We start from the raw sequence: 72089 nt of genomic DNA, 5'->3' as shown, positions 1-72089 counted from the left end.
TGTTGTAAGCATGTATTCTTGATCTACACACGAAGGGACACCTCTGGTAGAAACAAAACTAAAATCTGAGCAAAAAGATTTTATACGCGTATAATGTCTCAAGGCTAGATCTGAGGTCAAAAGTTACTTCTGAGTGTATCCTTGTGATATACAACATTTAGGAAGCATATGGGCTAAATTTCATCAAATTTGAAGCATTTTTGGGCTTGCAAAGACCATGAGATGCATCTAGGCAAGTGAATGCTTGTATTGGCCATACTTGCTCCAAAAGTGTTGAGATTCAATTCTGAAACTTGTTGAGAGTTGCCCGTGTAGTGAGGAACCTTTGAAGTGAAACTCGCTGACCAGTTAGACTTTATACGCGTATAATGTCTAAAGGGAACTTTTAGAGACCAAAATTGAAATCTGAGCATACCAGGGTGTTAAGCACCACAAGACAAGCTCACATATCAAATTTTGTTAAAATCTGAGCACATAGACTTTATATGCGTACAATGTGTCTCAAGGCCATGTCTGAAAGTCAAATTTCACTTTTGATCACACAGGGGGTTGGGAAATGATGTTTTAAGCATGTTTGCAAAATTCATGTCATTCTGAGCCAAAAGACTTTATACGCGTATGATGTCTCATAGGCCAGATCTGGGTCAAAACAGACATTTGAGCATACCTCAGTGTCCTAGAGCATAAAAGAAGCACCTAGCCAAAATTTCGTAGAATTTGGAGCTCATTTGGGCTTGCAAAGAGCAAAAGACAGAAAACTGCGGATTCAAAATTGTATTGGTCTTAACTTGCTCAAAAAATGTCCAAATTGAATTTTGAAACTTGCTGAGGTTGCTTGAGTGATAAGGGATCAGTGGAACAAAAGTCCCCTCATTCTGCCACAAAAGACATTATACGCATATAATGTCTCAAGTGTCAAAATAAAGGTTAAATTCACAAACTGAAACTTGCAATGGGTAGAGGACATCAAGGAGAGCTCACATACCAAATTTTGTCAAAGTTTGAGCACATAGACATTATGCACATATGATGTCTCAAGTGCCAAATTAGAGGTCAAAAGTTACATATGAGCTCATAGAAGTGTTTGTCAGCATAAAGTAAGCCTAATGACCAAGTTTCAAAAAATTTGGGTCACATTTGGTCAAGATACAAGCAAAAATCATTGGTCTTGAAACAGTTTTGAGTGTTGTTTCAAGTGCAGTTCACCAAAATTGCTCTAACTTTTGATAGACAACTCCAAATTGAGTCAGATATAGCCAGGAGAAAAGCTTGTGGACAATAGGACACACTAAAGTTTTGGTTTTAGAGCTGAAATTTTCCCAAATTTCCTAAATCCATACTTTTAGGGTACTCAGAACCAGTATCCAGAGGTCAAAAGATCACCCATACTTGACTTTTAGGCACCTGACAAAGGGCCAAAGGTGCTTGTTAAGGACTATCTTGAGAGTATTGAGTGGGCCTGGCATTAAGAAAGCTAAGATCATCATGATGGAAAGCCAATCTACTAATCCTTTTGTAGATATGACCAGAGGTATGGCAAGCCAAGTTAGAAGTGCTAAAATGCCAATCTATCCACATTTTAACACAAACCCACACAATGCACTAGAAAGAGGTGGACATTTGGTCAATGAAGGATCACGGATACCTCCACCAAACATGAGAATTGCAAAAAGGGAGCCACTTGGATTCCTTTCTAGAGCGATCACAGAGATGAAATGATCACAGAGATGGAAGGCATGCCTCCTTAAGTGAATCTGCCTAATGGACCATGGTTGTACCCAGATACAACCATAGAACATGAATTTTATAGAGGTGGAATTACGGTCACAACAGGACCATATGTACCATCACCACCCCCTATAACTTACTCCTATCCAAATCAAAGTAGAACCTTGAGAAGATATGATACTGAGAGAGAGTGACACATCTTCTCAGAGGAGTGATTCACCAAGAACCCAACCCACAATAAAGCCAAAGGTATCTAGTGAGCAAATGAAGCTTATAGAAGGATTAGCTCAGAGACTTGCTCCTCTAGTCAAATTTGACCTCCAAGAACCTCTATGGTGCGAAATTAAGAGAAAATGGACAAACCATACAATGGAAGGGTGTTACTATAACCAAAGGTATGTACAACCTGTTCCAGTATAACCAAAGGGTGTTACTATAACCAAAGGTATGTACAATTTGTTTCAGTAGCACCTCCTCCACCCAGATACACTATGGGGAATGCACCAGGACCAGTAGGAGTTTCAAGGCCACATCATGTCTTCGGACAACAACCTCCAACTACCAGGTGCTAGAATGCCTATAGGCAAGAGATACACGCCAATGATAGAAGCATCTAACAAACAAGCACTAGTACCAGCTACAATGTATTATAACAACCAAAGCAGGTACTTTCCTTCGAAGCGACAGAAGATGAGAGAAACACATGGAGTGATGAGGCCGGTACAACGTCCACCTCCTGTGTTTTGACCTGAAGAAAGAAGGTATGAGATGGATGAGAGGACATTGCGGTTCATTGCTAATAGAGGCTTAGCAAGGTCAAAGCCTGTTTGCAGCCAAGAGGAATTGCAAGAATAAGATCCTCAACCAAAGATAGATTGTCACAAGAGTCGTGGCAACCACTTGGTCAAACAATGCCCTCAGATGGAGATCACTCAAGTGAATGCCTATTGTCTTGATTATGGCATCACTCACTTAATCCCCAATTGTCCAACAAATCCTAACCGAGTCAGAAAGATGACAACGAGTGTCTCAGGAATTGTTCAGATACCCAATAGCTCAGAAAATGAAAACGTCGTACCAGTTAAAAGTAGTTACGAGAGCGCAAGCTCAAAAGGAAGCTGCTGAGAACCCAGAGATAGAGAAAAGAGAAACTGAGGTGAGTCTAGAGACGAGTGAACCAAAGACCGATGCACCTACTAAAAAAACCAAGAGCAAACGAAATAGCTAGAAAGCTAGAAAGGCTAGGATGAAAGCACGTAGGGAACAAGAGCAAAAATCTCTGGTTGAGAAGCTTACCCAGGTTGAACTAGAGAAGATAAGACAACATGAGGAAATGGTTGCACCTTCTCTTACACAGATGTCTCAACCTCCAGAAGAACCAAATACAGTGGAGAAACCGAGAAGTGCTAGTTCAAGAGGATCAGTGTTGGTCGATAAGGTTAATGAGCCATTAGAGGCCCTCTTAAAAGCCTATGAAACACGTCTCACAAACAACCAAACCCAAGAACATAGGTGGATGACATATCCAAATGTGGAACTGGAAAAGGACACGCTTTGAAATGTGTAGGAAAATGATTCACAAAGCCCGAGATTTACTAGAGCGATAAGTTGGAAAACCTGAGGGTGCGATCTCTGTCCCACCTACACCAAGAAGAAAAGACTCAGCCAAGAAGAGCACAGCCGTGTCGACGAGCTACAAACTCTCTAATCAAGTGGATAGAAAAGTCATCCCAAAAACAACAATCGAAGAGCAAGCAAACAGTAACTTTCCATAACCAGCCAAAACCACAAAGGAAAGTGCTAGAATGTTACCTTACTGAGGATAGTAGTCACGATGATGATTCTTGTGACATCCCTTAACAGAAACTCAGGTCATCACCATCACTAGCAGCTTCACTAACAACCAAAGAAGGCCAAAATCAAAGAACAAGAAGTCAGAACCAAAAAGTCTGACAAATCTGGATACCAAAGAGCCAGATTGGCCAAAAGTAGGTATGATCAAGAAGACCAAGATCTTTGATGAAAAATCACAAGATCCAATGCCAGCAAAAAAGCAGTCAAGGCCTGCAAGAACATCTCAAAAAATCCCAAAGTTTCAAGCTTCCACAACTCGAATTTGGGTTTCAAAGAAGTTGATTCAAGCACAAAGAGGACAAGAATTCATTTGGATTCCAAAACAGTTAGAGCATCAACTCCCAAAGTCTAAATCTCGTCCTCAACCAAGAGTACAAGGAATGAAGCAAAGACTATTGAAGACTCACACAAAGACGAGTTGGATCCCAAAGAAGTCTCTTCAAACACACACGAAGCAAGGACAAGTATGGGTTCCCAAACGAGCGACATCAACGAAACAACCAGAATCACAAAAGAAGTGGGTCTCGAAGGGAACCAATAAACCTAATGTTACTGCACTGCCGCTTGATTTCTTTCAATTCCTCCTACGGTTACAATACAATTAGAAGAGAACCCACTATGAGGAAGAATGCCAAATCAACAACCAACCACAAGGCTAAACTAGATTCCAAAGAAGCATTGAACAGATAAGTAAACCTTTAAAAAAGCTCTACAACCTTCAATCCAGAAAACGGCAGGTGAGCTTCAAAGATAATTACATTGCTTAGAATAGGAAGCCTCGTCATGCCAATAAGAAAATTACTTATACCCACATCTTGCACATCATATTTTTTTCCATGCATTGATTGTGTATGCATAATAGGGCTACATTACAAGGCCTGCATAGGCACAATTTTTTATTGCCTAAGCACAACACATACCCTTGGTGATACCTTGTCGTCGAGGAGGACTCCAAATAGGAGGGGGGGAGGCATTCTAAATGCGGACCTAATATATGAATATTAGAGGCCAATGTTTTGTGAGTTGTATTGAATTTTTGCGTTTGATTGTGATATTCTTTGACAAAATTCAGAGTATATGCCCTCATAATAGCGTTACAAGAGTAGTACGGGGACAAAAGCCATATATGAGCCACTAGGGACATTGTGCAATGTACATAGTGTTTTGACTTCTATTAGAATGATTTTGCTTTTTGATTGAGTTGATTTTTGGTTTTATTTAGTCGTTTGGAAAATTCCATAATCCAGATGAAGAAAAGACTGAAGAGATGCCTGAACAGTACAAAGAGAAGAAGGTAATGGAATGTCCCAGGTAAGAAAAGAACCTTCGACAACAACATGAGGTCAAACATGACTGAGAATGGTCATAAAAATTCAAGATGGACTACAAGGACAAAGAAAGCTGGTAATCAATTGAACGAAAGCAGCCATCAAGTGTAAAGTTGCCATCAGACACTTCACGTGACGACAAGGCCGTATACAGGAAATAGATCTTTATACTGTAAATCTTCTATCTTGTATGTGACTTAATGAAGCCTAAAAAACAAAAGGGACTAATAGTACTGACAAGAACGAAAGGGGAAGAAATGACAGTTCAGTTTCTATTGTGATTGATGTCTGCAGGAGCAACCAAGGGTCAAGCCCAATTCTGATCATCATCATTGGTTCTACATGTATTTGGTAGCCAGAAGGTGCCAGAGATTCCCATCAATCATTCTTGAGACTAAAATCCAAAAAGTTAGCTTGTATGCCAAATACAAGCCCAAATCAAGCCAAACTTTGTTAGGAGGCTATGCATAAGAGTACAAGCTAAGGATTCAAAAAAAAAACAAAGAGAGTTTACGCTTAGTCAAAGATGCAAATTTTTCAAATTTGAAGCCATGCTAGCCATCTACATACCCTGTACATCATGTATATGAATTTTAGGGACAAATGGACAATGATAGCTCATTGATAGTCATCTATCACAAATCATGTCAGATAAAGCCCTTTTGATGCAAGTTACTAACTTGGAGAATTAACTTTTTTTTTTTGTCGGGCTTTAATTAAGTCATATATCAAGTAGAAGCAATTTAATGATTTACAAATCACACAAAAGCTAACAGTGGCAAATGTGACTTTGATCACCAAGATGTAGGAACAAAGGAGTCACCAATGAAGAAGAGCAAACACAAATGGCAGACAAACCAACCACAGGGTTACATATTTTGTTCTTGATGAGGCGAATCAAGTGTTGGACATGGGTCTTGAACCTCAAATCAGAAAAATTATCTCCCAGGTTTGACCTGGTAGACAGACTTTGCGTTGGAGTGCAACTTCGCCTAAAGAAATTGAAGGTTTAGCCTAAAAATTTCTAAGAATCCTTACAAAGCTGTCAATGGTTCACAAGATTTGAAAGCCAATCATTCAATTCTACAGATTGTAGAAGTTGAAAATGACAAGGACACAAAATTGGCAAATGTTCGTCATCAATTTAAGATTTTCTTGAATCGAGTGAAGCCTATGTACATCGGATTGGACGAACAGGAGAGATCGTGCAAAGGCTAACCTATACTTTCTTCACTACAGCAAAACAACAACAAAGACCGCACCAACATCGACAACCAGGTCATGTCAGGGATGACATGAACGCGGAGGGGGGGAGTGTTGATGGCTGGGTCAATGCAAGACAGAACTCAAACAATCCTTATTTTCTGAGAAGGCAAGTCTGCACAAGCAATTTCTTCATTTTGTGCAAAATTTCTGTCAGTGTCGTTTTCTGCATAACATGTGCCTCATAGTCTTCTACGGTTTGTGCTATATAGCACGAGTTGTTCCCGCTCCGTTTCTCCTATTTTCGGGCAGTTTTCACATCAGGTGCAGCATTTACCATGGCTAACAACAACACAGATGTCTTCAAGATGTTTGCTGCTCTGCTGAGGACATGTTGGATGGGGACAACTACCCTATGTGGGCTTATATGATGCAACATGTTCTTGTGTCAAAGGGCGTTTGGAACATTGTGCAGGGCATTGATGTACGTCCTGGTTCTGAGGATGTAGGCGATGTTGAGGATGTTGCAGGTCTTGCTACAAGGATTGCTGCTATTAGAGTTGTTTTGCCTACGGCAGAACAAACTCGTTGGGATGTAAAGGATGCGCAGGCTCATGCATTGATTGTGTTGTCTGCGAAGCGCACCATTGTTTCTCACATTCGTTCAACAAAATCTGCAAAACAGGCTTGGGATATTCTAGCAGGTCTTTATGCAAGCCACAATGAGGCTAAAATTGCTTTGCTGCGTAAAGAGCTGGAGTCGAAGATTATGTATGAGGAAGATGATATGGACACTTTCCTTGCTGGTGTCAAGGATATCAATGAGCAACTTATTTCTGCAGGTGAAGTCATTTCAGACGCTTCCCTTGTGCAGACTGTTTTTGATGCCTTACCAGATTCCTACCAGACTTTTGCTAGTACTTGGAGACTGATGACCCAAGGAAATCCTGAAGTTGTCAAGTTTGATGCATTATGCACATTGTTGTTGCAAGAGTCACTTTCTAGAAAAAACAGAATTAGACAGCATGCAGTTGAACAGGCTTTTATTGCTTCTCAAAGGGTGGTAACAGCAATGCGGCCACTTCTTATGGTTCTGATGCGAGTGACAAAACTTCTGTTCCTAATGCTTCTGCTGGCAGCAATTCGTCTGGAAATTCTGGTGATAAAGGCAAAAAGAAGATGCCTTGCCGTTATTGTAAAGCTAATGATCACTTGATCAAGTCATGACCTAAGTTGAAAGCCAAAGAGGCTAAGAAGAAAGAGGGTGGTTCCACTGCAAATGTTGGTTCCACTACAAATGCAGCCATTGTTGAGTCTTCTGTGAAAGGAGACAGTGTTGCTGATGTTGATGCAGAATGGGCTTTTAGCGCAGAATGCACTTACAATACTGTTGTCCATGATGCATGCTTGTCAGTTGCTATAGATTCACATGTGTGGTATTTCGACAATGGTGCTACAAAGCACATTACCTCACATCGTGAATTTTTTACCTCTCTCGAGTCTATCCCTCATGGGAATTCAGTCACTTGTGCCAACAATGCCTCTTATCCGGTTCAAGGAGTTGGAAAGATTGTGCTTTTGCTGCAAATGGAAGTTCCTTCACACTTGTTGATGCACTTTATGTACCTGGGATCAAGAAGAATCTCTTGTCTGTATCCGCACTTGCTAGACTTGGACTTGTAGTAAAATTTGTGGATGACAGATGTACAATTCATGATCTCAGTTTTGGTGATGAAATTGTTGCATCTGGCCTTTTGTGCCGTGGGCTGTATAAGCTCACTTTGTATGACAAGTGTGGACAAAATTTTGCAAATGCCATTGCAGATTCAAGGGCTATTTCAGATGCAAAACTTTGGCATGCACGTTTTGGTCATCTGAATTTTGCTAGTTTGCTACGTTTGCAGAAATCTGATATGGTTGCTTCTTTGCCGCCTCTTGAAGCACCTATCAAACATGTTTGTGAAGGCTGTATTTTGGGTAAGATGCAGCGTTCTAAGTTTTCAAAGGATGGTTTAGTTCGGGCCACATGCATATTGCAACTTGTGCATAGTGATGTTTGTGGGCCCATGCAAACTCCGTCCTTGGGCAATTACCTTTACTTCGTGACTTTCATTGATGATTACTCCAGGCATGCATGGGTATTTCCCCTTAAAGCGAAGTCCGAAGTTTTTATGTGCTTCAAACAATTTCTGGCTATGGCTAAAAATGTCTCGAAATGTACTATGGGCACCCTCCATTCCGATCGAGGGGGGGAGTATATGTCTCAGGAATTTAATGCATTTCTCGCTAGTAGTGGGATAAAACACCAATGTACAGTGCCTTATACACCTCAGAAAAATGGTGTTGCTGAGAGGAAAAACAGGTCACTGACAGAAATGGCACGATGTATGGTCAAAAATCAAGCTTTGCCGCATTCTTTTTGGCTTGAGGCCATCATGTGTGCCACTTATGTACTTAACAGGTGTCCAACGAAAGCTTTGCAGTCTATTACTCCAAATGAAGCATGGCATGATAGAAACCCTTCTATTGAGCACATGCGTGTTTTTGGGTGTTTGGCATATGCTTTGGTGCCACAAACACAGCACAGAAAATTGGATGATAAGGCTATCAAATGTATCACTACAACAAAAAAGGGGGTTATCGACGTATATAGCAACGCTTAACGTCGCTATACGCGTCGATACATGCATCCCTGTGAAACTGTCGCAAAGAGCGTCGATATACGCGTGGAAAGGCATTATTAGCGATGCGTATATCGACGCTGGTAAAGACGGGTATAGTGATGCGTATATCGACGACCATAATAGTACAATGAGGGAAGGTAGCCTAGCATGTGCCCAATGAAAAGATGGACACAGGCACCACAGCCAGACTTCCTGCCCTCTGCCCAAGAAAGCGAGCAGCACCAAAATCAATCGTTCTCCCGCAGAAATTTCGGCAAAGTTCCCTTCGTTTTTACATAAATTTTTCAAAAAAAATATATCATGGATATGCCTCCTACATGCTATCCATGTAGGATCTCACATGAGATTTAAGGCCAATGACCATAACGAACCATAACCATAACGAACCATAACCATAACCGACCAATATAACCACTTTGATCATAACCAGAAACAAAATTAACAATAACCATAAGCATAACCATAACCATAAACAAAGCAGTGACGCTTGCATCTGACCACCCGTACACTGACTGAAGATTCAAAAACGCCAGACAACTACGAAGCATCGATATTTTGGCGCCTTCATAAATTGGTTGATGTGCCAACTTCCTCAACATGTCTTCAGGAGATAGGCGCACGGCTTCTGGTGCTGCTTCGTTAGCGTTCTCCTCGCTTGTCTGGAAGAAGGCATCCAACATCTCCTCCATGCCGTCGTCTTCTATCTGTAAGTCCTTTTCTGCTTCCATCCTTGGCTCTATATTGGTCGGACCTTCACGCATAATCCTTTTTCTCTCTCTCTCTCTCTCTCAGATGTAGGTGCTATGTCGCGAAAATCAATGCCCGTTCTGTAAGAGTCGTATCGTAGATTCTGTACAGTTTCTTTAGCAAACTCTCCGTACTTGTGCACATGCTCATTACATATCCTACGCTTGCGCAGGATTTGATACTTGCAGAGCGTGCACGAGCGTGCAATCTTTTCCTCCATGTTAGTTGATGACGTTGCCATCTACAATGATTATGAATGTTGTTTTAATATATATACTCCTCACAATGTAAACTACCTCGCATTCTCTAGTCTTGCCCAATCTCCGTACACCTAGATCCAGAGGTGTACGGAGATCAGGACCACTGGGTCAAAATCTCGTCTTTATTGGTCAAATCGTATATGGGTAGACACATACATGCACTCCTAGGTGTACATGGCAATGCATGTAGCGGGCAAAACCCCTTTGCCTCTTTTAGTTCCATAGTTTCTTCAACATCCTACGGCTACCTACGGCTTGTGTAGTTGACATTAATTCAAACCCATTGACCTATGGCTTGCCATACACGCTCTTAACATTGCTTTAAGACTACTTAATGAACTACGGATGGTTTCGGTATGGATAGAAGCCATTTTCGAAGTTCGTTTGCGTTTTTCCGTAGAAAAACGCAATCGGATTTGACCTACGGCTTGTGTATTTTGTGTTTCTTCTATCCGTTTGACCTACGGCTTGTGTATTTTGCGTTTCTTCTATCCGTTTGACCTACGGCTTGTCATACATGCTCTTGACATTGCCTAAAGACTACCTAATCGTCTACGGATGGTTTCAGTAGGCATAGAAGCCATTTCCGAAGTCCGTTTGCATTTTTTCGTCGAAAAACGCAACCGGATTTGACCTACGGCTTGTGTATTTGACGTTTCTTCTATCCGTTTGACCTACGGCTTGCCATACGCGCTCTTGAAATTGCCTAAAGACTACCTAATCATCTACGGATAGTTTCAGAAGACATAGAAGCCATTTCCGAAGTCCGTTTGCGTTTTTCCGTAGAGAAACGCAACCGGATTTGACCTACGGCTTGTGTATTTGGCGTTTCTTCTATCCGTTTGACCTACGGCTTGCCATATGCGCTCTTGACATTGCCTAAAGACTACCTAATCGTCTACGGATGGTTTCAGTAAGCATAGAAGCCATTTTTGAAGTCCGTTTGCATTTTTTCATAGAAAAACGCAGTCGGATTTGACCTACAGCTTGTGTAGTTGACGTTAATTCAAACCCATTGACCTACGGCTTTCCATACACGCTCTTGGCATTGCTTTAAGACTACTTAATGAACTAAGGATGGTTTTGGTATGGATAGAAACCATTTCCGAAGTCCGTTTGCGTTTTTTCGTAGAATAACGCAATCGGATTTGACCTACGGCTTGAGTATTTGGCGTTTCTTCTATCCCTTTGACCTACGGGTTGCCATACGCGCTCTTGACATTGCCTAAAGACTACCTAATCGTCTACGGATGGTTTCATAAGGCATAGAAGCCATTTCCGAAGTCCGTTTGCGTTTTTTCGTAGAAAAACGCAACCGGATTTGACATACGGCTTGTGTATTTGGCATTTCTTCTATCCGTTTGACCTACGGCTTTCCATACACGTTCTTGATATTTTCTAAAGACTACCTAATCGTCTACGGATGGTTTCAGTAGGCATAGAAGTCATTTTCGAAGTCCGTTTGCGTTTTTTCGTAGAAAAACGCAACAGGGTTTGACATACGGCTTGTGTATTTGGCGTTTCTTCTATCCATTTGACCTACGGGTTCCCATACGTGCTCTTGACATTGTCTAAAGACTACCTAATCCTGTACGGATGGTTTCAGAAGGCATAAAAGCCATTTCCGAAGTCCGTTTGCGTTTTTTCATAGAAAAACGCAACCGGATTTGACCTACGGCTTGTGTATTTGGCGTTTCTTCTATCCGTTTGACCTACGGCTTGCCATACACGCTCATGAAATTGCCTAAAGACTACCTAATCATCTACGGATGGTTTCAGTAGGCATAGAAGCCATTTCCGAAGTCCGTTTGCGTTTTTCCGTAGAAAAACGCAACCGGATTTGACCTACGACTTGTGTATTTGGCGTTTCTTCTATCCGTTTGACCTACGGCTTGCCATACGCGCTCTTGACATTGCCTAAAGACTACCTAATCGTCTATGGATGGTTTCATAAGGCATAAAAGCCATTTCCGAAGTCCGTTTGCGTTTTTCTGTAGAAAAACGCAACCGGATTTGACCTACGGCTTGTGTATTTGGCGTTTCTTCTATCCGGTTGACCTACGGCTTGCCAAATGCGCTCTTGACATTGCCTAAAGACTACCTAATCGTCTACGGATGGTTTCAGTAGGCATAGAAGCCGTTTTCGAAGTCCGTTTGCGTTTTTTCGTTAAAAAAACGCAATCGGATTTGACCTACGGCTTGTGTATTTGACGTTAATTCAAACCCATTGACATACGGCTTGCCATACGCGCTATTGACATTGCTTTAAGACTACCTAATGAACTACGGATGGTTTCAGCTAGCTGTTTTAGCTGCTTAGTCCACACCCAGCAGTTTAGGATTCCATAATATGTTATTTTGTCATTTTGTTATTCTAACCTAGTATCAGTCTACCACATTGTAACTTTCTGGTCTCATAGGTCACTTTGGCCTTTTGAAGAGTTAACATAACATTTCATTTCATTTCTTTCTTTAATTTTATTTTTTTACGCAAACCATCTCTCTCTCTCTCTCTCTCTCTCTCTCTCTCTCTCTGGTTTTAATTTCCTACGCACATTTTTCTCTCTCTTTGATTTCCTACACGCACACACACTTCTCTCTTTCTCTCTCTTTCCTACACACACACACACTTCTCTCTCTCTCTCTCTCTCTCTCTCTCTCTCTCTCTCTCTCTCTCTCTCTCTCTCTCTCTCTCTCTTTCCTACACACACACACCGCTCTCTATCTCTCTCTTTAATTTCCTACACGCACACACACTTCTCTCTCTCTCTCTCTCTCTCTCTCTCTCTCTCTCTCTCTCTCTCTCCCCCCCCTACACACACACACACACACGATGTGGGGGGAGAGAGAGAGGGGTTAGGGGGGGGAAAGAGTGCCATAATACCTCGCAGCAGGTTTCGGCCAAGATCTGAGAACACGCGCGTTGAGGGCGAAAATGGTCCCTTTGCGCAGGTTCGGCTTTTTTTCCCCCAAATTACTTCCGTCGATACGTGTGTCGATATACACGTGGGAAACTTAGTCTTTCGATGCGTATATCCACAGTCATATCGACGCGTATATCGACGGACGGTAAGTACGTCGATATGAGCGTGGAAAGGCACAGGTGTCGATATATAAAGCGTTGATAACTTTGGGTTATGTTGTAGTGTATTTTTGTTGGTTATAGTGCTGAAAGCAAAGGTTATAGGTTATATCATCCGCAAACAAAGCGTATTCTGGTTTCACGGGATGTAGTGTTTGTGGAAGATTATGTTCAACCCTTGCTGTCATGTACTAGAGACGGTAATGTAAGCTCACAGGACATTTATGACACTTTGTTGCCTCTTTTTAGTGGTGGAAATACGAATGTAATTTCCAATGAGGCAAATGTACAGCCCATGGGGGTTTCTGAAAATGTAACAGATTAGTCTATTATTGATGCAAATGTACATGATGTACTTGATGAGGAAAAGGGCCGAAAATGAGTAGGCTAGAGGTATGCCAAAATGGTTGGTGCACACTTTGCGTGACAGTAAATTGGATGCACCTTTGGCTAGTTGTACTCGTTCAGGCTCTCGCCATGCATCTTATGCATCAGATTGTTATGCTTTGGTTGTGTCTAGCTTACATGATGTTGAGGAGCCTCTGTCTTTTGATGAAGCACAGAATTCAGAAAATTGGATGGCTGCCATGCAATCAGAATATGATGCACTTATAGAAAATGACACATGGACTTTATGTGATTTGCCTCCTGGCATAACGTCCATTGGTACGAAGTGGGTTTACAAGTTGAAACGCAAGCTGGATGGTGAGATCGATCGCCATAAGGCTCGACTTGTTGCAAAGGGTTATGCACAACAAAAAGGCATAGATTATGAAGAGACTTTTGCTCCCACTGGTCGTATGACTACTATGCTTTTTCTATGTGCATTGGCAACTCATTTTGGTTGGGATGTACATCAATCAGACATTGTTACTGCTTTCTTGAATGGTGACATATTTGAGGAAGTTTATGTAACGCAGCCTCGCGGTTTTGTCATAAAAGGACAAGAGGACAAAGTGTGCAGATGTAAGAAGGCTTTGTATGGGTTGAAGCAATCTCCTCGTGCTTGGTATGAGAAAGCTGACACTCATTTGGTTAAACGAGGCTTTCGTAACAGTCCAACAGAAAGCACATTGTATGTAAAGCGTGAGGGTGATGGACTTCTCATTGTGGTTCTTGATGTTGATGATTTGTTGATCACTGGACCAAATGAGAGACATATTGCTGAATTTAAGGTTGATTTGAATGCTACTTTCAAGATGAAAGATTTGGGGCTGTTGCATCATCACTTGGGTATACAGTTTAAGCAGTGTGATGGTGGTATTGCCTTGTGTCAGAAAAGTTACATAGAGACATTGCTATGTAAGTTTGGACTTGAGGATTGCAAACCTATTGCCACTCTCATGGAAATAGGTTTGAAGTTGAGTCTACATGATGCTGGCGATCCCGCTGATGTCACTCTTTACCAAACTGTTGTTGGCTGCCTCATTTATGTATGCAACACGAGGCCATATATTCAGTTTGCAGTCTCACCAAGTCAGCAGATTTATGCATAGCCCAGGGTCTAAGCATTGGCAGGCTGTCAAGAGGATTTTCCGCTACCTTAGTGGCACTTTATATCTTGGCTTGTTTTATCCCAAGGGGGGATCATTGCCGCCAGACTTACATGCTTTTTCAAACTCAGATTAGGCTGGTTGTTTTGCCACGCGAGTGTCCACAAGTGGTTTTTGTTTCATGCTTGGCAGTTCATGTATATCATGGTTGAGCAAGAAGCAACCTACTGTGGCCACTTTGAGTTGTGAGGCTGAGTACAGGGCAGTCTTCACAGCTACGGTTGAGTGTGTATGGCTCAGACGCCTTATGGCTGATTTGGGTGTTGGACAAGACACCGCCAACACTATCTACACTGACAGTCAGAGTGCATTGGCAATTGCAAGGAACCCACTTTTCATGCTCTTACAAATCACATTGAGGTGCATTACCACTATGTCAGGGAGAGGCTCTCAACAGGAGAGATCAACTTGGCTTATGTGCCAACACAGGACAACCTTGCAGATCTTTTTACAAAGGCATTGTTTCGTGAGAAGCTTGAAGCTTTTCGCAAAGCTTTGGGCTTACTCCCCTTTGTGGACTGATCATGTTCTCAAGGCATGGCACTTCCCTTTACTCATGTGCCAGCTCTCGTTCACCACATCACTCCAGGGGGGATTTGTTATCATATACATGTGGTAGTGATGTGTGTGAACACACTAGGACCGTTGGGGCATTTTTTCCCTCTTTAGGAGGTTTTTTCCCCTGAGCATTATATATACGCCCATCACTCTAGGGCTATCTATCTCTCCATTGCATACTAAGTAACACACTCTCTATTGTGTGCCTTGAGCTTCCTTCGTCTTCTCCAAGTTGTGTGCATTTCTCTGCAACCCTAATTCCAACATTTAATAGCGACTAGGAAGGAAGCAAATCCTAGTAGGACACTAACTTGCATGATTTTGAAAGATACACTTATTTTAATGCATTATTACAAGGATGATTACAAAAATTTATCAAGGCGCAATGTCATGCTTTCATATTGCATGAGGGGTCCATTGGAATCAAATGAAAGTCTAGGCTAAGGGGACCTGAAGAAGACTTTTGCTTCAAGAAATGTACCCTATTTTGATGATTTTTTAAAACAAGGTTCCAATCCAAATTGGAAAAAAGTATATAAAATGGGGGTCGGTTCATTTTGTAAACAGAACTTTCTCATAATCATAAGTTTCAAGCTACCGTCGACTATGTGTGAGAGAGAAACTCCCCGCTCGTTCATCACATTGTAGATCTGACTTCACCATCGCGCTAGCCTCAGCAAGAGCTACGCAGCGACAATGGCCAGCATTCCTCACGGAACGGAGCAAACGTACTCGCATATCTACGAGCTCTTTGCGGCCGTAAGTATATCAAATGATGTTTGTTTTTCGCCTGCAAGTACTCATTAGAATCGTGGCGACATAAGCTACGCATAGGTACTCTTAGATTTCAGTTTCATATACTTTCAATATTCGGCTTTCTCTTTATACACATTTTTTATAGATGGGTCTAGAGCTAGGATTTGGAGTGTAGAGGCTTAGGGACAGGTGTATCCTAGTGAGAGGATGGTGTTCCTTAAGTTTCGTACGATTCTGGTATGATTTAGAGAGTTTCCTTCCGTTGTGTGTATGTGGCTAGGTGGTGTAATTAAGAGCAGTGAGATTCTAGGTTGTGGTTTAGTTGGCCTTCCGAAGAGTTGTATGTGTAGGATGGTCTCAGCCTGACAAGCTAAAGAGATTTCCTCCGTGTGCCTATCGTGTCATCTGTGTCCTCGATTGACATTATGTTGATCTAGGTTGTTACATGCACTTTATGGGTGGTGTGATTAGCTTCCGCAACAGAAGAGTATGAGGAGGATGGAGAAGCGGGTGAACTCTTTCTCGCCTTTTTCTTCCTTGTTACTCCTTGTCTGCATCATCACTTTCTTCAGAAGATAAGGAGGATGAAGAAGATGGAGAAGAGGGTGACCTCTTTCTCACCTTTTTCTTCTCTTGTTTTTTCTCTTCCCTCTTTGAATTATGGTGAAGATGAGTATGCGATGGTCTTGTCCGTTCAGGGGGTGTTGGAGAGTCCCTTCGTCTTCATGGAGCCATCTCCGCCAAGGTAGCAGGAGACTTGCTTCTTTCTCGTTCTTTCAATGGGGGTGGGGCTCTATCATTGAGACTTGGGTTCTCCTTTGAGAGGGAGATGCCTCATCTAGTAGTAGGTTTTTGAGCCCTTCGTACAGATCTTGCTCTTCTTTCCTTATTGGAGAGTGTCCTCTTTTGGAAGTCTCACCAGGAGCTTTCCTAGGTACTCTCTCTTCTTGGTGGGGAGTTTGGAGAATACCATGGGTGCACAATTGCTGTAGCACTTCACCTTGGAGGGATGGATTGCCCAGGGCTTGTTGAAGCCTAGAAACAAGATAGTTTACAAGCATAGGGGCATCATTAGTTGCTCTTTCATTAGCAAAGTCAAAGCTATGTACATTCATTTCAATCTCTTTTCCTTCGTCAATCATACTAGCAAATTTTAGGTGTAAATTTTTACTTGTACTTTGGCACTTCAAGCCCTAGTTGCTACTCCTCTTTACCTTCAAAGATAAGCACTCAAGCATCTATACCCATGGCTCAAATATTTTTAATTGCAAGGAATAGAAGAGAGGGTTTAACAAAGCCAAGACATCATTGGTGCCTATCAAGCTTCTAATAGCTCAATAATGGTTAAGCCATAGGCAAGCCCCGTAGGACTCCATTATTAAGACCATAGCTCTCGACGGTATCCTCATTAACTGCATAAAGCAGGCGTGCTTCAAGGATGAAAATTCCCTATTCTACTTACTCTTTTGCAATCAATAACACCAACCATTTGTAGCAATTAGGTCTCCCCAATCTCAGAAAAATAAAAATTCTCTCAAAACATTTCAAATGCATAAGTGAAGGGTGAGTATAGAAAATGAAAAGTCATGGAAATGAAAAGTCAAAAGACATTTCACCTCCATATAAAAGAGATGGTCGAGTGCACATCATAGACATTTGTGTTTTCCTTTTCTTATCTTTTCCTTTAGCATTTTCTAAGTGTCATTGCATTGCATAAGTGTTTCTTAGTGCCCTTGCGCACTACTTAATGAATATTTTTGTTTTGAAGCCATTAGGAACTCTCTTCTCGAGCAAGAAAAGAGAAACCAATAGCTTTGATACCAATGTAACATTTAATGCACTAGTAACTTGTGTGTAGCGGAAATTGATAACATAGTGAGAATTTCATTAAGAACAAGTTCCTAATGAGCATAAAGAGAGTACTTAATTTGAGAAAGCAACATAGCAATTTACACCTGGCTAGTTTAGCATAGACAATACTTGAAAAGAGAGAGAAATAGAACAATTGACAACAACATTTGAGGACCGGATTTACATGGAGCTGATCCCCCCTCCAAAAAGGCTTTGTATTATAGCTTCTCCCATCAAAGGAGACTTTTGTGCAATACAAACTTTGTGTTCCTTGACAAAACTCATTGGTGCAATGAAGATGGAAGCTTCATGCACCACATTATGCTTGAAAAACACACCTAGTGTCCCTAGCCTCAGTCCCAAGACCTCACACACCTTCAAAAATAGTGAGAGCTAGTAGGGAATGAGGAAGATTGAGAGGCAAAAGACGTATCTTACGAGAAAGAAGTATTCTCCTCACATAATCACTCTAATAGCATAGCTTAGCTTAGTAATTAGCATGGTGGAGGAGATGAGCATGCCATTGAAGCTTGGCTCTTGGTTGGATTTGCATTCCATAGCCAAGAGTTGTTGGTGTGGGACTCTACTTCTCAATGCTTGGAGAAGGAGATGGAGTTCTTGCGCAACACATGAGTTGTGTGTTTGTAGAAAAGTGAGTTAGACTAAAAATGCCAACTCTCTCTCTCTCTCTACTTGGTCGACCCCTCTTGCTTTTTGCTCTTGCTGGATTCCCATTGGTTCATGCAAGGCTTAGCCAATAGCAAATAAGAAGCATAATGTATAGCCTTGTGACATGTGTCCCCCTTTCTCCTTTTGTGAGAGCTTTAGGTGATTAAATACTTTATTTAAACTCTCATTGGACATTTTAGTCTTCTGACCAATAGGAATCAAGCAAGCCATTAGGCTGTTGGATGCTCATTGGACCCCTTGATAGACTGTCTAATAGTCTTCTAGGGAGCTTAATTTCTATTGGTTCTTTTATCAAGCATTTTTAAATTGATTATACTAATTTTACTCTAGCCTAATCCTCATTGGTCCACCTCTATGGCCATCCAATAGAATTTGAGGGGAGATTGGGGGCAACTGGGCTAGGAGCGTGCCATGTGTCCATTCTTCCCTTTGGGAAGAGCTTGGGAGTGTGTGTGTCTGTGTGTGTGTGTTTCTCTCTCATCCCCTACCATTAGGGCTCGCCCCCTCCTTCCTAGGGATGTGGGAGGACTTTTTAGTCTTCCCATAACCATTCAAATTTTCCTCAACTTTTAATTAGTTTTTGGAACTTTAGCCTATGGAGGTCTTAATTGAGCTAAACCTTAGGTATTTTTAGCCCCATTGAAGCACATTGCTCTTTTGAAGATTGTCCCCCCTTTGGATCCCTATTTTCCCTCCTTTGGATCCCTACCAAGATCGATCTGGCAGCATTACCAATATTCTAGCTTTTACTCCCCTGGTACTTTCCCATATTAAATGATCAGTTTAACATTAGAAAATTATTTGGGAGAATTAGATATTAGTTTTTATGACAATAATTTTTGTAGCAAGAGAGGTATTAAGAGTTAGCTCACCACTCCTTGCACACCTAATCATAGTGGAGTTGCATAAAGGATAAATCCAATAATTCAGTAGCAAGTCACAACTATGCTTTCACTAGCAAGTATGACTCAAGGTTTTTGGGCAAAGGCAGTGATAGCAATGCACATCATCAATCAATCACCTCATACGCCATTGCATTACCAAACTCTAGATCAAGAAGCACACCATGATCATTTGTGTTTCTTTCGATGTGAGGCATATGCACACGTGCCAAAGGAACTTCAAAAGAAACTAGATCCAAAGTCACACAAGTGTATTTTCATTGGTTACGGTGCAAATGGAGAAATGGGATATCATCTTTGGTACCTGAAATCTTGTAAATTCATTCATAGTTCATTTGGGCATTGAGTCGAGGATGCACAAGAAGCCTATCAAAGAGGTTGAGAACAAAAAAGTCACATTCGAGGATGTTGCCTCAAATTCAATGAAAACTCAAAAGACTAATGATGCACCTTCCACTAGCAATGCTCCAAGTGATGGGGTAGAGAGCAACAATCAATTGTTGAGACGTAGATCCTTGCATCCACCTAAGCAATTTCAACTAGGGTTGGACTATGTCATGCCAATTGATTGGGATGAGTCATCTTATTTACAAACAATCCATGCAGATGGATGAAAGGTCAAGTGAAAGTAGGCCACGTAATCAGATTATAACTCAATTGTCAACAATGAGACATGGAGCTTAGTTGAGTTGCTAGAAGGCAAACAAGTCTTACCTTGAAAATGGGTTTACAAGAAGATGTTTAAATATGAGGATCCTAAGCTTAAGTACAAGGCTAGATTGGTTGCTAAGGGGTTCGAGCAGTAGAACGGAGTTGATTTTTATGAAATTCTCTTGCTCGTGGTGCTTGGGCTTGTAGCCATTGAGGACATGGAGCTTGTCCAAATGGATGTGAAAACCGCCTGGAGATGACTACGCTCCGATGCTTAGGCTTGTAGCCACCGAGGACATGGAGCTTGTCCAAATGGATGTGAAAACCGCCTATCTTCATGGGGATCTTGAGGAGGATGTTTACATGAAGCAACCTGAAGGTTTTGAGCAGCCTGGCATGGAGGAACTTGTAGGCAAACTCAAAGAAGCTCTTTATGTCTTAAAGCGGGGTTCAAGGCAATGGTATCATAAGTTTGATACCTTATGCAGTCCTAGGGGTTATAAAGGAGTCAAGAGGATCACTGCTTGTATACACAAAAACTCAGTGAAATTTCACTACTCATTCTCATCTTATATGTAGATGACATGCTAATTGCAAGAAAGTCTACCGAGGAGATTGCCAAATTGAAGCAAATTGTTGAGCAAAAACTCTGCCATGAAGGATTTGGGGAAGCAAATCATTTTATTGGTATGGATATCAAGAGAGATCTCAGAGAGATAGAGTAAGGGCGGACAATGGTGAGTACCCCACTGCCATCATATTTGAACCTATGTAAGAAGATTCTCCCAAGTTAGATTTCGAGAGAGCAAAAATTGCAAGTGTGTCATATTCTTCAGTTGTAAATAGTCTCATGTATGCTATGGTGAAGACATTGTATTTGCAATGGGAGTGGTTAGTTGGTATATGGATAATCCTGGCAAACAACATTGGATAGCAATGAAACATATCCTTAGGTAATTGAAGGGTACAATGAGCAAGTGCAAATGATTCAACAATAACGATGCATCTATTATTGGTTACACGGATGCAGATTATGCAGTTGGCAAAGAAAATAGAGGTCTGGGTACATATTCATATTTGCGGGTGGAGTCAAGTTTCTCTCCAAGATAATATGTCTTCTTCCACTACATAGGGTGAGTACATTGCACCATCAAATGCACCAAGGAAGCTATATGGTTGGCACATCTAGTGGGAGACTTAGACATTCAACAAGTTTCAGTTTTTGCATTGTGATAGTCATATTGCATTGCTTCGGTAAGGAAGACTGTGGTTTACACCAAATTGAAGCACATTGAGGTAAGGTATCGTCTCATGATTTGAGATGGGTTGATGGATAAGCGATTGGAGCTTATCAAGGTCCACACTGATGAAAACCTAGTGGATGCTCTTAAAAAGAACCTAACTACGGAGAGATTCACACATTGCATCGAGTTAATGGATGTAAGGTGAACACAACTATACAATGGTGAAGTTGTCACTCTTCACGATCTTACATACTAACTTTAATCATAGCCACTTACGGTCACATTGGTCTTTGAGTGGGTGATTGTTGGGTTAAAGGGGCCCATAGTAGCCGCCCATGACTAACACCCTACATCACTATCACTAACCATGTAACTCATTTCCTTCTTACATATATACAATAAGAAACTAAGCACGCTCTACTCCCTTGTGGGCAATGTGGTTCCACCTCGCTCTATGTCTCCTCTCCCCTCTCCACACACATGCATCGTGCACTTCCCTAGCCCCAAGAACTAGTTTCTCTAAACATGAATAGATGGCATGATCTTGATTGCACTCCTATCACTTTCAACCATATCGGTGTCATATGCACAAACTACTATAACCTCTTTAAGACATGTAGTAGTTGCTAGCCAAGAAGGCTTGAGGGACATTGGGACAAACAAACTTTGAGTCCACTAAGCTTTTAAGTAAAGAGCATGTAGGAGAGAGAGGAGAGAGCCTTAGCTATGAAGGTCAAAAGACTCCAAGTTGGATTAGCATATCATCCTAAGATTTGCAGAGTTAAACTGTCCCACCGTGTGAGTATGAGGCACCATTTGACAAGCCTTGGGACAATCCAAAGAGCATCACGTTAATTGTTTGCTCACGCAAGTCTCACCTTCTTTGGCCGCGACCAAAAATGCATGTGTACAAAAGGTGTCAATTCTATTACTTGCATAACATGCATTGAGCCTTTTAACATGTTTTGTGCGACATGCACCGATTCATGTTGGAATCATTGCACTAACAAATCCCATGCTTAGCATTGGGAGTATCATATACTTTTGATGACGGTCACATGATGCAAGAAAGAGCGAAAGTGAGAGGGAGAACACGAGAGTGTGTACATGCACGCCTCTAAGAGCGAAGCGCTACACATGCATGCATGAAAAGGAGAGGTGAGAGAAGAAGATCGACACCAAGCAGGGTCAAAGGCTACTCCTCAATATTCCCTCAATGAACCGATGTGTTAATGTATTATAAAATTACATATAAAAAACAAACTTACAAACTTAAATAATCTAATTTGCTTATGCCTTCAATCACCCCATACTACATATTCTTGTGTACCATACCACTAGAATAAACAACCTGTGTAATATTCTGATGTATCAGGATATCATTAGTCACATTCATCATTCAATGACCATCATATACCCCGAATTAACAAAGTCACTCTAACAATAGTAGTGGTCAGCCACTACAATATGATTTTATAATCGGTGTTGCCTAAATGGCAAATCAACGCCAATTGAGTGTGCCGCCTAAACCAACAAATCTACACTATTGATGCCTAAACTTGCAAATATGCATTGAGGTTGGCCTGTTTAAATCGGCAATTCTACATTGAGGTCGTATTGCCTAAACCGACGAATTTGCACTATAAGGTTGGTGTTACCTAAACCAACAGATTTGCAATGTTAGTTGTGGTTGCCTAAATGAATGAAACTACTTTAGGATGAAAATTTGTACACTCCCTTAACCGGAAGATTTGTGTAATTGTGACCAATGGACAAGACATGGTATAAGCTACAATATATTTGCTAGTGACCTGACTTTGAAACTATTTGAGTGCGTTTAAGTAAATAAAACTTACGACCATGGTGTACATTATTCCATATTCCCTAGATCATATGTTTAGTTTTATCAATGAGGAACATCATTAATAAATCAATATCCCTTGAACATATCTTACCACTATTGTATCTAGCAAATAGCCCCAAAAAATTTAGCAAATTAATAATTAAAAACTTTCTAAATCTAAATGTATAAAGCAATGATCTTTTTTAATTTTTTGGTTTAATATATATTGTTAGGTTTAATGGTCATGTGACCGATCGCCCATCACCAACTGCTACTAACCCTAAGTGTACAACTATACACTTGTGTGAGCCAGTAACACTAAGTACAATGTGTATTGTGCCTTAATGCATAAGATAGAGAAGAAAGAAAGGGGCACACAGTGTGTGTTGGCTCTCCCCCTCCAACATGTGTATGTGGCTATGGTGGTGTGTGTGTGTGAGTGTGCGTGCATATTCCTCTTCCTCTTTCGCTGTGCTCCCAGCTCCTCTCTTTCAATTGGTATTAGAGCTCAGGGATTGGGAGCACCATTAAAGCTCAACGGGAAAGCAGGCGGAGAAGCAGCAAAAACTACAGCACATTTTTGCAAATCTGTTTTGGCCTATCAAAATGTCTTTGTTCAAGACGATTCTCTCTGTTTCCAACGGTTTTTTGTCCTCTTCAATTTTGCAGAATAAAGTTTTCTCGAAATCTTTACCAATTTTGAAATACATCACTCAGACTACCTGCACGTATAGGGTACACAGCTGCAAATTTTTACAGGTTTGTTTTGACCTGTAAAAACATCACAATTCAGGTCCATTCCCATAGATCTCAACTCTTTTTGTGTGGTCTACAACTGAGTAGAAGGAAGTTCCTGCAAATTCTGAACGATTTGGGAGATATGGGCTGACCGGTTGCAGGGTGTTTGGAAAGCTGAAGATTATGTATGCCTATTATGGTGATTTGCTACATTCAAAGAGCTCGGATTGAGATTTTTCATCCTCTTGTTTTGCGCATTGATGTTTTTCTCTCAGTGAAGAGAGTGTGGGTTGAGATTTTCAACAAATTTATGTGCATCCATTGAGAACACTTTGTAGGTGTATGCATTTCTGTGGACTCTCAGGATTCGAGAGTGGATTCATCACAGGTTATGTACATTGAGATGAAGGAGAGGAGCCGGGAGCACAACAAAAGAGGAAGAGGAATACGCACACACACTCATACTACGCACATCACCATAGCCACACACACAAGTTGGAGGGGGAGAGCCGACACACACTGTTGTGTGCCCCCTTTCTTTCTTCTCTATCTTATGCACTAAGGCAGTATACACATTGTACTTAGTGTTAGTGGCTCACACAAGTGTATAGCTCTACACTTTGGGTTAGTAGAAATTAGTGATGTGCGGTCGGCCACATGGCCATTAAACCTAACATTCTCTCACTTGATGGCCAATGTGGGAGACCACAAGAATGGAAGAGAACCGCTCTTCACCCAATGCCCATCAACTCACAACAGTGATGAAATTGATGGCTGGAGAGACTTTTAGTGAGTGCATCCACTGTGTTCTCTGATGTAGGAATCTTCATTAAATAAAGGCTCTTGTTTGCCAGGCATTCACGATAGAAGTGATAACACACATCAATATGTGTTGTTCTGGAATGAAACACTGGATTGTTAGCCAAGGCAATAGCACTCTAACTGCCACGATGAAGAACTGGTGTACACTGCTCCAATCCAAGATCTTTCACTAGACGAGCAAGCCTAATAGCTTCTTTGCATGCCTCACTCAATGCAACATACTCTGCCTCTGTGGTAGAAATGGATGTACAACCTTGAAGAACGGATATCCAAGAAATAGTACAACCAGCAAATGTGTAAATCCAACATGTTGTTGATTTACGACTGTCAACACAACCTGCATAATCACTGTGTACAAATCCCCGAATGGATGACTCGTTACGACCATAGCATAATTGTCTATCTGCATTGCCACTCAAGTATCTGAGAATCCCAATGCTTTTTACCAGGGTTAGACATAAATCTGTTGACAACCCACTGCATGTGCAATGTCAGGTCTTGTAGCCACCATGGCATACATAAGACTATCACAAGCTGAAGCATAAGGAACCTTAGCCATTGCAACTTTTTCCTCAGCACATTTGGGACAATCATGCTTGCTAAGTTTCAAATATGCAGGCAATGGAGTACTCAAAGCCTTCCCCTTCTGCATGTTGAAACGATAAAGAACCTTGTGCACATACTCTTTTTGAGAAAGGTACAACAACCTTTTCTTACAGTCACGAGTAATGCGCATACCCAAAAAGTGATTGGCTTCGCCCAAATCTTTCATGTCAAATTGACTTTTTAGCTTGGTTTTCAAGTCAGCAATGTCCTTCTTGGAATGACCAACAATAAGCATGTCATCTACATAAAGGATAAGCATAATAAGCTTTCCATTGGTTAGTTTGCATCCAAGTTTATGCTAGTATATGCCTCGCTTGTAGAGTGCAGTTGATGCACTTTGTGTTTCAGATTACAGGATTGTTTTTCAAGTTTAGGGAGTTGAGACTTTGGGGTAGCTCATGTATGCTTGAGTGCGTATTTTGCGCATGATTTGCTCATGGTTTTGAGCATGTTTATGGCATGTATGGTTATTATGGTTAGATAGCCAAATACTGCCGAAACTCTATTGGATTTTTCTTGTAAGTTTATTTGTTTATGCGCATGGTTTGCAATTGTGTCTTAATTGCATTTGGCACTCAGTGGTTGTTTGCCATAGTTTTGGCATGGATATGGAGACGCTTCAAGTTAGAGGCGGATCTCGATCACGATCGCAACTGACATGTTGGCACTGTAGCCACGATGGGCATATTAGGCACCATTGCTTCAGGCGTATGAGACAGATGCATGGTGCTACTACGAGGACAGATGCTAGAGAGTATGCATGTGACGGGCATATCACTTTTGAATCTAGCTTGCCTTCAGACTACTTTGTGTCGTGGGACAGCACATTGTCTACGCGTTTTCTACTAGATGAGCATACAATTTTTCACGTGACGCCACATCGTGATTTATTTTGCTCCTTTTCTAGTGGGAGACTTGGTTGTGTGTAGTTTGCTGATGATTCAACATATGACATAGAGGGTGCTTGAGATATATGCATGTCTTTACCTAGCGATGCATTGCTTATGCTACGAGATGTACGTTATGTACCAAAATTCAGCCAGAGTCTCATTTCAATGCGTCAATTGCAGAGTAGTAGACATTGTGTACTTCTTGGAGAGCGGTCGTTTAAGATGCATCGGAGATCACTGGTGATAGCCAGTGATAACCAGAGGTGCTAGGAGGGATCTGGTATACCCTTTGCATATTTATGACACACGAGGTGGTGTAGTCTCTATGTATTTGCAATCATGTTTAGAGCGAGAGACGAAGCGTGTCTCTTTTGCGGATGTGCTGCATGGAGAGCAAGTTGTGCATTTGTTTTGTGGTGATGTTCACGCAGATAGTGGTATCTCTGGGGATGCACATCTTTGTCAGTCATCAGTTGAGCTAGAGATTGATGCATTGCTCTATGATGCATTTGATACGTTTGAGGGTGACAGTGTCCTTCAGACATATGTGTGTGATTGCAATGGTGCTGATCTTTTGGTTTTGCAGTCATTCTTAGCAGATATGCCTTTGCCAAACGATACTGAAACGGTGATGCATAGTCAGGTGGTTCTTGATGAGGATGCATATGGCACTGAGATTGCTGACAGGGATAGGTTGGCACACATAGTGCATGTTTCGTTGGCTTTCGGGTCTCTCATGTCTGACCTTTTGGTCTCGAGACCTGATCTTGCTTATGCGATTAGTGCATTTGTAGTGGGAGTTGTCAATCGTGTGATGACTGACACTGGCACGGTGCATTGTGGAGCCATGCAGGTCATCACTCGATACCTGCATCAAAAGTGTCATCGTGGCTCTAGCCCTAGTGGTATGCATGTTGCATCTACACTAGAGCGATTATAGATGCACTCACGTGTTTGGAGTGAGCCAGTGGGCATAGGTAGAGAGACGTCTTCTCTCACCTCTTGTATATACTAGTTGTAAGCTAGTCTTCTCGCCACTTATTGGCACACAGCCTTTTAGTGAGAGAATGTTAGCTAAAGGCGATGTGCCTCATCGTGCTTTGCTCGTGCCTTTCGGCCAGTGTCCGGCTGCCTACATTTATCTCCTTGTTCTTTATACATACAAAGAATAAGGAGCTCTCACTCATTCTCACACAGTGCTCATACAATGAGATTTGAGAGCTCCACCCCACATCCTGTGTACTCTCTCTCTCTCTCTCTCCGCACACGCACCACATTCGCGCACTCACATCTACCACCTTAAATCATTTGTAACTTGACGTCAATACGGCATAGAGTCGTTAGTGATCCTTAGTACCTTGACAAAATTTCATGCAAAAATCAAATAATATTATAAGGTCTTAAACACTTTTTAAAATCCAAAGCTTCAAATTGTCCTCTAAAAGAAGTTGCGTTTTTTAGTTTGCAAGGAGAAACAAAAAGGAACATGTCATCTTAATAGTATATGACTACTACTAGCATCCTTACTGTATAAGCCATAAAATTTTAAAGGTTGATGTAGCCATTGTTAGATTGCGGCCAACTTTGCTATGTGTAAGAGGAAAGTTAGAGCTATTCTAGTGTAAAATTTGAAAGAACAATATTCTAGAAGCGAGGAGCTATTTCATGACTAATTTCACTAGAACCTTAGTAGTGTTTTTTTTTGGAAAAAGTTTCTTCTTGCCCTCGTAAAAACTTCGTTAGAGTTCTTAGGGCATAACAAAAGCTAAACACGAGTTTGGTGCTAACTTTAATAAACAGTTTGCAACTTTACAATAGTACGACATGGAACAAGCAAAACTTTACCTTGAATTTGTAACTTTGGACTTCTATAATCTAGCGAAGAGAAAAAAAAAAGACACTCGAGAGCATTTGTAGACGAGATGAGTATGTCCCTACGATTTGAAAAAAAGAAAATAAACGAGAATCTGAAGAGTATGCCCACCGTGCGCAGGCAAAAGGAGACAAGTGTGGGGCGAAGGTCGTCTCTCTCTCTCTCTCTCTCTCTCTCTCTCTCTGCGCGCACACACACAAACACACATATGTGAAGGCTGCATGTAAGGCTCTTTCCCTACGACAGTTTGGCATCGTGCTCTCTCTCTCTCTCTCTCTCTCTCTCTCTCTCCTCTGGTTGCCATTGAGGAAGCCAATTTAAGCATAATGACCCGGAGCATGCGAGTTGGAGGAGTGGCAGATGGACCAGCGGCTTAGCTGAAGAAGCAAAGAGGGGGATGGGGAGGAGAGGAAGATGGGGGGCATAGATCATGTAGGTGCAAGGCGGGAGAAGGAAAGTTGATCAAAGCAGGGGAAGAGCGATGCACGTGAAAGAGGGGAGGGGATATTCGCTTCTATTGATTTTAATTTAATAGTTACCTGTATGCCAATATGGTTAGAACTCGAATATGGCACTTGAATGACAATGTTTTCTCTCGATTCTTCAATATCAAAGTCATGTTAAAGAGATGGGTTTGTTGGTTGTTATCATGCCAATGTGGTAAGAATTATAGCTATAACATGATCCAATAGCTTGCCAACAACCTTTTCTATTTTCCTAGCCAAAGGGAAAAGAAGGCCATTCATAAAACTCTCCCGATATTTGAGTTTAAATCTAAAGGATTTATTGGTTTTTACATTGAAACTTGTGAATTCGATTGATTTACTTTGGCAAGCACAATTTCTAGCCTGTGACAAATTACCCAAAAATATGTAAATTTTTTGATTTTTGGAGGGATAGGGCCACGTGGGATTCAAGCGCACTTGCAGATGGTGTCCAAGTCCTAGCAAATGAGATGATTCCACATCAGATCCACTAAACCATCAACTCTTTCTCGTAGTTGACAATTTTTACGATGCAAAAGTAGGATTTGCCATAAGGCGCACAATACTACTTAGGCTGGTAAACTGACGGAAGAAACAAGCTTTCCTAAACGTGCCGCCGCCTAGTGTGAACAGTGTGGAGGAGGAAAAGTGAAAAAGTGAAGGCGGCTAAGAGAGGTCATCAATTCTTCCGAGGGGGGGGGGGGGGGGAGGGGGGGGGGGTTCGGAAGAAAAATGGAGGGCCTGACGGAAGAGTGCCTCAACTCCAACCAACAAATTTCGCCATGGAAGATCAACACCCCTTTGCATTTTTCTTCCGCCGCCTAGTCTGAACCAAGCCTTAGTTCCCGTTATTGGGACTTTGAGTCTCTGAGAGGGGAGATAATTCGGAAATGTTCAAATCTTGAAAGTAGGTCCTAGGAGAGAGAGTCCAATTGCCCACGTTTACCAGGAAAGCGAAGGCAGGTGTGAACGGGCGAAGGATATGCGCAGAGGGGATAAAAATAGCAGCCTCAACTTTCAAAATTTCAAAAACGTCCGGGGATCTCAGAGCTGCCAGCGTGGCAGAAATGGAGCGCCACGACGGCAGAATGTTCAATGACCTGGCAGCCACGTCGGCGGTCGGGATGACGTGGTGGGTTAGATGACGTGGTTGTGGAAGGAACTTTTAAATGGAGGTGGGGATTTTGAAGTAATTTTTGTTTAGAATTTTTTTTGCATTGTGTACGCGACACTTTGAATATGAATTTTGGTTCCCTCATCGTTTTTCTCCTGCTCTCTTCTCTCTTCCTGCTGCTCTTCTTCTTCTTCCCTCTTCTTCCTCTTCGCCTTTGCTTTAGGTCACGGGCTGCCTTTCCTGCTCAACCCTAACTCTCCCTTGCTCGTCGCTTCCCTCTGTCCCCCTCTCCCCCTTCCCTGCCTCCCCTATCCGATTTCGCCTCTTCTTCTTCCTCTCCCTCCTCTCCTCTGCTCCGCATCCCCCCACCTTTTTCGCGCCTCCAAACCCTGCTCCCCCTGCATGCCTTGAACCCTAGCTTGTCTTGGGAGATCCGTCTCTGGATCGGGCAAGTAGTTCAGCTCCCGAATTCCAGTTGTCTTGGAGCTCCATGTGAAGGTTTGTCTGCGTTTTAGCACGCTCTTGCAGCTCTAAAACGCTTGCCAGAAACAGTGCCCCGCAGGCCAGGATCTTCTTTCCTTGGGCCAGATCGGTTGCTTCGGGTTTAAATTTATTCCTAGCTTTCGTCTCTGCAAGCGGATTATGAGATTATAGAAGGGCAAAAATGTCGGCCAGGAGGCCGAGGACCAGTAATCGCAGGTATGCCAAAGGCAAAGAAGAACGATCAACAGATCGTGACGATGATGCTGGCGAGAAAAGCAAACAGAAGGTATGATTTTGCTAATATGTCCTCTTTAGCTCTTCAGGTAGAATTTCAACTCGTTCAGTAATAAGCTGTTCACCTGGACTCTGAGGCAAATTTATTAGTTGAACCTCAAGTAGGTGTCCAATGCAAAATTTGAACAAGTAGTTTGTTTGCTCTTTTCAAATTCTCTGAGAGCAGAGCTCTTCTTAGTAGATATCCAAGGCAGGTTTGGATTGTTCTGGCCAGTCACCTGCAGTGTCATGAAATGCATTGGGAGTGCACACAGCCGGGTGATAAAGGGAAAAATGACAAGTTGCTACTTGAGATCTGTATCTAACATGCTGTGTGGCCTCAGAAATTGTAACCCGGCACACTGTTTGTTTGCTGCATAGCAAGTGTCTGTGCGCATTATCTACTTTTTGTCTATGGCTAGCAGTGCTCGCAGCGAATGTCAGCAAGCATAATCTGATGAACGAGATGCTTTTCACAAAAGCCATGTCTCTGGGTTTAGGATAGATGATGCCATCCTACCTCTAGACATTGAGGTAGATAGCACCCCTTATTGTGAAGGCATCCCATGCAGAGCAACTTGTAAGCTGCATTGTTCTCAAACCAGAACATTATTGTCTTTCTTGAGTCTAGGTTTTTTCACTAGGTGGAGCTTTTTAACGTACTGGGTTTCATGTTGCGAACAACCTGAATGCTTAAGTTTCCAAAATTTTCATCCAAATTGGGTGCCATCAGTCCTTTCCTAGAAATCACTGCAGCTGAATTTATATGGACCTTTTGTTTCATTATCTAGATAATGAGATATTTTGATTGAGCAAGGCTCATGCAAGAATGAGCTGTAGGCAAAAGTTAGAATCCTTTTTTTATGGTGGATCGTTTGGAGCCAACTCAAGAGGCCCTTCTGTTTCTCGTACCTGTATTTGTTCCTTTCAATAGTTTTACACCAAGGGTAAGAGTGCTATTATTAAAAAATCTGTAAAGTTGGTAACTTGGATGCCAATCAGATGGATCTGAAAGGCTCTAGTCTAAATTCTGGAGAAGCTTTCGCCTTCTATTTGACCGCGTTTGGATTTACCCTGCAGAAGAGAAAGCTATCAGACCTTTTGGGCCCTCCCTGGTCAGAGGATGATCTCAAGCACTTTTATCAGTCATATCGCAGGCATGGAAGGGACTGGAAAAAGGTATGAACAAGCTGGCAAAATTTTTAAGACAATATATGCACCATTTGAGTTGGATTATAACTGTTCACAGCAAGAATTAAAAGGTGCCTGATTGCAAAGGCTGTACCAGTTTTTAGAACGCTTTTGAGCATAGACTAGTTTTCTTGATGCAGGTGGCAGCTACATTTCAAAATCGAACTGTGGAGATGGTGGAGGTACTGTACAACATGAACAAGGTACATTTATATGGCCTCGTTTTCACTTTTTGTCACCGCAACGATAGTATCTTTGAGAGAGAGGACGGGAGACGAGTAATATGAGAAATCTTTGGAGTGACTGCAGGTTTAGCCAGGAAAAAAGGTTCTTTGTAGTCAATGCTAGTGATCCTTGAAGGGATGTTTACGATGAAGACAGTTTAAATGGATTTTGAGAGGAAATTTGTTTAGCATTTGACTGTATAGGGATGCTGAGTATGTCTCATGCTCCCATGCACTGACAAGCACATGCCTTAATTTGTATAGGAGTGTGTGAATATGTATAGACACTTGCTATTATGCGTGTGGTTTACTCAAGTAGCAATTTTTTTGAGCTTGGGGAAATTTTCCACTCCTAGGCTGCAGTCTAGCATGTCAAACTTTTATGTGAGCCCCGTTTTTTATTGCACCTTAGTATTAAACAAAAAGTGGCATCTGCTAGCCCTCACATTTTGCAGCACGCACAAATAAATTTATTTACTCCTTGGTGACGATCATAGTGAAATCTTTTGTGCCTTATATGTTTTTTGTTTGGCAAATTTTAGGCTTACCTGTCACTTCCTGAAGGAGCTGCATCTGCTGCAGGACTTATAGCCATGATGACGGATCATTACAATATCTTGGTAAGACCATTTGCTCGTTTTCATTTGGGGACTACCATATGTGACGAAGTTCCTCTTAGAGTTTGTCCTGTTTGCTTGTTTTTTCAACAGCATTACATCTCTTGTTACTTGGCAGGAAGACAGCAGGAGTCTCGAGGAGGATAGCAGCAAAGATGTTGCAGCGTCTATGCCGTTTCATCAAATGCCTGTACGCTTGCGGAGCACATCATCAACCCAGCAGGGAACTAAAGCTGGAGGGATGGTACCACAGTTATCTGGGCTATCCAGCTATGGAGGTCCCTCACCTGCCAAGAAGCCCAGGACTGTAGCTGGTAATAATCTTTGCCTCTTTTCCATGCAAGCTACAGAATGAAGATTTATGCCTTGATGCTGTCATGATACACATTGAGAAATGGTAATCTGCATGCAGTAAATCGCCCAAGGGCCGTTGGTAAGAGGACTCCTCGAGTCCCATTGATGCATCTTCAGGGTAAAACAAAATCAGGAAAATTGCCTCTTTCTGAAACAATGGACGATGCAGAGCAGGATTCTTTTGGAGACTGTGATGAATTTAAGGTGGCCCTAACCTTGGCGTCGGCATCACAGAGAGCTGCCTCTCCTCAAATTTCTCGCACCCCTGCTTGTCGGAGTGATCGATCAAGAGGCCTGCCTGCTCAAAATGGACATGCAAACCATAAAACTTCCTGTGCAGGTTCAGGTAGCTTTGATTCCAAGCATACAGGATCAAACATGGATGACGGGGGTAGTGAAGAAAGCAGAGACACAGACAATGGAGTTGTAACAAAAGCAAGCACGAGTACAGCATTGGAACGCAGAAAAAGGATGTCCCCAGCTGGTGAAGCTAAAAGCAAATTGAAGAAGAGTCAAAAGTCTCAAACTAAGAAAGGTAAAATGCATGGCTTTGACAATTTCAGGTCTGATGAGCTGAAGGAGGAATGCAGCTGTACAGAAGAGGGTACTCTTAAACAAGAAGATACCAAGGGTGTGGATGGATACCAAAATGAACAGGCACCGAAGAAGAAAAGGCTACCATCACAGAAAACCAAGAAGAGAAGCAGGCAGCTTTTCTCTGGAGGTGCGTGCTGTTTACAAGTCTCTTGCAAATTTCAATGTAGTGCTGCTGATGTTCATGTCTTAATGTTTTCCCTTTTATGCCAGACGAGAGAAGTGGACTTGATGCATTAGCAACTTTAGCGGATCTATCTCTTAATGGGCTTCTTCCCTCCCCTAGGCTTGATGGAGGTTCGGTGCTTATACTACTTTGTCATATGACTGACAGATATTTCCGATTTGACATCATGGAACAAATCTTTTATGTAGAAGGATCTTCTATGAAGATTTTGGAGCTGAGCAAAGATCATGCTACTGAGAGAGTTTGCTGGTCAGCAAGTGAAGATCTAGCTTTACATGTGGAGCCACAGTACAGGCAATCCAAAGAGACACTTAACCCAACCACAAAAGGTTTTCTTGCTGGAAGACAGAAGGAATTTCACTGTATGCTTGATATTGGTAGTAACTTTGAGTCAGATATCCAGAAGGGCACATCAATAGCAGAACTCCGAAAAAGGAAAAGAAGAGGGCCACCCGAAAAGGTTTATACATGACCTCAAGTCTCTGACAAGAAATTTTAGAGGTCAAATGGATTCTTATTGTTTTTTTCTTCTGGTATCTCTCAGAGGGATCAATTTTCTCATGGAAGCATTGCCGAAGAGGATATGATGGAGGCAAAGGTAATGCCCTTTCTGTAACTGGTTAGTTGATGCTGAAGTTGTAATATTTGGTAGTGTGGTGTCCATCAGGTAGTTACTTTTTTCATGTTATGACAACATTCAACAATTATTGGCCTCATGTTTCTTCCCAGTGTGAAAATGACCTCAGGCACCATTCTTAGTTACTAGATTTTTATCCTTATAGAGAAGGCCTTCATCTTGCCTTAGCGTGCATTGTTTCTTGTTTACTATGAATTCTCATTTCTTCTTTTGCTGTTGCTGTGCTCTTTAGACCAGCATCCGAGCTGGCAAGTTGATTATGCTGGCTGGCTCAGGCATTCCTGATTTTATGTGATGTCGACCATGCCAGTCCTTCTCACTTGCGGCGCTGGGTGCATGGCTGGGGGACGATCATAGCTTGTTGTATTGTGTATTTCATCTAGATAGTTGATTATGCTGGCAAGTTGGTTATGCTGGCTGGCTCAGGCATTCCTGATTTCATGTGATGTCGACCATGCCAGTCCTTCTCACTTGCGGCGCTGGGTGCATGGCTGGGGGAGGATCATAGCTTGTTGTATTGTGTATTTCGTGTAGATAGTTGCTCATGGTGGCTGTTGGCATTTGGGCTATGCATGCCAGCCATGATTGTAATTTCTCGTCATCAGCACTTTTACTGGCAGATGATTCGGATGCCGAAGCACGGCTTGTGATCTTGCCCTCATGTGCACTCACTTTGGTGAGGGACTTGTTTTTTAATGTCCAGGGCAGGGCTCCATCTCAGTTTTGCCACATGGAGGCCGTAAGTTGGTTGCAACTAATGCCAGGCCCACACTTTTATTTTGAAAGGGAAGATATGGATACAATGTCCTTGCTGGATTCTCGTGGCACTCTCGCAGGACTCAATAGGATTCTGTTGACTGCTTTGGATGATTTGTTATGGCTGTAAGAGCTAGTCACTACTACGATCTCTAGGATAATCCGATGTGTGGAATTGGAAGCTACACCAATTGTGGTTGAGGCGCTTACTAGATCACTCTGTTATATACATGGCTTGTGGGAGCGTCCAGGTCATCGTTATGCTAGATTGGCCCTCAAATCATGTCGACAGCTAGCTATGGGGGAGACACACGTTAACTTGGTTTTTAAGTGCATGGCTTAACAACGAACAAATTGCCACCCTTTTAGCACTTCTTGGACTCACCGTCACTCGCATCGACACATTCAAAGATCAACAAGATTATCAGGCAAGATCTCACACAAATGGATATAGAGAAGACATGGATGACGACTCCTTAGGGGCCTTTTACAAAGAGAATTTTCTTCACATTATTTGAGCATATTTTATGGCTGACATGCATGGTTCACACATCTAGGAAGTGCTTTGATGTGTCACAAGACAACTTTGCACCTCCTCTCATCAGCTACAAGTAGAGACAAGCTTGACACTTCAGCTTAAAACTAGCAAAATGTACTTTTTTTCTCTCATGGGCCTCATTGGGCTTTTGGAGACGTAAATTTACTCTTTCTTTCTTGCTTTCTAACTTTTCCTCCAGCCTCTAAATAATTGATTAATCCATTTATAACAATATGTTCATATTGTTATGTTGATTGGCACCAGATGCCTATTGGAGAATCATTGAAACGGACTCTAATATAGATGGGGTAAAAGAGCTAAAACAATTAAAAACTTGAAATTTTGAGACGACATGGAAGAAGCGGACTTCCGTTTGCGGAAAGTGTTGGCCCTCAAATAGGTGCCCCTCATGGCATTTCTTTATTTGATTATTCCACTGTTCAGATTTACTCCTACATTGTGTGTCCGTACACAACTAATTTGTGTTACAACAGAGCGCTCAACCTCTGTGTCACGTGCACATCTAACCTTGTGGAGAAGCTGTAACTCCTATCTCTAGGGTTTAGGACAGCCTAGGAAGTGTTTTGGCACCCTTGTGAGCCTGTACACATTACGTGCATGTCCAGGCACTCTAGAGTAGCTGCACACCCTCTCATTGCACATGGGCACAATCAATGTCTGCTAGGTGTAGAGTGTTCCCATACAACACCAATAGTACCACGCTTAGGTAATAACTGCATACGAAGCACCTCTTATTGGTAGTTCATCAACTTAAAAATACGTGACATATTAGCATCATTTTATAAAGTTGTGGTAGCTCAATTCGATAGTGTTCGACCCAAGCTTTATTAGCTATATAGGAGAGCCGAGGAGTCTCGACTCTCCTCTCCAGGTAGAGAAGCGACGTTGCCTACAGATGAGAATCCAGGATGTCATTACTATAGACTGGTTGAGGCCTACTCACTTCTTTATTAGCCAGGAGATAGATACCGCATTGCAAGAACCCATGTGGCAGCAGCTCATGGGATGACACCCCCCCCCCCCCCCCCCCCCCCCCCCCCCCTCGTATTGTACCCTCTCTCCTCGTTATAGTTTGATCTCTAGTATTGTAGGTTCTTGTTATGGTTCGATTCCCATTGTTATACCTATTGCATAGCTTTTATACAATTTTATTCTAGACAATTGTATATTTATCCATGATGTCACTCTCTATGGATGCCTATATAAGAAGCTTGTAATCTCTCTTTTCTAATGCATAATCAAGAGTTTCATTAGAGTACATTGTGCTCTAGCTCTCTTTGATTACACATACACAATGCACACTAGGAATGCTACCCACCTAATCCTAATAAGAGGTATCGAAGCCTGAAGGGGATTTAATCCGTGGATACAGATAGGAGACAGCCTGCAGACAGGAGATGCGATCAGAGCATAGAGGGCGGGGCTCAAGGGAAGTGGCAGTGTTATTCAGAGAGGAGTTGCAGCCTTTGATACATATAGCCCGCTCGGATGAGCAAGCTAGGTTACATGTGGATGAGATTGAGAGCAGAGACGGGCAAATACCTTTACATTGCTATTTGTTACTTTCCCCTGGATACGTCAGTCTATGCATCACCTAGAGGACGTCCCCCTTTTCTATTTTGGATGATGACATATGGGAGTTCTTGTAACAAACTGTTGACGTGTCAAAGCCTAAAGAATGGAGCCAACTTACAGATGCTGGCCGAGGGGCCTAAACCCTAAGAAGAACAAGCAACAGAAGAAGTGTCACATAGTGATGACGTGGTTGCCCGAGTGCAAAAAACCCTAACCCTAATTTTTGCAAGAAACCCTAATTATTGAAACCCTAATTTTGGAAACCCTAAGTGTTGAAACCCTAATTCAAGAAACCCTAATTGCTAAAACCCTAATTCTGAAAACCCTAACCCTAAAACCTTCAAACCCTAATTTTGCAAACCCTAACCCTAAAACCTGCAATTCCTAATTTTGGAAACCCTAACCCTAAAACTGCAACAGCGTGGCTGATTTTCGAAAATTGCGCTGTCATGATGACGTGGCAAGTTGTACGAATTTCCGTGATTTAGGCTTGTAGCTTTTGGCATTGCTTTTTGGACCAGAAGCTTTTGAGTTTGAAAGCTTTTTTAACTGCTTTTTGGATCAGATGCTTTTGATTTTGAAAGCTTTTCATGTAAACTGCTTTTTAGGCCAAGGGCCTTTAAACATGAGGCTAGGGCTCATTCTCTGGCATGCTTCCTGGAGAAGGTGCAGAGTCTGGAGTACCGGCTTGTACTTTGATGATGCAATATAAAGAAATACCGAAAGGGGCGCCAAGGTTTGGGGCCAATACTCTCTGGGGTGGAATTCCGCCACTCCGTGTCGCGTGTCGTCTCTCTCTCTCTCTCTCCATTTCAGTTCAGTTGTTATATGAAGTGCTTAAAGTTGTTCAGTCTGTTCTTTTCTATTGGCACGTGGTGCCCGCCTTGTGACAGTTCTCTAGAGATGGTGACTAGGGGACTTCAATGCTAGGACTGCCCATCACCAAACAATAGTTTATGTTACTTCAGAGGAGATGCTGAGAGAGCTAGATGTTGTAGAGAAAGGCTTGTCCAGACTATCACAGGATGTGGAACATATTGAGTATGAAAGACACTTGATAGACATGGGAACTGCACATGGACTGGCCATCTTGAATGGCCTACAGAGATTTCCCGCTGCGGGGGGTTTTACATGCTTTCCACATAGACATGGAGCCATCAGAGTGGATTATGTCATGTCAAGGCCGAGTGTCATCTCTAGTATCCAGGATCTCGGTTAGGACGCAGACTTGTTGGGGTTGTAGTGGATCATGTCCTTCTATCGATGACCATCTCTTTTCAGTTTAATGTAGCACACAATCCACGAGCAGTAGCACCTACTGTGGGAGACGGACTTTGTATATATAGATAGGATCTACAGACGGCTGTGCATTGAGGATCCAGGGCGACCTATAGAGGAGCTTACTACTATAGTGACACAGACATTACATGATGTAGCAGCAGAGGCATACCCACACACTCAGCCTAAGCAGAGACGTCGTTTTGGGAGCATGCCGCAGAACAGTTGGTATGATGTGGAATACCGCGAGACTAGAGCCAGACTTCAGAGGAGGTGCTATTGGGGACATCACTCATAGATTGTCACATATTGACTTCCGACGCCTAGTGCGGCGAAAGAAGAGGACATTTTTGGCTCCACTAGAGCAGGATCTATACCAGCTATTCTTGAGTCAGGACTCATGTGAGGCATGGCGGCTCTTTCATGAGCACTCTCCCCCCCTTGCCATTACCTCTACAGAGGCTTGGGGCCAGTACGCATCATCTTTGTACATAGTTCTTGGATAGACGCCCCTTCCAGACCCTCCCGATCCATGCCCACACGCATGTGCTTTTTTCACCGCTTAGATGGTGAAGAAGGCCATTGACAGGGTGAGGATTGGGAGAGCATATGATCATGATGGCTTAATGGCTGAGCATTTCATGCATGCAGAGATCTAGCAGAGCTTCTAGCTGTCATGTTTAACCGTGCCATGTGTGAAGGCTTCCCTGACACTTGGAGCCTATCTACTATTGTACCTATCTTCAAGTCAAGAGACTCGATAGAGCCTAGGAATTATCGCACTATCATGATTGGACACACATTGGCCCGGTTGTACGCATCCATTCTTGAGCAGCAACTCAGTAGATGGGCAGAGAGGGAGAGGATACGCGCAGTCGGGTAGGCAGGGTTTAGGAGTGGCTTTTCTACTCTTGACCATATCTTCACACTTAGAGCCATCATTGAGGAGGGCAGATCACATGGGAGACGGATCTGTTGTAGCTGTGTGGACTTCCGCAAATCATTTGACACAGTACCGAAAGCTAGATTGATGTGGCAGATTGACCTACATAGCTCATTTGGGGGATCATGACATTATACAGGCCAATAGTGGGGCATGTATGCGCCTCAGAGGGTCTACCTACACAGGTTCACTCTACTACTGGGGTGAAGCAAGGCTGCCCGCTCTCGTACTCTATTTGGTATGTATGTGGATGAGGTTTCTGACTACATTGAGAGCGATGGTGATAGAGGTGCACAACTGGCAGGGACATGGATTCCACTGTTGTTATACGGTGATGATATTGTGTTGATCTCTGACTCTCTGGAGAGGATGCAACGTCACTTGGATGCTTTGCATAGGTTTGCCCACGAAAGTGGTTTGTCTGTCAACCTTGGTAAAACCAAGGCTATGGTGTTTTAATACCACCCCACAGTGGATCAAGAGGTCAACACCTACATTCACATATGCCAGGACACCGTGGAGTATATGGATGCTTGCACTTACCTTGGAGTGGTTTTTAGCGGACCAGCATTTTCATTGAGGAGAGTAGTAGAGACCAGATTGACTAGAGCCCATGCAACATTGGGTAGATTGGAGAGAATGTGTTTGTAGGTTCAGTTTCAGGAGCATAGATGATGCTCTTGCTCTTTGACACTTTGGTGGCCTCTGCATTGCTCTATGGAGCTGAGATATGGGGACCTTCATTGGATCATCACGGGAGGTCGGGTCGCACGGATGGACGGGGAGACATGGAGAAACCTCTAGTCTCTATGATCTCGTGGCTCATTAGAGCCAAGGCTTCAATACCACGTGGCATTATCCGAGCAGAGCTAACGTCCCTCCCACTAGGCGCTCACCAGATCAGTCTCCATACACCGTATGTGGGAACTTCCCAGAGACAGATATGCTCGCCTTGCACTTGAGTCCTCTCTACAGTTAGCCATGCAGGGAGATACATTATGCTCGTACGGGGAGATGACATCATGGTTTGAGGCACATGGGTTCAACATCCTATTCCATGAGACAAGTGGGTGTCCATGTATTTGGGTCTTGTCACAAAACCATCCTCCGTAAGCAGGAGAAGATGCTCTCTGTACAAAGCCATCTTTGTTGCCAGCTCTTGTGCTGGCTGTATTCATGTCCTCCTGGTGTCTAGCTGAGTCAAGTCTTGGCGGATGTGCTTGGTGATCTCGAGCTGTGTAAGAGTGAGAGATGGTAGAGCAGATAGTGGACACCCAGAGGAGCTACTACCACAGCAGATCTTGTCGCCTCACACGAGAGGCACACTGATTGATCGAGTGACTGAGCTAGGGAGATCCAGACGCCCACGACTGCGAAGGACTACACAACATCGACGAAGGCTACATCAGAGGATTCGGATCACTTTGGCCCGACATGCACGACGCTCGGTCAAATTGCTGACCATGATGAGATCTGCCAGTGACCGATGCTGGATCTCTTGTGACTTGTGATTTAGCTATCCCAACTAGCTGCTTAGTTCACATCTACCAATTTAGGATCCCATAGTATTTTTATTTTATCATTTTGTCATTTCTTTTGTTACTCTGACTTTGTATCAGATTCACCACATTGTAACGCTCTTGTCTCATAGGTCATTTTGGCACAATTCATTTCTTTTCATCTCTCTCTCTCTCTCTCTCTCTCTCTCTCTCTCTCTCTCTCTCTCTCTCTCTCTCTTTCAGTCACAGACAGAGGAGTTCAGGTAGCCCCCATAGCATAACAACAACAGAGGTACCAGAGGCATACTGCTTGATCGGGCGATAGAGTTGGGGCGGTCTCGTCGCACACGGATGAGGGGGCCCTCTCGATATCGTCGCAGATTGCGATAGAGGATCCATACCGTACTAGCGCGACATAGGAGCTGTCCTAGATATTGATATATATGTATATGATACCTCGAATGTCAGAGAGCTCCATTGTATCAGCTCACCCTTTGTATTTCCTATTCCCTTTGTATCAGCTTTCACCCCACCCCTACCCACTATTTTCTTTTCAGTTCTTTGTACTTTTTGTACCTAGACCTGGTATTAGATTCACCATATGTAACCTTTTGGTCTCATAGGTCATTTTGGCCTTTTGAAGACGTTAATATTACATCTCTCTCTCTCTCTCTCTTCGCCTCACACCAGCAGATCTTGTCGCCTCACACCAGAGGTACACTGATCAATCGAGCGACTGAGCTAGGGAGATCGAGACGCCCACGACTGCGGAGGACTACACAACATCGACGGAGGCTACATCAGAGGATTCGGACCACTTTGGCCCGACATGCACGACGCCCGGTCGGACTGCTGTCGATGGAGGAGATCGATGAGATCCGCCAGTGATGACTGATGCTTGATCTCTTGTGACTTGTGATTTAGCTATCCCCAGTTAGCTGCTTAGTTGACGCCTACTAGTTTAGGATCCCATAGTACTTTTATTTTATCATTTTATCATTTTGTCATTTCATTTTGTTACTTTGACTTTGTATCAGATTCATCACATTGTAACACTCTTGTCTCATAGGTCATTTTGGCCTTCTGAAGATGTTAATATAACATTTCATGTCATTTCATCTGTGTGTGTGTGTGTGTGTGTGTGTGTGTGTGCAACAGCAGCAGAGGCATACCCACACACACACAGCCTGAGCAGAGACATTGTTCTGGGAGCATGCCTCATAACAGTTGGTATGATGAGGAAGTCTGTCAGACTAGAGCTAGACTTCAAAGGGAAGTGCTTAGTGCTTTTGGGGGACATCACACACAGACAATCACAGATTGACTTCCGACGCTTGGTGCGTCTGAAGAAGAGGGCATTTTTGGCTCGACTAGAGGAGGATCTATACCAGCTATTCTCGAGTAACTCACGTGAGGCATGGAGGCTCTTTCATGAACAGTCTCCCCCCCCCTGCCATTACCTCTACAGAGACCTGGGGTCAGTACACATCATCTTTGTACACAGTTTTGGACAGCAGTCCCTTTCCGACCCCCTCGATCCATGCCCACACACATGTGCCTTTTTCATCATTGAGATCCTGAAGAAAGCCATTGACAGGATGAGGACAGGGAGAGCATATGATCATGATGGCTTAGTGGCTGAGCATTTCATGCATGCCAGAGGTCTACTAGCAGAGCTTCTAGCAGTTATGTTTAACCGTGCCATGTGTGAGGGCTTGCTTGATACTTGGAGCTTGTCTACGATCGTACCTATCTTCAAATCAGGAGACCCTATGGAGCTTGGAAATTATCGCACTATCATGATTGGACACACATTGGCATGGTTGTATGCATCCATTCTTGAGCAGCAACAACAACTGAGTAGATGGGCAAAGAGGGTGGGAATGCGTGCTGTTGGGCAGGCAGGGTGTCACGAGGACGTGGCAGTTATTAACCATGTCACAGAGATGTGGCAACTGCTAACCTTGGTTGTTGGTTTCTTTCCAATGGGGTTTATTTTATTTGTTTAAGACCCTCTTTTTGAAGTAGCAAACGGTCGGACATTGTATGGCCAATGTGAACGGTTGATTCACCCGCAGACGGGAGTGGTCGGCATTGGAATTCGTATGGTAAGAGGATGTCTAGGCTCAGAGCAAGATCATATAGGTCCCCCCGTCGCACTTAGTAAGTTGGTGGATACTAGGAAGTGAACTCAATTAAGGCGTAAAGTCAAGGTGGGACTACCAACAAAAAGTATCCGACAGTTGGGCCACATTGCACTTTTGGATGCGGCTCCAATGAGGATAGATGGTCAGAAGACCAGTGGGAGCCCAACGGAAGCATCTCCTAAAATTTAGGGAACTGCTATTTTGGGCCGTGAAATGTGTTCGCGTCATTACCTCCGGTATGACTAGGGGAACACTTTATAACTCTGCCGCGAAGTCAACTGGGCAACCGGTCAGGATATTTTTAAGCGACGAACCCGAAACGAGAAAATGCTTGAAAATGCGCCAAGTGTCACATTTTGGTGAACTTTCCTCTTGCAGAAAAATGGGCGCTGATTTTTATGCTGGGAGAGGCCTCATTTGCAACCTGTCACAGGTTAAGAGCTATGGAGTGCTTTCTTTCCCTCTCATGTACAGTGTGGTGCTAGGAGTGCTGCCCTGCACGCTACACACTGCTCTCTCTCTCTCCCCTACGTGCAGTTATGTGATGCCCCACAAGAGGGCTACTCATTTGACTGATGTATAGTTGTGTGGGTTCATGCTTTTGTGCTGAGGCAAGAGCCTCCTTGAGCAGGAACAGGGGTAGCTAACTGCTGCTCCAAAGCAGGCACTGGTGAGGGTCATAACCTCACCGTACAGGTGCAAAATCAGCGCTGTGTATGCGTTGTAAATTCACTGTTTTTCAGCCGTACGGACGGCAGGACCATTGGGAATCGTGCCCCGCTGGCAGAGGACAGTTTGGGGACTGTTTGGGGCTGAAAACAGGGCAAAAACCAGTAAATACAGCGTGCTGAATTTACTGTTTTTGGACAGGAATCAGAGGGTATACGACAGTGCAAGCGAGTTCCAGCAGGGAAATTGGTTTCGTGCAAGTTTTGGGGCTGTTATGCTACCGAAATTTGGCCAAATCAAATGGTATCTAGGTGGATACACGTGAAGGATTCCCAGGACCTTACCTTGTAATTTACCCTCCTAAAGAATGAAGAAATACCGAAAGGGGCGCCAGTTTTGGGGCCTACGGGTTGTCGGCGTCTGCTCGGAGCCTTCTAGCTTCCGAGCCGTGTGTGTGATCAAGTGTTAATTCTCGTCGCAGGTTCTCTTTGCAAAGTGCTCTGTGTGTGTGTCTAAAGTAAAGAATTTCGGGTGAAAGCCAATGCCTACCGCCCTACGGGCCGGTTACACAGGGTTCAGGAGAGGTGGTTCTACTCTTGACCATATTTTGACACTCAGGTCCATCATCGAGGAAGGCAGATCCCGTGGGAGACGGATCTCTTGTAGCTTTGTGGACTTCCGCAAAGCATTTGACACAGTACCCAGAGCTAGATTGATGCGCAGATTACAAGAGATGGGAGTACCCATAGAGCTCATTTGGGGGATCATGGCACTGTACAGATCAATAGTAGGGCATGTACGCACCTTAGAGGGTCTATCTACATCGGTTCACTCCACTATTGGGGTGAAGCAGGGATGCCCGCTCTCTCCTACTCTATTTGGTATGTATGTGGATGAGGTTTCTGACTACATTGAGAGAGATGGTGATAGAGGTGCACCGTTGGCAGGGACATGGATTCCTCTATTGTTATATGCTGATGATGTTGTGTTGATCTCCGACTCTCTGGAGGGGATGCAACTTCACTTGGATGCTTTGCATAGGCTTGCCCAGGAGAGTGACTTGTCTGTCAACCTTGGTAAAATCAAGGCTATGGTGTTTAATACCACCCCACAGTGGATCAGGAGGTTAGCGCCCTCATTCACATATGGCTAGGAGACGGTGGAATATACAGATGCTTACACTTACCTTGGAGTGGTTTTTAGTGGATCAGCATTTTCTTTGAGGAGAGTAGCAGAGACTAGATTGACCAGAGCCCATTCGGCATTGGGGAAACTGGAGAGGATGTGTTCACAGGTTCAGTTTCAGGAGCCTCGGACAAAGCTCTGGCTATTTGACACTTTGGTGGCTTCTGTGTTGCTCTATGGAGCTGAGATATGGGGGCCTTCATTGGATCATCACGGGAGAACAGGTCGTATTGATGGATGGAGGGACATGGAGAAGCCTCTGGTCTCTATGATCTCGCGGCTCATTAGAGCCAAGGCTTCAATACCATGTGCCATTATCCGAGCAGAGCTAGCTGCCCCCCCCCCCCCCCCCCCCCCCCCCCACTAGTAGTTGAGGCGCTCACCAGATCTGTTTCCTTCCTACATTGCTTGTGGGAACTTCCGAGAGACAGATACGCTCACCTTGCACTTGAGTCCTCTCGACATTTAGCCAGGCAGGGAGACACAACATGTTGGTATTGGGAGATGACGTCATGGTTCTAGGCACATGGATTCAATATAGACTGATTGCCCCCCTTCCAGTACTCAGTGTATGCACCCTCTCTGACTCTTACACAGTCCGAGGCCACCAGGCTCATCTGCCAGGACCCGATTCAGCTAGACACTAGGAGGATATGGGTACAGCCAACACAGGAGCTGGGCACGAAGATGGCTTTCTATAGAGAGCATCTTCTCCAGTGGCGGATTGTTTTGTGACGAGGCCTAGATACATGGACACCCACCTGTCTCATGGGATATGGTGTGCCATTGGCCAGATACGCACATCCTCACACCAGCTGCGGATCGAGACTGGGAGATACAGCGGAGTGACAGCAGAGGCCAGGACATGGAGCCTGAGATAGAGTTACACTACACATGCCACTCCCCCGTCTACTACGAGATACGAGGCCGCTTGCACTGCTTGTTTAGAGAGGGCTTTGGACCACTCTCCAGAGTCATGAGGTACGAGGATCAGAGATGCCTTGGTTTGTTCCTGCTCGAGTTGCGCAGACACAGAGAGAGCCTGATGAGAGGAGAGGCTAGCCAGTCTCAGAGGCACATCACAGACTTCTTTAGAGCAGACATTGGACACCCAAAGGAGCTACTACCACACCAGATCTTGTCGCCTCACACTAGAGGCACATTGATCGATCGAGCGATTGAGCTGGGGAGATCGAGACGCCCACGACTGCGGAGGACTACACAGCATCGACGGAGGCTACATCAGAGGATTCGGATCACTTTGGCCCGACATGCACGATGCCTGGTCAGACTACTGTCCATGGAGGAGATTGGTGAGATCTGCCAGCGACCGATGTTGGATTTCTTGTGACTTGTGATTTAGCTATCTCATGTAGCTGCTTAGTTCACACCTACCAGATTAGGATCCCATAGTACTTTTATTTTATCATTTTATCATTTCATTTTGTTACTGACTTTGTATCAGATTCACCACATTGTAACGCTTTGGTCTCATAGGTCATTTTCGCCTTTTGAAGACGTTAATATAACATTTCTTTTCATTTCATTTCTCTCTCTCTCTGTGTATGGTAGATACTTGATAGATATGGGAACTGCACACAGATTGGCCATTGTGAATGGCCTACAAAGATTTTCGACAGCCGGAGGTTTTACTTGCTTTCCACATCGACATGGTGCAAGCAAAGTGGATTATGTTATGGCCCAGCCACGTCTCATCCCATTCTTTCAGGATTTCATGGTAGGCACTAGGCCAGTTGGAGTAGCAGTTGATCATGCTATCGTGTCTTTCACCTTGACCTTTCAGTTCAACACAACTCCATTAGGTGGGGTCTCCATACACACTTGATATACCTTCATGAGGGAGACGGATTGTGTATATATGGATGAGATATAGAGGCAGCTATGCACCTAGGAGCCGGGACGACCACTAGATGAACTCACTCAGATTTTGACAGAGACGCTCCATGATGCAGCATCAAAGGCATACCCCCACAGTCAACCCACACAGAGACGATCTGGGAACATGCCCCAGAACAGTTGGTATGATGAGGAGTGCAAAGAGACGAGGATCAAACTACAGAGGGAAGTGCTCACGGGTATTACCACACATCGACAGTCACGGATTATCTTTCGTTGCCTAGTGCGACAAAAGAAAAGGGCCTATCTATCTCAACCAGAGCGGGATCTATATCAGCTATTTATAAGTCAGGACTCAGGCGAAGCATGGAGGCTATTCCACGAGCATTCACCACCACCCGCGGTCACCTCCACTAAGACATGGGGGGAATATGCCACATCTCTCTACACGGCATCAGAGCAACCATCTCTGGCGGACCCACTAGAGACATGCCGAGAGACATGTTCTTTCTTTATTGCCGAGAGGGTAAGGAAAGCCATTGATAGGATGAAGACAAGGAGAGCGCATGATCATGATGGTCTGGTAGCAGAGCACTTCATCCATGCCAGGGATATGCTTGCAGAGCTCCTGGCTATGATGTTTAATCGAGCCATGTATGAAGGCTTCCTGGAGACCTGGATATGTCTACGATTGTGCCTATTTTCAAGTCAGGAGATCCCATGATTCCCGCGAATTATCGCACCATCATGGTTGGCCACACATTAGCTAGGTTGTATGCATCCGTCCTTGAGCAGGAGCTGAATAGGTGGCCAGAGCAAGAGGGAATAAGAGCACTAGGGCAAGCAGGTTTCAGGAGAGGTTTCTCCACTCTTGACCAGATTCTAACAGTCAGAGCTATAATTGAGGAGGGTAGACACCATGGCAAGAAAATCTATCGTAGCTTTGTGGATTTCCGCAAAGCTTTTGACACAGTGTCGAGAGCCAGACTTATACACAGACTTCAGGACATGGGTGTGCCTACAGAGCTGATATGGGGTATTCTGGCTCTATACAGGACAGTGATGGGACGGGTACTCACCACTGAGGGAATGTCTGACACCACTATTGGAGTAAAGCAGGGATGCCCACTATCCCCGACTCTTTTTGGGATGTATGTGGATGAGTTTTTAGACTATGTAGAGCGGCAAGGAGACAAGGGGGCTCAGCTAGCAGGGACATCGATTCCGCTGTTACTATATGCTGATGATATTGTGCTGATTTCAGACTCCCCAGAGGGGATGCAACGTCATTTGGATGCTCTGCATACATTTGCTCGTGATAGTGGATTATCGGTAAATTTGGGAAAAACCAAGGTTATGGTGTTCAACACCACACCACAGTGGGTCAGGAGGTCGGCATCCACATTTATGTATGGCGAGGAGACTGTGGAGTACACAGCTGCATATACCTATCTTGGGGTAGTATTCAGTGGACCGGTGTTTTCACTAAGGAGAGCATCAGAGACTAGACTGACGAGGAGCATATACAACTTTGGGAGGACTGGAGAGGATGTGTTCGCAGGTTCAGTTTCAGGAACCGCGAACAAAGCTATGGCTCTTTGACACTCTAGTGACTCCAGCTATGCTCTATGGAGTTCAGGTTTGGGGATCCTTAGTAGAGCACCATGGGAGATCTGGTAACACAGATGGATGGAGATGTATGGAGAGGCCTCTGGTCTCTATGATCACTCGGATGATTCGGGCTAAGGCCTCAGTACCACATGAGATTATCCGAGCCGAGCTAGGCCCCACCCCCCCCCCCCCCCCCCCCCCCCCCCCCCCCCCCCCCCCCTCGTGGTGGAGGCATTGACGAGATCGGTTTCCTTTATGCACGGTTTATGGGATCTCCCCAGAGACAGATATGCTCGGCTTGCCTTGGAGTCATCTCGACAACTAGCTCTACAAGGCGATACAGCATGTTGGTATGGACAGATGGCATCATGGTTCCAGTCGCATGGTCTCAATATGGATAGATTACCTCCGCTTCAATACTCCTTGGATGCACCCTCCTTGTCTCTCACACGGACAGAGATCACCAGGCTCATACGTCAGGATCTGATTCAGCTAAATACTAGGAGCACATGGATACAGCCGACACAGGAGTTGGGCATGAAGATGGCCTTCTACAGAGAGCATCTTCTCCAACTCACGGAGGACGGCTAGGCCACCATACATGGATACACACTTATCTCATGGGATAAGATGCACTATTGGACAGATACGCACATCCTCACATCAGCTCCAGATCGAGACTGGCCAATTCCGAGGGGTGGCGGTAGGAGCCATGATATGTCACCTATGTAACTTAGAGCTAGAGACAAAACTGCACTACACATGCCACTGCCTGGCATACTATGAGATACGCGGACGCTTCCACTGCTTGTTCAGAGAAGGGTTCGGACCTTTTTCTAGAGTCATGAGATACGCGGACGCTTCCACTGCTTGTTCAGAGAAGGGTTCGGACCTTTTTCTAGAGTCATGAGATACAAGGATCAGAAGTGTCTCGGATTGTTCCTGCTAGAGTTGCGTAGACTTAGGGAGAGCTTGCTGAGGACATCAGGGGAAAGACAGTCTCAGAGATGAATCACAGAGTTCTTTACACCAAACAGAGGAGAGCAAACGGAGCAGTCATTACAGCCTACTCATACTAGAGGTACACTGCTTGACAGAGCCACTGAACTTGGGCAGATCCAGATGTCCACGACCTCGGGGGGTCTCCCACTACCGACGAAGGTTGCAACAGAAGATACAGATCACTCTAGCTCGACATGCAAGACGCCCAACCAGAGTTCAGACCATGGAGGAGGTCGATGAGATCCGACAGCGACCGATGAGAGATTTCATCTGAACCCACAAACCCCCCCCTTCCCCCCCCCCCCCCCCCCTCCTCCTTTATTTCCTTTCTCCTTAGTGCCTTAGTGTTAGTCCTCTGTAACTGGGTAACTTTGTAATTCCGTACTCAGACATGGTATCAGATTCACCAATTGTAACTTTTTGGTCTCATAGGTCATTTTGGCCTTTTGGAAGACGTTAATATAACATTTCATTTCATTTTATTTCTCTCTCTCTGCACAAAAAAGTTTGTTGAGGGTTGGGATTACAGTCCATGATTTTATTAGTTTTAAAGTTAATGGTATTAACAGTAACTGTTATGCTTGCATTGTTCCATTCTTTATGAAATATTTGGTGATGCAGGTTGCAAATCTGCAGTCTGAAGATCTGATGGCTCGTACCAAGCTGAAACGAGTTGTGCAGGGACAAACCCTAGGCAAGTACGCAGCGAAGCCTGTTAAACAGGAGCCGGATCAAGAGCTTGATCGACAAGATGTGGTTATTGGTGAATCAGAAGTAGAGATAGGTCCTGCAGTAGAAAGAATGAACTACACTTTTAGAAAACAAAGAAGCAGGCAGAAGTCCAAGTCTTCTGCACTATCAGTAGCCACTTGTCATTGCTCACATGCAGTGGTGGCAGAAGAGAAATATAGTAATAAGGTATTCCCTTTTTCCCAAAGGGCGTCAGACTTTTTAAGCCTAGTATCAGACGTTTCTTTGACCTTGTGAAACAACCCTATGTTTGATTGCTCAAATGTTATCATGTATGTACAGGTTAGGCTTACTCATTGCCTCTCATCTGAGAAAGTTAGGCGGTGGTGTATCTATGAATGGTTTTATAGTGCGATTGATCTTCCATGGTTTGCAAGGAACGAGTTTGTTGAATACCTCAATCATGCAGGACTTGGTCATGTGCCAAGGCTTACTCGAGCTGAATGGGGTGTAATACGAGGGTATGCTTGAATGTTCTGGGCATCTTTCATGACTTGGCACTGACTCGAAGACACTAACTCAACCCTTTTTCCTGCTTTTCATAACAGGTCTCTTGGAAAGCCTCGGCGTTTGTCAAAGAGATTCTTACAGGAAGAGAGGGACAAACTTGAGGCATATAGGGACTCAGTTCGGAAGCATTACCAGGAGGTTAGGCTTGGGCAACGAGATGGTCTGCCTACAGATCTTCCTAGACCTCTCACTGTGGGCCAGCGGGTGATCGCACGACATCCAAAGACAAAAGAAGTTTATAATGGCAGCATTCTTACAGTTGACAAGAACAAATGCAGGGTTCAATTTGATCGACCAGAAATGGGTGTGGAACTAGTGGCGGTATGTTCTGTTTGACTTACATACCGAGTTTGTATGGAAGAACACAGCTCATTGTTGTGATAGTTGTAATAGTCAGTTTCTCTTTTGGCAGGATATTGATTGCATGCCTGTAAACAGTTTTGAAAATCTTTCAGACACTCTAATTCGTAAAAGCATCTTAGTGGAAGGAGGTAATAGGGGCATGGATGATTCCAAGCATGGTGCCAAGCCTTGGATGCCAACAAGCGCTGGCCTTGCAGCTCGGGCTTCTATTAATGATAGGCTAGAGAAGCCTCCTAGCAATGTACCCGCATCGAACTCATCCTCTAGTTCTTTGTTAAATGCACTTTGCAAGCAAGCACAGGTTTACTTTTTGTCTCTTGAGATGCTTCTTTATGCTTGCTTAGTTGCAATTTGAATGAACTAATAGCAGGGTACAAACAAACATTAATTGTTGCTTTGTTTTGTCCTTTTGTAAACCGATCAGGCAGCTAATACAGTAGATTCCGTCCTACAAGTCAAGGCGGCTGCTAATGAAGCCGTAGCTGCAGCCCAGCAAGCAATGTTCAATCAACCCTACTCATTAGCACAAGTTCAAGCCAAGGAAGCAGATATCAGGGCACTTGCAGACTTGACTCGAGCTCTTGATAAGAAGGTTGCTTGTCGTGGTCACATTATCTTGCATTGACTTTTGCATCTCTGCTTTTGCGTGACGTTTGTTTACTCTATAAGCAACATTCACTTGTCATGTGTCCTTGCTTAAATCTAGGGCTTGATGAGAGAATACACGACACATCATGGTAACGTCAACCAGAAACTTTACTGCCTGGGTTGGGCCTTTCTGGTCAGGAGGAGGAAGAATTAGAATATGATATCGGCAGAGGGGATTAACTGAAAGCATCACTGGGACAAGTAGTAATTAAATCTGCTGCATGACTGAAAGCAACTTTTCCTGCTTAAAGAGACTTAAGTAAAAATTTAACTGGCTCTGTTCCTCCTACTTAAGGTCTTCAATTCTCAGCATTATGATGGGATGCTAAATTTTTTTTGTTAAGAGCTCCCACTTATCTCTGGAAGCAGTTAATTAATGTTGTGGAAGAAGTTAGAAGAAACATTTTATTCAAAGTGAAAAAACTTGTAGGAAACGGAAAATGTTGTATGGATTTCTCTAAAATACAAACCTTTTTCAGGAGGCTATACTGGTCGAATTACGGAACATGAACGATGATGCAGATGCAAATCAAAGAGATGGAGAAGCTGTCCGTACATTAGATATGTTCAAAAAGCAATATGCAACTCTGGTCGTGCAGCTTAGAGAAGTGAATCAGCAGGTATTCAGTCATTTTCATCCATGGCTGAGGCTTGGTTATACCTGTTTGTATTTATCCTGTTTTCTTGTACTCATTGTAGGTCTGTGGAGCTCTATTACAGCTGAGGCAGCGAAACAAATATCAGGAAAACTGTTTACCGCCATGGCATCGTTCTTCGCTGCAACACACAACAACATATATGCATCCAGGAAATCTAGAATCGAATGCCTTCTCATTGGAGCAGTTCCCTCTTGCCAAGGAAGTAACTGTGCATGCCAAGGAACAGGCCAGACTAATGGTTAACACAGCAGTTGAGACTATGCTCTCAATAAAGGAGGGAGAGGATGCATTGTCGAAAATTGGTGCAGCTCTTAACCATTTACCGAAAGCAAACATTGGTGTTTCACAAGCAGAGGGTGTCAAAGCTGAAGTTACATCAGCAGGAATTAGCTCGAGTTTTAGTGGTGTTGTAGACTGGGCCAATGGAAATCCTGCGGGTGGAGCTGCAAAGCCAGCTAATGGAAAAGATTCGGTGTTTTTGGTAGACCTTATGTCGACCTGCGTTGCCACGTTGCTGATGGTGCAGGTGAGCCTTTTGTTTTAAGGCTGTGGAGAAGCGAATAGCCAAAGAGTGTCAACACATCTGTGTTTTACTATGCTTATTATCGCCTTATCATAAAATTTGCTTCTGCAGGCTTTCACAGAAAGGCAGTTCCCCCCTGCAGAGATTGCCATGGCATTCGATTCAATCCTTGCCAGTATGCGGCCTTGCTCATCACAGAATTATCAAATCTACACTGAAATTCAACATTATGCAAGCCTTTTAAAGAACCAAATAATTGCTTTGATACCGACTCAATCCCTCCCTGTAGATTGCCCCCCTCTTCCGCACTGAAGGGTAGCCGTATACAGATATGCTGAAGGTAAAATAAGTCATTTTGTTTCAATAAATGGGCTGCATGAAGTTATCGATAACCATACAGTGAGCAGCGTAAAGCGAAGCAGACTGAAAAATGCTGATCAGTATGCCAACATGATCAATCCTACTCTGCCTTCAATTACTTCGCTCGATGTTATTCTTCGGAGTATCCTATACAGAAGTCAAGGACTACAGCTATTTACAAGGGAATGCTGTTGGGTATTGTAATATTAGGTTCAAGTTTACTTGATTAAATTTGAACGACTTTTTGATGTACATGGAAGTTGACCAGTTCATAAGCTGTACAAAATTTTTGATTGTCAGTTAATCAGAGCTGATGTAATTAATGTGGATGATACCCCCAAAATATTGATGAGGTCTTGAATCCATTTTTGAAGTAGATGTACTGATTTTGTATCATTTTACAAAAACAAAAGATTCTATTGAGGCTCAATTGCTGCAAATGGAGGCAATTGGTCTTTTGGATGTGTGTTTCTTCTGACCATGTCTTTTGCCATCAACACACATCAGTGGATGTTTGATGTCATATTGAATATTTAATTGAAGCAAGGACCTGAAAATGTTTGCTAATATCATGATATGGACCTCAGTATATGTCTGACAGGTAGCTTCGATGTGTTAGTCTCTGACAGGTAGCTTCAATGTATTATAGATTAACCTTTGCGAATTACTCGGAATGCCCAGGTAAGCTCCTACGAGTTTCCGAAAGTTGTGCATTGACAAGGCTTCGTGCACAAGCTTCATGTTTAATCAGGTGAGGTCCATAAGTCTTCATCATTGGCAAGGTTTCTTGCACAACCTTGTTTTTAAAGAGGCTTGTACGAATAAGTTCAGCTAGAAGAGTAACAATGATTATGTTAAAAGACTAGTGTCAATTTGGCTGTACGAGGCAAAAAGCTTCAATTGAGGCTTTGGTTGGAGATATTCACTGCAATGCTTCAAAGCAGTTGGAGCAAAAAGATGTAATCAGGGTGATGTAGAAGTATGATGCCAGAAATTGTGGGATGAAGCAGCAGTCAGATTTTAGTGATGCTTATCAGAAGTTTTATGTAAATTCCTAAGAGATTGGTGACTGTTTGACATCTTGACACTCGGAAAAGCCAATGTATGACCCGGGGAAAAAAGATGAAGCTAGATAAGCCTTCTCAAGAGGTGGAATTCGTGGTGGGCAATTAGCTAGTATTGGATGGCCGAGTTGAAGTATTTTTGTTGGAATCTACAGAAGCATTGCTAAACTTGATCTTCTCACAAATTTCTGTCCGAGGAGATAGTAAAGGAACAATAGTTTGGTAATTTCAACAGTCAATATGCTGAAGCTCTTCGAAGGTTAGTTTTTTTAAGAGTCTTTACGATTTGGCAAATCGGTGTCCAAAAAGAAAACCTCTGTACCTATGCCCTCATTTGCATTTGGCCCTTTTTCAAGCAATGGGTGCTCCCCTCTATTACCCCCTCACCGGTTGGTGCTGATGGTACTTACCTCACTTTCATTTGAAAGAACACCTCCACCATGCTTACCACCCATATGTACCAAACACCATTATGTACTCTTCTTAGACAATCTACTCAATGTACAAGGTGAACCAATAAGGAGGCGTGCATCAACGGCCAAGTGTATGAGGCCCCTCACTAAGCACTCCTTGTTCCAACAGAAGTGCAAAATCTTGGAAGTTGATAGGATGAGAGCCCAACTTTTTTGACCCCAAATTGCCTCTTCAGTTTAAGTTTCCAAATTTTTGGAATACCGACTTGCACAAATTATCAATATTGGCCAAAGCCCCTTGAAAAGTAATACTTCATACGTCAGATTTGCATTGAATAACAAAATCTCCCCCCAAATTAACCTAATTTTTTGGTTAGTTGCGCTTAGACTGGTATAGTTACCTTATGTTTACAAGGGCATCTACCAGCTAGACCCTAGAACATCAATGAAGGCTCTCATCACAACTCTCTTTTATTCTGTACATGTTTGCCCTAAGCAGGGCATTTACCAGCTAGATCCTACATCAATGAAGGCTCTCACCACAACTCTCTTTTGATATGCACACGCTTGCCCTAAACAGGTTTCTACACCATACCCATACAAGCAATACTAAATGATCTTGGACACTGCCCCATAAGAGTTGGTATGATGACCAGTGTAGAGAGCTATATAGGTGAGGTCTTTGAGAGAGCCTAAAACAATTGAGGATCCTCACCCCTCTTCAAAAGCTGTTGTTCTAGGAGGCCCAAGGGCTACTGCTGTTCCACCTATGCATGAGTTGGTGCTGACTCATATTACATAGGCATGTAGAGTGGTTGAATCAAAGGAGCAGACCTTATAGTGAACCTTGGGAAAACCAAAGTTTTGATTTTTCACATATCTAGACAGGTAAGAAGTACAGCCCCCTATAGAGACTACCTAGAAGGTGAGTCTAGGTGGAAGACTCATATGTGTACCTTGGGACTACTTTGAAACACCACTTGTCTTTTCTCCATGGCTCGAGACTCGCTCACAAGACGTATGGTGCATTGGTGATGCTGCCACTAGGCACATTTGGAGCAGCCAACTCTTTCATCTCTTTTTTCTTAAATTTTGGATTTTACCAAAACTGGTATCCCATGAAGTATTGAATATAATAAAGGTTGGACCAACATGTCAGTATCCCAAGTTCCAAATGTTATGCTAGGACTGATTCCAATCCTCAAGTTCCAATGCTATGCAGGACTTATCTCTAGGAGACGGTGGATAAGGCTCACATCGTTCGCATGGACACCTTAAGTGCATCTCACCTAGCCAACCCGACATCCAGTAGTTATTGATGTCTTAAACGATTTACAAAATAAAAAAAAATGCATTTACCTGCTCTGCGCGCTCGCATCTCCCCCTCCTCTCTCTCTCTCTCTCTCTCTCTCTCTCTGTGTGTGTGTGTGTCTCTATCGAGGTTTAATGGCGAGCTTCCGTTACATAGCGAATCTCAACATTATACGTTGCTCTGCGCGCTGCAGTCGGCACCTTTAATCTCGCTTTTTTTCGCCACGACTTCCTTTTTCTTGAATCGTGGGCACATACTGCTCGCTCCAAAAGCTTTTAGAGCGAGTTAGCTATTTTTAAAAGAGATTTTCTCCATCTCCCTCTATTTGTAGCCCTAGGCTTAGCTCTCTTCCCCTCTCTCTCACATTGTTCTTTTTCTTATGATTAAGAGGTTTATAGTGTGTGTGTGTGTGTGTGTGTGTGTGTGAATGCTGCATCACATTAAACAAAAAAGAAAGCTTGCTGCAAAAACTCTCGTTTGCTAATAATACCAAGCAAAAGTCCCACTCTAATAGATCGCATCTTCCAGGTCTCTCTCTCTCTCTCTCTCTCTCTCTCTCTCGCACGACATCGTATAGTTCACAATTATGCACACATCAAGAAATCAATGACAATTTGCTATTGTAAAATGCTTCAAATATCCAAAGAGACATTACAAGATACAATGAAACCATATGACATGGTTGTTCCTGGGCTCCACTACTTATAAGGTGCTACATATCTTCGATTACATAATATGTCGACAATTGTTGAGCACTTGCAATATATCTTCATTTGTGAGCTTGCTTTGATGGATAAACATGTTATGGTTCACATTCAATCCAAAGTAACTAAGGAAGAGAGAGTTAATATGCTTGTTGCAAGCCATGTATAGTTTGCTTTGTGCTATGAGATTTGCAAAGTCTCCACATATACAAATTGAACTATTTGCAAGGTGAGCTTCAAACAACTTGCCTCTAACCTCCTCAACTAGATGTATTGAGCGTAATATTTTCATGTATGTTAGCCCCACAATTTGAGCCTCCATTGAAACTTCAAACAACTCGCCTCTCGAACTTGTGAATGAGATGTATCAACCAGAAATTTTTCATGTATGTTAGCCTTAACAACAATGTGTTCCACAAGCCTCCATTGAAACTGCCGAGTCTATTCGCCTCGAGACTGCAATTGAGATGCCGAGTCGATAACGTACACTTTGTGATTATGTCATTGAACTCTTTTTCATTGTGTATATTGCAGCTTCTGAAGTCATCAATTCACTAAGTGTTAAGTTTATTCCCTTCTTGATGTGCCATATGCTTTGTACTCTCACTGGACACTGTGTGATGATGTTACAAATATCATGTGTGATCCACAATGTCGTTGTAAAAACTACATGAATTGAGCCTTTGAGCATCTTCCGGGTGCATTCTCTGTTCAGTTATCCTGAGTTCCAATTCCCTAGAATGACGGTGCTGCTGTCCCTATATCGACGTTTTTGATATTCTTTTGCACATCCCAACTTGTGTACCCAACCATACTTGGCATTGTGCTTTGCTGCCCTTTGTTATGCGACAAAATTCCCACATTGTCTTATGTATTGCGGTTTCCTCTGCCACTAGTCCCTTATCATATTCATTGAATTGTTGATTCCACTTGTTGCTTGAGAGCCTCTTTGATTCCTGGAAACATTTTGTGTCAGGTACTTAGGCCAGTGTAAGGCATTTTCTTCCTCTTGGTTGACATGACCCGTTTATTTTTACTTGTTAAATATTGCAACATTATCGCCTTTAACAACTGGGCACTGACAGAGAGGAGTGGTGCTCAACCTCTCTTGCAGTTGTTGGTGTGGAAGCTCTTCCTTCAAGCTTGACGAGGAGCCAATTTTCTCCACATGGACCGGCCCTATGATATTTGCCCTCCACAAATGCAAGCATCTCCACGCTTTGAAGTAACAAATTGGATAGATCGGACACACATGCATCATATAAGCTCATCTCTTTATTGCCCTTTCCTGCCAACCAGCTGGTGAGCTTTATTTCTGCCAAGTTTGTTGTGGGAATGAATACTAAATCCTCTACTTTCTACAACAAAGTTTTCATCAATGAAATTTTAAGATGACACTTTTGAAGTGCATGCATTCGAAATATCAAATGATTTTACTTACCTCTGCGTGCAATTCTCAAAGAGAAGTTAGAGACACCTCCTTCTCTTGCTATTGTTATCAATGATTTCTTCAAAACCCACTTTGACATGTTAGGAGTCATGGTTTACTGAGCACATAGAGTGGGTAAGCAAGGAGCTCCTCACTCGGGAGAACGGCCAATTGTATGCACCATGCCGGACAACACCATACAAAAGATTATCCTTGATATTAGTTGGATTTATTTGAGAGATAACAAAATGTTTGTATGTGAAGATGACACTATTAAGCAACAAAATGTGTGTCACAAGGCATATGGGGATCTCTCAAGAAGAAAACATACCCAAGGAGGAGGCGAGTCACTCGAGCAAATAGGAACGCGCGATCTATGAGGGCGAGTTACAATTGAAAGTATGATTTTGGAATTGCAATGGTATATCCAGGGAATGCGGAGGTTGGCATGGATGAACTAACAAGTAAAGGTGATTCGTACTCTTTGTTGAAACTTGGAAGCATGATACTGTACATTTATTGATGTGGTCAAAGAATAACAATGATGGTAAGGAGGCGTAACATGTATGATGAAGAAAGAACCGAAATATTTTGTATTAATTGCGAAAGATGACAACAAAAACATTATGTATGACTAAAAGTTATGACACAAAAAAGAGCACCCATTTTTGTAGCCGGTTTTTACATTCCTCATCATGATTTTTTCTTTTATGGTTGCATGGATAGAGATCAACTAGTTGTTCATTTAGAGAAGGACATTGCTTATCCTAAAGGAAAAGGTGATGTTAGTGTCTTTGGGGATATGAATGCTTGCACAAAAACATTGCAACATGATACTCAACAACTTGGTATGCTATACATTTCAAGGGAGTCGGAGGCAGCTCAATTGTATGATCATACTTCAATGGATGCATTTATCCAGGTCACTATATGAAAAGTTACTTTTATACATGTGCAATAGCACGGATATGCTTATGGCCAATGGTGTATCTATGGAGTGGAACCAATGGATTTACATATAGAAAACACAATGGGATAGTGTGATTGACTACATGCTACTTTTAAAATCCATCAAGTATCACACAAAGAGTTTTACGCTTGGCTAATGGACCCCAAAATTAGGCCATCGGACCTTATGTATTGACCTTACATGTGAAGAAACAACTCAGCTTGATAATCTTAGCCAAAGAGAAGAGAAGTTATCTCTTTGTATGGCTTTCAAAAGGGCACCAATGTATATTGAAATGGTTGGGGCAAAAGTTATGGATGACAAAGCTTCAATTTGGTGCATCATTGGAAACTAAATGGGAAGCTTTTAAGAAACTTATTTGTTCTTGTGCTGAAGAACGTGTTCGCCATAAAGCATGTCCATGGTATCAACACAGGTAGATCACGCAAAAAGTGTTTTGATAAAGAATGTCAAGATGCTCAAAGTCCTTGAGCATCTATGCACAAAGAAAACTATCAAAGTCATTTGCATACATACAAGGCATTGGTTTAAAAGAAGGGAAGAATGTGGAAAGTCAAGCATCGATTTTTTCAAATTCAAGAAAAGACACAGATGTGGAAGATTTTGGTGAAACTTGTAGAGAAAGAAATCTGAGAGGCTTTTGTGCAGTGCGTTAATCATGCTTTTGTTGTATGTAGATGATGTAGTGCTTCTAGCACACACTTTAGAAGATGCACAAAAGCTTATGGTCGTCCTTGAGAACTTTGATTGCATAGTGGGATCATCATGAATGAATCCAAAACAAAGGTTATGTAATGGAATTTCCCTATTCAATTTGAGAATAGCGGAATTTAATGAGAGTACTTTCAAGAAATGATTTTGTGAGCATAGCGGGTAGACATAATTGAAGATAGCAACATAATCATAGCAATTAGTTAACTTGGCATAGACAATACTTTTGCAAGAGAGAGAGTTTAGAGAACATGACAACAATTGAGGACCGGATTTATGTGGAGCCGGTCCCCCCTCCAATAGGCATTTGTATTATGATTTCTCCCATAAAGAGAGACTTGTTACAATACAGTCTTTGTGTTCCTTGTGACCTAGGTGATGCCATGAAGATGGAAGGCTTCATGCACCACAAACATAACATAAACTTGAAGAAAGCTTTAACTATCCCAAGCCTCAGTCCCAAGACCTCAAACACCTTCGAAGGTGGAGAGAGCTAGCAGGGAATGAGGGTAGGGAAGAGGAAGAAGAAACATTTCGTAGGAGAAAGAATTAGTTCCTCACTTATCATACTCTTGTTGCTAGCATACATAATAGCATAGTAATGAAGAAGAAGGAGATGGCAAGCTTAAGCATTGAAGCATGGCTCTTGGTTGGATTTGCACTCCATAGCCAAGAGTGTTGGTGTAGGCTCTCAACCTCTACTTGCTTGGAGAGGGAGCTCTTGCACTTTGCATATCACACAATGAGAGTGCTTGTGAGTGTGTGTGGGTGAGTATACCCCCTAGGCACCCCCCTAGCTTGCTTGGGTCGACCCCCCCTTGTAGCTCATGCCTGAAGCTCATTGGACCCCTCCAGGCCTAGCCAATCACAAGCAGGAGCCATTACAAGCAACATGGGTAGCCTTGGGACAAGTGTCCCCCTTTCCCCTTTGAGAGAGAGGACTTGATAAATGCTAAAACAATTAGATAATTCATGTAATTTATCATTGGACCCCTTTGAAGCCTAGCCAATAGGCTTCAAGCAACACATGAAGGTAACATGGGTAGGGGCCTGACATGTGTCCTTGCTGCCTCTTCAAGATGGGCTTCCCTTGTGTGTGTGAGTGGGTGTTCTCTCTCTAGGCCCTAGGAAAAGGGCTCGCCCCCCCTCTTGTAGGAATGCTTTTGACTTTTAGGTGATCAAGCACCTTACTCACCAAGCATGACAAAGCACTTGAACTAGGGGGGTTCCCACAAGCATCTCAGGCAAGCTTCTCAAGGCACCTCAAGTACTTTAATCATGCAACAAGTCAAGCACCTCAAGCATGGAGCCAGTCAAGCACCTCAAGCATCTTAATCAAGCACCTCAAGCATGAAAAACACCTCAAGCATGACAAGCACCTCAAGCAGGACAAGCACCTCGAGCTTGGGCCGGGTTCCCACCTCAAGCTCAGCCCTAGCTTACTTAAGGTCAAAAGGACTTTTACACACATTTATTGGAGGTCTTCAATGAAGCTAACCCTAAGGTCTTATGCTCCATTGGTTAGCCTTGCTCTTTGATAGACCATCTCCCTTTTGGGCCCCTTTACATTGGCCCCGTGTTGAGATAGATCTAAAAGCACATACCTATATCTTAACACTTGTTCCCGTTTATTCTCCCACATTAAGTGATCAATTTAATATGAGAAAATCATTTGGGTTAGTTAGATATTATATTTTATGACATTACCTCTCTCTTGAAATCATAGTCGTCCTCGACTATGAGGTAGAAGAGATAAAGTCTTAGTCATTAGTCAATCGTACTTAGCGGGTAAAGGATCCCTTTTTACCCTACGACATCTTTCCAAGATGGATGACTAATCCATTTGGTGCTTGGGAGACATAGCTGCCGCAAGCATGTCTGCTCTTTAGTCCATTTCATTCTCCCAAAGTAGAGTGACAAATTCTACTTGGTGTTTGAGAGACGTCGTCATCACAAACATGATTCTAAGCATGCATACTAGTTAAATTTGTGCACAATTAAAAAGAGGACTAGTCATATAAGACAAAAACATGAGTTATTTAAAAGAAATTTGTACATTTGCTTACTCTAATGTAGCATTGTAAGCATTGACAAGGTTCATACTATCCTTAAGTTGTACTCCTTGCATCCATTTAGCATCTTCAAAAGGATAATTTTTGAACTTAATAAGATACCGTCGGATAATCTTACCATGTCGTAGTACCTTGTCTTCATGCCGAAGGATAGCTTCGGGTTGTAGCACCTCTTCTTGGTCTTCAACTTCGGGAGGGTCTTCAATAATTGGTTCAATTGGTGGCTCTCCTTTGTAGGGCTTAAGTAAGCTTACATGAAAGGCATTGTGTATATGCCAATGGTTGGGCAACTTGAGTTGATAAGCCGTCTCATTGATAGGCTTCAAGATTTGGAAAGGACCATAGTATCTTTTTGCTAGTTTAGCATAATACTTTTGATGGCCCGTAGGATTTTTGCCCGTCGTTTGCCTTAATCGAGCCTTAGGAAACTTGAGTAAGACCCAATCATTTTCTTTGAACATTAAGGCTCTTCTGTGCTTATCAGCAGCAGCTTTTTGCCTTTGTTGAGAGATGGCTATAGCCTCCCTAATCTTTTGAAAAGATTCTTGTAGGTCACGGCTATACTCATCGGCGGCGAAGATCTTCCCATGTACTTTCAGTAGCAAGGGACTTTTAGGTCTTCCTTCTATGATCTCAAAAGGTGCTTTGCCCGTAGAAGTATGTACAGTATTATTGTAGGCATACTCTACTAGCGGTAAATACTTTTCCCATTGTGAGCGTTGATCTACTTCGGTAACATAAGTCTTGAGTAGATCGAGTATCGTAAGATTGGCTATCTCACTTTGGCCATCCGTTTGTGGGTGATAGGCCGAAGAGAAATTCAATCTTGTTCCTAGATTTTCAAAGAGACCTTTCCAGAAATTACTGGTCATTCTAGGATCTCTATCTGACACGATGGATGTGGGTAATCCATGGTCTATCCATGGTGTATTCCCATGGATAGACTTGGGTAATCCAAAGATGAAATCCATGGATATACTCTCCCATGGTGAATTTGGAATAGGCAATGGCTGGAGTAATCCAGGTTGCTTCCCTCTATCATACTTGGTCTTTTGGCATACTACACATTTTGAAACATACTCTTGTATGTCCACTTTCATGGTAGGCCAATAGAAATACGTCTCTACTCCTCGGAGAGTAGGTTGAATACCTCTATGCCCTGCATATGGAGGAGCATGGGATTCATACATAACCTTCTCACGAAGGGAATGGGTAACACATAGCCTATTGCCGTGGAGAAGATAACCATCCTGCAAGGTGAATGGTTCCTCTTTCTTCCCCAAAGCAAGGGCTGACATTATGTCTCTAAAGTCAGGGTCATTAGCATACTCATCTATCATAGAGGATAGATCATTGTGAGTAGCTATAGACACCGCATTAACTTTTGGTCGTCGTGAAAGTGCATCGACAACTTGATTGTGCTTACCAGCTATGTGAGCAATATGGAAATTAAATTGCGAAAGAAAATTTGCCCACCTCATTTGTTTGTCGGAAAGCTTGGTTTGCGTCATGAAATACTTGAGACTTTGGTGGTCGGTTCGTAGGATAAATGGAGTCCCCAATAGGTAGTGCTTCCATGTGTCTAGGGCATGTAGAACAGCTAAAAGCTCTTTCTCATAAATGCCCAAGACTCGTTCATCACCATTGAGCCTTCGGCTCTCATATGCTATGGCATGCCCTTCTTGAAGCAAAACCGCTCCAAGGCAATCACCACAAGCATCACATTGGACCTCAAATGGCTTTGAGAGATCCGGAAGCACGAGGACTGGTTGGGAAGTAAGCTTCTCTTTGAGTTTTTCAAAATCATTTTGCTCCTTAGCAGTCCATACAAACTTAACATTCTTCTTGGTTAAGTCGTGTAGTGGTCCTGCTACTTGAGAGAATTTTGCTATGAAGCGTCTATAGTATGCACACATACCAATAAAGCTTCTTAGCTGATGTAGATTCCTTGGGTTAGGCCATGATTTTATTACCTCTAACTTTGATGGATCCATACGAATACCATCGTGAGAGATAATATGGCCTAGATATTGAATCTCTTGAAGGAAGAATTCACTTTTCTTTTGGTTGAGAAAAAGTTTGTTCTCCCTCAAGGCTTGAAAAATCACTTGGAGATGTTGCTTATGTTCCTCCAAAGACTTGGAGTAGATGATGATATCATCGAAGAACACTCCAGTGAATTTTCGATATGGTCTAAAAATTTTCTCCATCAAACGATTGAACGTAGCTGGTGCATTAGTCAAGCCAAAAGGCATGACTAGATATTCATAAAGACCAAATGTTGTGCGAAACGCGGTCTTTAAGATATCCTCATCCACTATCCTTATTTGATGATAGCCACTCTTAAGGTCAATCCTACTGAAGTAGGTAGAGCCTTGTAGCTTATCAAACAGATCTTCTACCCGAGGTACGGGAAATCTGTTTTTGATAGTGATATGGTTTAGTGCTCGATAGTCCACACACATACGGTATGTACCATCTTTCTTTTGCACTAAAAGGACTGGAGAAAAAAAGGGAGAGGAACTAGGCCTCACCATCCCTTTGTCTACCAGCTCTTGTACTTGCTTCATGATCTCCTCTTGTTGAGCTTGTGAGACTCGATAAGGAGGTTTGTTAGGCGGTGAGCTTCTTGGAAGGATCTCAATACGATGGTCATCATCCCCTCGTTTTGGAGGTAGGTCCATAGGGATATCATCGATGAATACATCTTGGAATCCTTTTAGAAAAGTAGACAAGTCTAACTCTTCTTGATTCCTATCATTTTCATTTGATGAAACATTATTAGCTTTTAGAGACTCTTTGACATAAATCATGTACGCAGAAACTGAGCTCTTCATTGATTTATCAAAAGAAAGAGGATTTACAAGTGGAATAGTGCGACCACGCTCATTAGCATCTATATACATGTTCTTTCCCCTGTAGGTGAAGTAAATTCTCCTTTCAGGGAACTTCATGTTGGCAGCCATGCGATCAAACCATGGTGCCCCTAGGATAACATCCTGATGTTGGAGGGGAGAGATGAAGAAGTCTTCTTTGTCGACATAGCTTTGGACATGAAGCCTCAACTTCCCAATCAAGGGAGTAACGGAGGCTTGTTGTCCCTTGAAAGCTGCATTAGCTGTTACTATATCTCCCATCTCAAAAGCTTGAATGCCCAACTTGGTGGCCAACTCTATTGATATGAAGTTGAGAGTAGAGACAGGGTCAAACAAGATGAAGGCATCATGCTCTCTTACCTTTCCCCAAGCATAGGAGAGTGATGATCCTTTGCAATGAGCATCCTTTTTTGGAGCTTTGATGGTGGAAGCCCTAGGAGTCTCATTGCGAGTATTCTTCTTGGGGCAAGAACGATAGCCATGTCCTTGCTCCCCACACTTGAAACACTTATGGTCCTTGCGAAAAGCTTCAAGCTCTTCAGGAGAGAGTTTGTTTTTACCTTTGTAAACTCCCTTCTCCTTGGACCGATTGTTGTTGTTGTTGTTGGAAGTGCCTTGGGAATTATTTTGAGCATTGGATTTCCCCTTTGCATCATTTTTATCTTTGTTTTCCATGGGCTTGACATTACGTCTAGCCCCTTGATGGAAATTGATGCGTGAAGCAACCATGGTGTGGTGGATTACTTCGGTAATAGTACCGGGCCGTTGAGAGTTGATATATTCGGCCATCTCTTCAGGTAATCCCGCACAGAATTGTTGTCTTTGCTCGGCAAAGTCTATCTTTTGAAAGACAGTAGCTTTGAGATGTAAATCCCAAAACTTATCTACATACTTGTTGATAGACTCATGAGAGAGGAGCTTCAAGCCGCGCCATTCGGTAAGAACTTTATCTTTAGTATCGCTTGGAAGAAATTGCTTCATGATGGAAACTCGTAGAGTTTTCCATGTCTTTGGGGCTTCTCCATTGCCACGAAGGCTAGCCCACCATTGACGAGCTGATTTTTGGAAGTGCATAGCTACATGGCGTAGCTTGGAGGACTCTGTGAAGCCCTCGTCCCCAAAGGCCGCATCAAATTGCTGGATGAAGGCCAACACTTTGTCGGTAGCACCAAAGGTGCCATCGTAGGTGAGAAAAGAGATACTCTTTCCTCCCTCCTTGAACTTCTTTAGCTTTTGTGACCTTCGCCATGCAGGAAATGATTTGCGATGCCCTCCCCTCTTGTATTCTCTAGGAGAATAGCCATAACTTTCATCGGAAGAGAAGGAAGGTGAAGAAGAAGGAGAAGAGGGTGACCTCTTCCTAGCCCTTTTCTTCCTTTGTTTCCTCTCTTGCCTTTGAGAGTGATGAGGAGAAGGACTATGGGTTGCTCTTTTCCTCTTGGGAGGAGTAGGCGATCGTTTAGACCGCCTTCTTCGTGGAGCCACATCTTCAGAAGAACTTAGACTTTCATTGCTTTCTTTCTCTTTGGATTCCTCCTCTCGAATGGGAGAGAGTCTTCTTTTGGGGGTCTCTTCAAGAGGCCTCCTAAGCTCTCTCTCCTCTTGGAGAGGAAGGGAAATTCCATAGGCACGAAGTTGTTGAGTAACTTCGGCTTGCAAGGTAGGGTTGCCCATAGCTTGTTGCAACCTAGTCACAAGATAATTCACAAACATGGGAGCATCATCATTAGCACCTTCATGTGCAAAATCAAAGCTATCAATGTTCATTCTACTCTCTTGATTATTGTCAGCCATGTTAACAAAATTTTATGTATGTACTTAGTGTATGCTTTGGCAATTCAAAACCTTAGTTGCCACTCCTCTTAGCCTTTGAAAATCGGCTCTTAAGTATCTACACCCACGGCTCAAAGTGGTTAATTATAGAGAGTAGAGGAGTAGGTCTAACATAGCAGAGTTGCCAAGGGCTAGCTCCTTTCGGACTTCTTATGGCTCAATAATGGTAAAGCCGTAGGCAAGTCTAAAAAGACTCCATTATTAACTCCAAAGCCCCCGAGGTGTGCACCATCCCCCACATAGTGGGCTTAACAAAACCGGTATTAGATCCCAGTTCCACTTACTCTATTATAATTAACAACATCAACCATTTATAGGCTACTTAAGGACCTCTCTTCTTAAGCAAGAAAAGAGAAACCAAATGCTCTGATACCAATGTAATGGAATTTCCCTATTCAATTTGAGAATAGCGGAATTTAATGAGAGTACTTTCAAGAAATGATTTTGTGAGCATAGCGGGTAGACATAATTGAAGATAGCAACATAATCATAGCAATTAGTTAACTTGGCATAGACAATACTTTTGCAAGAGAGAGAGTTTAGAGAACATGACAACAATTGAGGACCGGATTTATGTGGAGCCGGTCCCCCCTCCAATAGGCATTTGTATTATGATTTCTCCCATAAAGAGAGACTTGTTACAATACAGTCTTTGTGTTCCTTGTGACCTAGGTGATGCCATGAAGATGGAAGGCTTCATGCACCACAAACATAACATAAACTTGAAGAAAGCTTTAACTATCCCAAGCCTCAGTCCCAAGACCTCAAACACCTTCGAAGGTGGAGAGAGCTAGCAGGGAATGAGGGTAGGGAAGAGGAAGAAGAAACATTTCGTAGGAGAAAGAATTAGTTCCTCACTTATCATACTCTTGTTGCTAGCATACATAATAGCATAGTAATGAAGAAGAAGGAGATGGCAAGCTTAAGCATTGAAGCATGGCTCTTGGTTGGATTTGCACTCCATAGCCAAGAGTGTTGGTGTAGGCTCTCAACCTCTACTTGCTTGGAGAGGGAGCTCTTGCACTTTGCATATCACACAATGAGAGTGCTTGTGAGTGTGTGTGGGTGAGTATACCCCCTAGGCACCCCCCTAGCTTGCTTGGGTCGACCCCCCCTTGTAGCTCATGCCTGAAGCTCATTGGACCCCTCCAGGCCTAGCCAATCACAAGCAGGAGCCATTACAAGCAACATGGGTAGCCTTGGGACAAGTGTCCCCCTTTCCCCTTTGAGAGAGAGGACTTGATAAATGCTAAAACAATTAGATAATTCATGTAATTTATCATTGGACCCCTTTGAAGCCTAGCCAATAGGCTTCAAGCAACACATGAAGGTAACATGGGTAGGGGCCTGACATGTGTCCTTGCTGCCTCTTCAAGATGGGCTTCCCTTGTGTGTGTGAGTGGGTGTTCTCTCTCTAGGCCCTAGGAAAAGGGCTCGCCCCCCCTCTTGTAGGAATGCTTTTGACTTTTAGGTGATCAAGCACCTTACTCACCAAGCATGACAAAGCACTTGAACTAGGGGGGTTCCCACAAGCATCTCAGGCAAGCTTCTCAAGGCACCTCAAGTACTTTAATCATGCAGCAAGTCAAGCACCTCAAGCATGGAGCCAGTCAAGCACCTCAAGCATCTTAATCAAGCACCTCAAGCATGAAAAACACCTCAAGCATGACAAGCACCTCAAGCAGGACAAGCACCTCGAGCTTGGGCCGGGTTCCCACCTCAAGCTCAGCCCTAGCTTACTTAAGGTCAAAAGGACTTTTACACACATTTATTGGAGGTCTTCAATGAAGCTAACCCTAAGGTCTTATGCTCCATTGGTTAGCCTTGCTCTTTGATAGACCATCTCCCTTTTGGGCCCCTTTACATTGGCCCCGTGTTGAGATAGATCTAAAAGCACATACCTATATCTTAACACTTGTTCCCGTTTATTCTCCCACATTAAGTGATCAATTTAATATGAGAAAATCATTTGGGTTAGTTAGATATTATATTTTATGACAGGTTATGCTTGTCAAAACCAACCATAAGGAGAAGCCATGCATTGTGTACAACTATGAGACACTTGAAGTTATTGAGCGGATTTAAGTACCTTGGCCTTGAGGTTCCACCCAATCACAAGTGGCATGAATGTGCTATGCATTGTTTGGAAGCCAGGAAGAGAGTGTACTATGCATTTGAGAACATGTGTAAAGCTTGAGTCTTATGGATATTTACACACATTGTAGGCAACTATACGAGCAACTAAATATTGGAAAGATGCCATTTCATGATTCACTCCCATGTATGCCCTCTTTTTAAAAAAAAACCATCAAGGACATGTGCGGCGGGCTCAAAAATTTGGCCTCTTGCAAAGTGGGAGATCTACAAGGTATCAAGCCGGAAATGATTAAATGGATGAGAGATTTTACACATGATTGGATGTGTGATATGTTCAACCTTGCACTTCAACATGGTATGGCTTATAATTGGAGTAGTAATTGGATCAAGCCTTTGCATAAAGGAGAGAATGTAAATAACTTTTGGAATATAATTATTGGGTCTCAACTATTGCACTATAATTATTGGGTCTCTTATGGAAAAGCTTTTTGGGTGCATAATGGAGATAAAATTAAGTGATTGGTTTGAGAAACCTATGTCAAGCGTGCAAAAAAACAAGCGGGTTCTCATCGATGCCATAGCACCATTGACCATCTTGTTACTCTTCGTGTTCTCACATGTTCTTACGTAGGAAAGTCGATTGAAAGACAAGCGATCATATTGTTGCTTTGTGGAATTCAAGAAAGCCTTTGCTATGATTCCACATAACTATTTGTGGAGAAAGATGGAAGAACTCCGAGTGCCAAGTGAATTTATGTTTGTAGTTTCTTGAATCTATGAGAATGTGATATGTAAATTGTGCATGGAAAGAGGAATTTCAAAATTTTTATGTGTTAATTCTCAAATGCGTTAATCATGCTTTTGTTGTATGTAGATGATGTAGTGCTTCTAGCACACACTTTAGAAGATGCACAAAAGCTTATGGTCGTCCTTGAGAACTTTGATTGCATAGTGGGATCATCATGAATGAATCCAAAACAAAGGTTATGCTTGTGAAAACCAACCATAAGGAGAAGCCATGCATTGTGTACAACTATGAGACACTTGAAGTTATTGAGCGGATTTAAGTACCTTGGCCTTGAGGTTCCACCCAATCACAAGTGGCATGAATGTGCTATGCATTGTTTGGAAGCCAGGAAGAGAGTGTACTATGCATTTGAGAACATGTGTAAAGCGGGAAATATCAATGTTTGGTTCTTCTAAAGTACCTTTTTGACACATTGGTGACATCGGTTCTTCCTTATAGAGTTGAAGCGTGGGGTGGGAGCATCTCAAAGTCTACTTGGAAAGAGTTTGAAAATATCCAAAAAGCATTCTCTTACAAACTCTCTCCAAGTTAAGACACAAACATCATATATGCTCCTGCTTCTTGACTCACGATCTCTTCCAATTGAGGTTATGGGCATGGAAAAGGTTGTGGATTACATGATAAAGATGCATCAAAACCCATCACATCAACTTCCTATAATTGCATGTGAAGCAAGAAAAAAGTTCAAAAGACACACAAAAGCAAGATCTTGAGCATAGGATGGATGCAAGACATAAAAAAGTGGTTTGGGAGATGGGATGTATTACACTTGCTACATGATTCCTTAATAGACTTCTAATTGAATGAAGCTTTTCTACAACACTAATGTATTACAGATTGGGAGGAATTTGGTTTCACCCTTCATACATTACACCACCCATATTGCCCCCAACCGCCAAAATCATGTTCTTTGATGAAAGAAGAAACTGTACTCACCCTTATATGCTTGGGCCTATCCCCTTGTCAATGATATGCACTATTGAAGCCATAATCAATTGTGCACATTATACTCACTGCAAATTTGAGAGTCTGAGTACACCACACTGCTAGAGTGCTCAACTTTTTGATCACATAAAAAATTGCTTCCCTCACATTTTTAGCCATCACTTAGACCTACACACTTTCCTCTCCGAGCCACAATGTAGGCTCTCCATTGCGACTCTCATCACCACAATTTTGGAGCATCTAGAATCACTCATCAACTCCATACATACTACATCACATGTAACTTTGGTCCCATAGGTTGTATTTGACCTCCAAGGATGATAATAATCTCTCTCTCTCTCTCTCTCTCTCTCTCTCTCTCTCTCTCTAGTACGAGTGGGTGCTTAGCACCCACTTGGGCTAATGGAAGAGGGAGAGAGAGAGAGAAAATAAAATGAAATGATATATTAACGTGTTCAAAAAGGCCAAAGTGACCTATGACACAAAAGAGTTTACAAATGGTGAATCTGATACAAGGTCTGTGTAAAAGACTGAAAACTGAATCTAAAATGAGCTAAAGTGAAATGAAATGAAAGGCTGAAATGCTAGAATCAAGATCCTATCCTATGATTTCGAGCATTGGTTGTTGGCGAAGCTCATTAATGTCCTCCTCTGTGAGGACTATGACTGGGTGTCTCCCATGTTGTCCCAGAACAATCTGGACCCTTTGAGGCAGCTTCCTCCGATGTCTTGATGACCCTTACGGTTGTGGGCGTCTAGATCTCCCAAGCTCAATGGCTCTGTCAGTCAGTGTACCTCTGGTATATAGGTGGACTCTGAAGTTTGCGGTGATGCTTGCTCATCTGAATGTCACGTATATAGTCTGAAGAAATCAGTGATCTCCCTTTGTGAGCGTCTCCTACTATGTGATCTCCTCAAGAGGCTCCCCCTATGTCTGCCAACTCCAATAAAAATAGCCCAAGGCATCTTTGATTATGATATCTCATAACTTTGGCTTGTGGTCCAAAACCAGGAAGTGGAAATGGCCTCGTATCTCATTATAGACTGGACAATGACATACATTAGGGAAAATTTGGACTCTCAATGGGGCCCTATAAGGAGGTTTGACTTTGCCTCTCTTGTCCAAAGTGGGCAACCCGGTGAAGTACATAAATGCTTTGTCAACAAAACCCTATCAACCACCATATCATCGGAGAGATCTTAAAAAGTAGGTTCTAAATCCCCAAACTCCAAAAAATCTAGAGTTGATTTGTAGAAGTTATGGCCTCCCCACTGAAGGTGAAATGTGGGGAGAGATTTTATTTATAAGACGGAGTTGTCACGTCAAAAAATAGAATCTGCTAGAATATAAGGAATCTGATGGCATGCTATATATCAATGGATAGATCTTGAGGAATACATTCTAACCCAAAAGGTTCAATAAGTTTTGATTTCATTTGTAATTTTTTTTATCATGCACCCATTTTGGAAAAGGGAGAAAATCAAAGTCCTTATAGGGCCCATTTGAGAGTCCAAAATTTTCCTAATGTGTGATGTTAGTCTATCAGTGGCTCTATATGGCATAATCGACAAATCTTGGCCTTTGCTAGTACTCCTCTAATTCTTCCAACCTTAATCTCGAACTGATGTGATGATGTGCGCATCCGTCCAAGAACACATTGCAAAATCCAGGGGATAGATGGGTGTCTATGTAGGTGGGTTTGGTCACAAAACCATCCTCTGTAAGCTCAAGAAGATGCTCTTGTTGGAATTAGGGTTGCAGAGAAACGCACACTGCTTGGAGAAGATGAAGGAAGCTCAAGGCACACAATAGAGAGTGTGTTACTTAGTGTGAAATGGAAAGATAGATAGCCCTAAAGTGATGGGCCTATATACAATGCTCGGGGGGAAAAACCTCCTAAAGAGGGAAAAAATGCCCTGGTGGTCCTAATGAGTTCAC

General features: G+C 42.9%; 1 protein-coding gene across 1 annotated transcript; it reads left to right on the top strand.

Moving 5' to 3' along the window:
• Positions 1-29573: 29573 nt before the first annotated feature.
• Positions 29574-53356, top strand: LOC147458339 (protein ALWAYS EARLY 3-like). The gene is made up of 17 exons (XM_086512998.1): positions 29574-30231; positions 31299-31397; positions 31550-31612; positions 32176-32253; positions 32369-32564; positions 32663-33328; positions 33412-33495; positions 33574-33845; positions 33930-33983; positions 49725-50021; positions 50136-50314; positions 50402-50684; positions 50776-51027; positions 51151-51318; positions 51854-51994; positions 52074-52559; positions 52668-53356. Exons 1-17 carry the CDS (start codon positions 30127-30129, stop codon positions 52866-52868), a joined length of 3624 nt encoding a protein of 1207 aa, XP_086369124.1. The 5' UTR covers positions 29574-30126; the 3' UTR covers positions 52869-53356.
• Positions 53357-72089: the final 18733 nt, after the last annotated feature.

Source organism: Adiantum capillus-veneris, chromosome 5 (genome assembly GCF_014529385.1).
Source record: "Adiantum capillus-veneris isolate H3 chromosome 5, ASM1452938v2, whole genome shotgun sequence".
In the NCBI taxonomy this organism is placed as follows: Eukaryota; Viridiplantae; Streptophyta; class Polypodiopsida; order Polypodiales; family Pteridaceae; genus Adiantum; species Adiantum capillus-veneris.
Note: the sequence above shows the minus strand (reverse complement) of the source record. Positions and strands in the feature narration are given on the sequence as shown.

Bases quoted from the DNA above. Each gene is read 5' to 3' on its own strand.
- LOC147458339 (XM_086512998.1), top strand. From the start codon at position 30,127: ATGTCGGCCAGGAGGCCGAGGACCAGTAATCGCAGGTATGCCAAAGGC. The intron at 51,319-51,853 runs GTTGCTTGTCGT...AACCTTTTTCAG, and splicing joins CTCGAGCTCTTGATAAGAAG to GAGGCTATACTGGTCGAATT. The intron at 52,560-52,667 runs GTGAGCCTTTTG...TTGCTTCTGCAG, and splicing joins CCACGTTGCTGATGGTGCAG to GCTTTCACAGAAAGGCAGTT.